This window comes from Zingiber officinale, chromosome 5A, assembly GCF_018446385.1.
Source record: "Zingiber officinale cultivar Zhangliang chromosome 5A, Zo_v1.1, whole genome shotgun sequence".
Taxonomy (NCBI): domain Eukaryota; kingdom Viridiplantae; phylum Streptophyta; class Magnoliopsida; order Zingiberales; family Zingiberaceae; genus Zingiber; species Zingiber officinale.
In genome coordinates, this window is record NC_055994.1 from 125328234 (window position 1) to 125400322 (window position 72089).

General features: G+C 36.1%; 2 protein-coding genes across 2 annotated transcripts; both read right to left on the bottom strand.

Moving 5' to 3' along the window:
- Window positions 1-12244: 12244 nt before the first annotated feature.
- LOC121983207 (beta-glucosidase 26-like) lies at window positions 12245-15690 on the bottom strand. The gene is made up of 11 exons (XM_042536162.1): window positions 15276-15690; window positions 15089-15147; window positions 14548-14623; window positions 14374-14445; window positions 14168-14255; window positions 13828-14071; window positions 13582-13697; window positions 13238-13455; window positions 13124-13155; window positions 12837-12939; window positions 12245-12757 (listed from the first exon to the last, which is right to left on the bottom strand). Exons 1-11 carry the CDS (start codon window positions 15490-15492, stop codon window positions 12486-12488), a joined length of 1497 nt encoding a protein of 498 aa, XP_042392096.1. The 5' UTR covers window positions 15493-15690; the 3' UTR covers window positions 12245-12485.
- A 52612-nt stretch (window positions 15691-68302) lies between these two features.
- On the bottom strand, window positions 68303-71390 carry LOC121979977 (beta-glucosidase 26-like). Its single transcript, XM_042531946.1, has 11 exons — window positions 71174-71390; window positions 70987-71045; window positions 70446-70521; window positions 70272-70343; window positions 70067-70154; window positions 69727-69970; window positions 69481-69596; window positions 69137-69354; window positions 69023-69054; window positions 68736-68838; window positions 68303-68658 (listed from the first exon to the last, which is right to left on the bottom strand). Exons 1-11 carry the CDS (start codon window positions 71388-71390, stop codon window positions 68387-68389), a joined length of 1497 nt encoding a protein of 498 aa, XP_042387880.1. The 3' UTR covers window positions 68303-68386.
- Window positions 71391-72089: the final 699 nt, after the last annotated feature.

A 72089-nucleotide genomic window follows, 5' to 3' on the forward strand; every position in this document is an offset into this window, starting at 1 on the left:
CCTTGACCTGAGGGATATTGCACCAACAATCTCCCCCTTTTTGATGTTTGACAATACCACAATAACACTTACAATCCCATATGTAAGTTAGGCTAATCTCATAGCCTCCTTCTTCATGCCACTAGGTAATGAAAGCATAAATTAAGCTCTTCATTCTCCCCCTAAGAGGGCAAACTCCCTCTAGGTAATGAAAGCCTAACTTACTCCCTTTCATGAGTCCTTTCATTCTCCCCCTATGACCTTCCCATAGGTAATAAAGGACTAAGCTTAACCTAACATTCTCCCCCTATTGGCACACATCAACCCATCGTTGGACACACATTAACCCATGCTCCAATTCTGGGCACACTTCAACAAATCCATTTGTTGAAGACTCTCCCCCTGAAGAGTTGCTCATCGTTGTTCACAACATCACTCGTTGTGATCAACACGATAATGAAGGTCCCATACCCTTCATTTATCCTTAACTTCTCCCTCAATGTAGACAACTACCCAACCTTGAGCATTATCTACCACATGAGTGTCCACTTGAAATAATGAGGATATCCACTCCCCATTTCTCCCCATTTCAAGTTTAAATGCTCAACCTTGAGCAAGTTCACAACAGAAGGTTAACCACCTTCCAAGGTTCATGAAAAATAACTTTCATGTCTTTAAAGAGTCCCTCCCCCTAAAGACATGGTGGTAACTTCTGTCATTGCACCAACAATGACTTGGAATCCCTAAAACATTAGGAAACCCAAATTTGGAAGTTTTGAGGTTCAAATATTCAAAATTTGAAACAACCTCAACCTAAACTTCTATTTAGTCTTCGTTAACCAATCCATCCTTGTTTTCAACATGAAAACACCCTTTGTATGTATACAAATGTATTTAAGGGGTTTGAAATGGTTACCTAGACTCAAAGAGGTTCAAAGATGCTGAAATCAGGCCTTCCCAGCCAAAATCAGCAACTTGGATCGATTGGAGTTGGGTTCCAATCGATTGAACCTTTCTGAATCGATCCACGGATCGATTCAGACTCCCTGGATCGATCGGCTGATCGATCCAGCGAGCTTCTGCTCGCGGGAATTGCCATTTGAATCGATCCATGGATCGATTCATGGAACTCCAATCGATCCATGGATCGATCGGAGCTCTGATAGTTGCTGAAATTCCATTTCAGTCAACTTCAGAAACCCCTAGAAAATTCTACAAAAATCCAAAAATTATGAAATTTCGTGTAGACATTATTTAGGGCATACTTAATCATGGAAAAATAGCTTTCTATGAAAATACATCATATTTTCAAAGATTGACACAAACTTGAAAACTTGCAAAAACTTTAGTGTTTTTCTTCAAGTTTGTGTCTAACTATTCAATGGTGATTACTATCAAAAGATAGCCTTCACCAAGGTTTTCCAAAAACATTTTAAAAACATTTTCAAAACCAATATCCCATCATGTTCCTTGGGCATAATGCACATGACTTGTACATTAGCTTTCCCAATGATGGGAAAACACATAACTATGTGTTTTGATGAATTTAAAACTCAAAGGAATGCACTAAATCAACATCTTGAGCTTTGTTCATCATCCTAACATCTCACTTGTATATAATATGCACTAAAACACATACAAGTCACCTTAGAGGTCTTTGTGAGATGTAGATTTTGGTTTTTGCCCTAATCTAGGGATCATGCATATTTATCTAGGCATTTTAGAAATGTTAGACATCCACCTAGGATGTCACTTGTCAATAAGTGTCGTTAAATGTCATTCGTCCTTAATTACAAGGAATTAAACTTAATGCATGATTATGTTATGGCATACATCAAAATAAAATAGCTTTCAAAAGAAAGATTTCTATAACTACATGATGTATGTATGGCATGACATGGTATTTTTGTATTTTTCATGATAAGTCATGAATGCAAAATCCAAATAAGATAAAATATGATGTCATGGCATATTATGAGCAAACAATCATGGCATGGTTTAGCATAAATAAAATATACCTAGATTACCTATCTAAGTATCATTAATCTTAGCTAATCCTAAAACTTAAACCCTAGATTGCCCTAAAGTGCTACAAGAGAATGCCAAAGCCTAAATTTGGCATTTCTAATTTCCTTGATTTAATGTATGCCAATTGAAAATAAACATGTCCTCAAATGTTGGCATATTCCATTTTTCCTCAAGAGTAGCACTTTTAAATTTAAGGCCCGGATTGCCTTAAATTGCCTAAGAACATACCAAAATCCCAACTTGATAGTTCTTATGAATTTCCCAATATGTGCCATTTAAGATTAAAATCAATTCTTCCACCATTAGGCACATTTTACTCTTTCAAGGAGTAATCAATAGGTCCATTTCATTTTCAAAGGTTAACTAAAACCTTGAAAATGCTCCTTGAGTGTCAATTTCCTCAAAGTTGGGTTAACTACCCTTCTAATCGGAGTTGACACTCTCTAACCCATCTATGGGGTAGAGAAGATGCTCCTAGGAACCCAACACCTATTGATGCTCCTTGGATGCTCTAGGTACTCACTAGGGATAACTTCCCTAGATACCTTCCTAGTGACCTTGTTGGGCTTCTTAGAGGCCTTGGTCACATTTTCTAGGTCAACTCTAGGGATAGCCTCCCTTGTAACCTTGTTCGTGACTTTCTTAGACTTCTTAGAAGTCTTAGTCACTTTGGTTGCAAAGATACTTCTAGGGATATCTTCCCTTGTATCCTTGACTTGACCTCTAGACTTAGGATTCGTTCCATAACTATATGGAACCCTATGATAACTAGGCACATCCTTCTTGGCTTTTGATTTGTATCCCAAACCTTTATGGCCATTGGATGGCTTTTGTACCCCTAAACCTAGGTTATGCTCATTTTGCCCTAATAGGATATTTTCCATCCTTTTTAGGATCTTTTCCATTTTATCAAGCCTTGATCTCAAGACTTGATTTTCTATCACTAAGTCCTTAGTTTTTGGTTTTTCATTTGATCCATGAGCATTTTTGTTTCTAGGCTTGTATCTTACATCCTTAGAGTTATCGCCTAGGTTTTTACCTACATTCCTAGCCTTTGGGATAGTAGTTTTGGCATGTAGGGCCACATGCTTTTCCTTAAAGCCCTCATGCTTCCTATTCTTATGGTAAATCGCATTAAGATGATAAAAATTTGACCTAGCATGCTTTTTACCATTTTGCAAGGGAATAGGCTCAATGAATGTTACCTTCTTCTTTACCTTGGAGGCTCCCCCTTGACTAGTGCCTCCTTGAGCCTTGACCATCTTCTTCCCCTTGGGGCATTGACTTCGGTAATGCCCTTTTTGTTGACACAAGAAGCACACAATGTGCTCCTTGCTCTTTTGTGCCATTTGGCCCTTCTTCTTGGCCAAGTTGGGACACTTGCTCTTATAGTGCCCATGTTCCCTACACTCAAAACATATTATATGATTTTTATTATTAATTGAAATATTTATACCTTTGCTTGCAGGGGTGGCATCTTTTTCTTTGGATCCGGAGGTAGAAGCTTCCTCTTGATCGGACCTTGATTCTCCTCCATTTGATTTTTCTTGACTTGTGGAGGTAGAAGCTTCTTCCTCCTCTTCTTCTCTTGACCCGGATGTAGAAGCTTCTTCTTCTTCTTGATCCGGTGTCACCAAGGATTGCTCCCCCTCAATCCTAGAGGTGGAGGCTTCATCATCTTGAATGTGAAACAAGGAGTATGCTCCCTCCTTGTTCCCTTCGTTGCATTCCCTTGAGGATGAAGCTTCTTGGATCTCCTCTTCTTCGGAGGTTGAGCATCTCTCAACCTCGGAGTCCTCCTCTTGGTCTTGATCCAATGAGTCGCCCTCTTTGGATTCTCCTTGATTTGATACAGTGGAGGGGATCTCATGAATTCTTGCCAATTTGCTCCAAAGCTCCTTGGCATCTTCAAACTCTCCAATTTGTTCCAAGATGTTGCTTGGCAATAAATTGACCAAAAGCTTGGTCACTTTGTCATTAGCCTCACATCTTTGAATTTGGTCTTTGCTCCACTTGCTCCTTTTGAGTACTTTGCCCTTGGAATTTGTGGGAGCTTCAAAACCTTCCATGAGAGCAAACCATTGCTCTATCTCCATCATAAGAAAATTTTCAATTCTTGATCTCCAAGAATCGAAGCTTGCCGATGTGTATGGTGGAGCCACCCTTGTGTCAAATCCAAGTCCATCTTGGAATTGCATCTTGAAGTTGAGCTTGATAAAGTCTTGAACTTGAAGAATTTGCTCCAACTTCTTCACCCTCTAGCTTTTCTTGATATGCTTGACCCTTCCGGCGATGATTCCGGTGAAGAGCGGCCTCGCTCTGATACCACTTGTTAGGACCAAAAGTAGCTAGAGGGGGGGGTGAATAGCTTCGCGTGTGCTCGTCGTGCTTCGTTGCTTGTTTAGAAGCGGAATACAAAGAAACAAACTACAACAATGCTAACAATAGGATTTTACTTGGTATCCACCTCACAAGAGGTGACTAGTCCAAGGATCCACGCACACACACACACCTCCACTAATAAACACTCCTTTTCGGTAACTACCGAAGGCGGAGAAGCCCTACAAGACTCTCAATACAAGTAGAAGAAAGGGTAGTAAAGAATAAGCAAAAGCTTACAAGAGATGCAATAAAAACCCTAGCTTCTTCTTCTTCTCGTTGCAACTCGCCTCTTGACTTGGATGAACCTCCAAGAACCTTCAAGAACTGGCGGTGAGGAGCTTAGAGAGTGCTGGGGAGGAGCTGTGATGAATCTGGAATGAATCGGTGAAGTACTTCCGAAGGCCATGAACGCCTGCCGTATCGATGCCAGGGTGATCGTGTGATGATAGCCGCCCGTGTCGGTGTTCGCGGTCCCGGTCGCCTCGTTGTAGCGGCAGATGAGCCTACGTATCGCGCTCGCTTCGGTGAGGTCGCGGCGATGGCGGCAGAGCCAGAGTGCCGCCGCGAAATGACCCGCATGGGTCCATTCGCTCTTGGGTAAGGTGCGATCGATCACGCCCGACGCGATGCGTTCGATCCAGACTTGGTTTTGTCCAAAACCAAGTCCCAAATATCCCAAACCAACATCCGGTCAACCTTGACTGTTGGTATGTCATGCCTAGCATCTAGTCACTCCCTTGACCTGCTAGGACTCCTTACCAAGTGTCGGTCAATCCCTTTGACCCACTTGGACTTTTCTCTGTGCCAGTATCCGATCAATCCCTTTGACCTACTTGGACTTTTCTTTCATGCTAAGTATCCAGTCAATCCTTTGACCTACTTGGACTTCCCAACACCAGATGTCCGATCATCCTTGATCCATCTGGATTTTCCCTTGCCTGGCTTCACTCACCAAGACTTTCACCTAGCTTCACTCACTAGGGTTTTCCATCTGCCTAGCTCACTCACTAGGACTTTCACCTGGCTTCACTCACCAGGGTTTTCCATCTGCCTAGCTTCACTCACTAGGACTTTCTTCTGCCTGGCTTCACTCACCAGGACTTTTCTTCTGCCTGGCTTCACTCACCGGGACTTTCATTTTGCCTAACATCCCAGTTAGGACTTCCCAGTCAAGTATCCAGTCAACCTTGACCTACTTGACTCTTCTTCAATCAATATCTTATTGTCAAACATCTAAACCCAAACCAAGACTCAGCTTGGTTACCCAGGTCAACCTTGACCTGAGGGATATTGCACCAACAAGCTTTTCCAGCTTGCTTACTTCTTTGCTTCGTCTTCCGAAGTCCCGTTCTTTTGGGTGATTCCGGCCAACCGAAATAGGGCTCACTCGAACTCAATTTCCGGCTTTCTCCTCGAGTAGGCTTCCGTCTGACTTCTCATTCCTTGAACGTCATGCACGTTCTTCTCATCCACCGGAGTACTCTTCCGCAGCTCTCTCGTCCTTCGGACGCACCGAGCCCATCGGCTCCCTTCCCGTGTCGTCCTTCTCACTAGCTGCGTCTTCCGCTCGACTTCCTGCGCTCCTAAGCTCCTGCACACTCAGACACAGGGATCAAACACAAAGCAAGACCTAACCAACTTGGTTGATCACATCAAAACACTCACGGGGTCCAACAATCTTCCCCTTTTTGATGTGTATCAACCCAAGTTCAAGTTAGGGTCAAAATAGACAAAAAGTAATTTTAAAGAAAACTACTAAACTGACATGTTAAGCATAAATTTGCAATAAATAAAATTGCAACTCGGTTTAGAAAAATATTTAAAAATTTTAATTTTCCATTTTCCTAACTCCCCCTAAACTTGTACCTTTATCTCTCCCCCTTTGATCACAGCAAAAAAGGGGTAAAAATAATATTTAGCAAATTCTTAAGTCAGAAAAAATTTCTGAGTAAAATGAATTTTAAAAAATAATTTCTATGTAAACTGTAGAATTTTAAAAAAAAATTCTAAGTAGAAATGACTTTTTAGAATTTACCAGAAAAAAATTCTAAGTAAAATGAATTTTTAGAATTTAAAAAAATAAAAAACTTTCAAAGCATTATTTAAGTTTAATGCTTTTTCAGAAAGTTAATTAAACATTTTATTTCAATATTCCAGCTTCCAGGTCGTGGCGAGGCACTAGGCCTTCTTGGTTATTGGAGCAACAACCACTTCCTTAGACAAAGTTTCATAAAGAAATTCATTGTTTAATTTACTCGTTGTAAGCTCTAACTTTAATAATTCTAATTTATCAAAGACTTTGGAATCTAGTATAGATTCCTTCCTACTGGGTTAATTAAAAATCTAGGGGGTACATAAGTTTTAGGAATTTTCCTAAGTTGACCTTGATGCTTTCTAATATACCAGTTTAATTTACCAAAAATTTTTAATTTAGATTTTTGAAAAACACTTGAACATGCAGCAGATTTCAATTTTTCAATTTTGCATTCTCTAATTTCAAATGTTCATTTTCTTTTTCTAATTGATCTAACTCTTTAGAAAGAGACTTGATAACTAGAAATGACTGAGTAGGGGTTAGATTACGTACCTTACTTACCTGACTTGGTAATGCTCCTCCTTCACTGCAGCTTTCTTCTTCTAATGTTCCTCCCCCTTCATCTATGCTCATCTTGGAGCTTGAGTCATCTTCGGGAAGATGGTTAGCCATCATCGCTAACCCGGAGAAGGCTTCGATGTCTGATTCGGAAGAAGACGAGTCTGACCAAGTGGCCTTCAGGTTCATGTGCTTGGATGATTCTGGTTTCTTGTACTTTGTCTTTTCCTTCTCTTTCCCCTTTTTCTTCAAGTCCGAGCAGTCATCTTTGATGTGCCCTTCTTCGTTGCAGTTGTAGCAACGAACCGTCCTTTTTCTTTGTTGATGCCTCTTTGTCTGTGATCTAAATTTATTAGATTTAAAAAATTTATTGAAGCGTCATACCAGTAGTGTCGCTTCGGATTCGTCGACCGAGGCTTCAGAGTCAGAACCATTTATTCTTGCCTTTAAGGCAATGTTCTGACTAGTCTTCTCTACTCCATTGGGCTCTGCAACTCGAGATTCGTGAAGTTCAAAAGTAGAAAATAATTGTTCTAGAGTACTTACCTCGAAGTCCTTAGAGATGTAGTACGCATCTACTAAGGACGCCCATTCTTGAGTTCTGGGGAAGGCGTTGAGCGCGTACCGAATAGAGTCCCGGTTCGTTACTTCTTCTCCAAGATTGGTTAGTTGCGTGATCAACTCTTTGATCCTTGCTTGGAGTTGCACTACCTTCTCGCCTTGGTTCATCCGAAGGTTCGTTAACTGGGTCCGGAGGATGCCGCGCCTCGCTAGCTTAGCTTCCGAGGTACCTTCGTGAAGCTCCAAGAATTTTTCCCAGAGGTCTTTCGCGGAGGAGTAGCTTCCGATTCGACTTACCTCTTGTGGTGGCAGCACGCTCAGCAGGTGAAATTCTGCCTTCCCATTGGCAACAAACTCGGCCTGCTCCTTCTTGCTCCACTGATGCTCTTCTTTGTCTTTCGGAACTTCAAAACCATATTTCATAGTTAGTAAAATATTGAAGTCGGTTTTAAAGAATACCTCCATCCGGCGTTTCCACGTCGCAAAGTCTCCGTCGAACTTCGGGGGATGAATATTTGCTCCGACCATCATCTTGATCGTTGTGCTTCAGTCGGCGGTTAGTCCTTCTGAAGCGGTCTGGCTCTGATACAAATTGTATGTGCAGCGGCGGTCGGCAAGAGGGGGTGAATTGCCTACAAATAAAAATTATACCCTCCTCAAACTTTCAACTCAAAAATAGCAACAATAAAATAAAACAATTAGGCAGAAAGAAATAGAGAAGACCCGGAATTAACTTTGTTACAACCAAGACGGTTGTTAATCCAAGGTGATGAAAATCGCAGTAAGAAAACTCCTTCTCTGAAGGCGGAGAAGCCTTTTACACACTTAGAAAGCTCAACAGTTGCTAGGAAATCTAATACTGAGTTGAATAATTATTTCCTAGCTCCAGGGGCCTTTATATAGCTCCTGGAAGTTCTATCCCGAGGGTCCAAGGCGCCTCTAACAAGGTTCAAGGTGCCTCCAACTCGGTCAGCGGATAGAACTCTATCCGCAGCTCAACGGTAGTTTTGACCAGCTTGGAGGCGCCTCCAACCAGATTGAAGGCGCTTTCAAGCTGGAGGTGCCTCCAAGCCTGATGGAGGCGCCTCCAAGCTGGCTGGCAGCTTTTCCATCTTGCTTGCTTCTTTGCTTCGTCTTTCGAAGTCCCGTTCTTTTGGGTGATTCCGGCCAATCGAAATAGGGCTCACCCGAACCCAATTTCCGGCCTTCTCCTCGAGCAGACTTTCGTCCGGCTTCTCATCCCTCGAACGTCGCGCACGTTCTTCTCGTCCACCGGAGTACTCTTCCGCAGCTCTCTCGTCCTTCGGACGCACCAAGCCCGTCGGCTCCCTTCCCGTGTCGTCCTTCTCGCTAGCTGCGTCTTCCGCTCGACTTCCTGCGCTCCTAAGCTCCTGCACACTCAGACACAGGGATCAAACACAAAGAATGACCTAACCAACTTGGTTGATCACATCAAAACACTCACGGGGTCCAACAGATGTATTATTAGTTATGACCTATATGCTTAACAAAGTGCCTTTAAAGTCAATTTCATCTATCTCATATAAAGGTTGAAGAGTTAGAAAATCAGATTTGAGTAATCTGAGACCTTAGTGGTCAGCTGCCTACATTCATAATAAGACTCACGGATATGAAAAATTATGACCCGAAGATAAGAAGGGTATCTTTATAAGGTATTCTAAAACTTCTAAGGGTTATGTCTCTATTGGTGAGCGACAAGATGGAACCATATCTTAAAAAGAGTCAAGAGATGCTACTTTTCTCAAAACTGAGTCTCAACACGAGATAAAGTTGATAAGAAAATTCCATAAAAGAGGAGGATAATGTTTCTTTATCAATAAATCAGGTATTACGAGAGATGTCTAATTCTAGTCAACCAAGTGTGAGTGATTTGTCACTGAATGAGTCAGATCTCAACAGAGACACCTAGGAAGAAGTAGTCATCAAATTATTCTTCAAAAAAGGTTGGCATTGAGAATAAGGCATTGATGATTCTCCCAGTTGACAATGAGGAACCTCGAATAGTTGAGGAAACTTTGAGAAGTTCAATAAGAGAAAAATAGAAAATTGAAATGGATAAGGAAATGGAGTCTATAATAAAGAATCAAGTTTGGGATTTAGTCGATCTTCCTCTGGGCTGAAGGACTATTGGGAATAATTGGATTCTAAAAATTAAGAGGAAAGCAAATAGATCGATTTCTCAATACAAGACTCGTTTAGTTGCAAAAGGATATACCCAAATAGAATGTATTGATTTAGAAGAAACATTTTTTTCAATTGTGAAGTTTGTGTCAATATGTGTCATTCTAGCTGTAGTAGCATAATTTGACATAGAATTACATCAAATGGATGTAAAAATAACTTTCCTTAATGATAACCTTGACGAGAAAATATATGGCATAGCCAGAAGGTTACGTTGCTAAAAGCTAAGAGAATAATGTATGTAGACTTAAGAAGTCTATATATATGATAAAGTAAGCGTCAAGACAATGGAACATAAGATTCATTGAAGTCATTTTTGTCTTATGATTTCGAAATAATCAATGAGGATCATTGTGTTTACCTAAGAAAGGAAAAAAGAAAGTTTGTCATTTTATCATTATATGTTGATAATATGCTAATAGCTAGAAGTGACATAAAGTATATGATAGAAGTCAAATCATGGCTTTCATCATAATTTGACATAATAGATATGGGAGAAGCTGAATACATCTTAGGAGTGAAGATCATTAGAGATTGATCAAAAAGACTTTTCGGTTTGTCTTAAGAAGTTTATATCACTAAGATACTATAATACTTTAATATGTTAGATTGCAATATTAAACAAACACCTGTAGTAAGAGGTACTGTTCTGAGTAAAAGTATGTATCCCAATACCCCTGAAGAGATAGCTAAAATGAAGAAAAAAATCTTATACTAGTGTAATTGGTAGTTTAATGTACACTATGTTGTGTACTTGTCCTGATATAAGCTATGTTGTTGGCTTAGTTAGTCATTTCTAGTCAAACCCAGGATCAAGATATTGGAAAGTGGTGAAGAGGATATTTAGATATTTTAAAGGGACTGCAAATTATTGTTTCTGTTTCCAAGGATCAGATATGAGTTTGAATGGCTACACAGATGCAAATTGGGCAAGGGAGTTTGATGACAAATAATTCACATATGCAATACCTTCTTGCTAAATAGTGGTGTCATCTCATGGAACAGCAAGAAGCAGACTTGTGTAGCAAGCTGAGTATGTGGCTTTTATTGGCATGAAAAAGGTGATTACGGGAGTTCTTGTGTTCTATAGGACGAGAATAAGTTCTTTTAAAAAAAATAGTGACGATAATTAATGTGTGAGTTCCAATGAGTTTCTGTTGTTGACAAGAGAGAAAAAAAACTTAAAATGGGAGCATGATTGTGATTAGACAGGGCATCCGTCTAGCTCACTTGTGGCCCCTACTCTCTCTGTGTCCTTAAAAAGAGAGAGAATGTGATGGGAGAGAATGAAGAGAGGGAAAGTGTAATACGAGAGAAAGTGTGATGAAAAAAAGATGAGGAGAAGGTGTGTAATGAAAAGAAAGTGTGATGAAAGAGAAAGTGTGATGAAAGAGAATGGAGAGTGAGGAAATGAGAAAGATAAAATATGTTGAGATAGAAAGTATGATGAGATAATGAGGAGAGAAAAAGTGAAATGAAAGAAAAATTGAATAAATATATTAAAGGTATTTTTTTATCCAAAACTTAATTTTCATTCCTATTTCCATCAAAACTCAAGGGAAGAGGTGAGTTTCATCAATACTCAAGTTTTTGAGTTTCATTCCAAAATCTTGGTTTCATTTCCATCAACCAAACACAAGGTTTGGGAATGAATCCATTCCCTTATTCCTAAATGTCTAAACCAAACGTGACCTTAGTATGTTTAGGTTACTTTGCACCAAAGATGTTCATTTTAGAGTGTCTCACATATGGTGGGTTTATTAAGTGGTACAGAATAAACTTGATTTCCAACTAAACATGAAACATAAATTTTCCCTCATATTAGCTTAATCTATTCTCTAACACAAATCATCCACATAATCATAATCTAGCTTTGGACATGATTGTTATTCAGAATCAACTTGTTTGAATTTATATGAATCGAAAATAATAGACACTTAAAACTTAGATTTTGATAAATAAAATATATTTTCTAAAAATATAATCATTTAAAATAAAATATAATAAAAATTCACATTAAAATATAATAAAATTTCATTTTAAAATTTTTAAAAATCTAAAAAAATTCTATATAATCATATAAATTTATTTTCTTATTAACTATTAATTATATTATTATTATTTTCCTAATTAAATTTTATTAGATTAAATTTTAATTATTATCATCCCCTCTCTCTCTATAAAAGAGATTTATTATTTATTCTTATTATTATCTTATTTAATGTTTTAGGCATATATATTCAAATGGTTTTTATATTATTAAATATTTAATATGTGTTATTTCCATAATTCTTAAGTTATCAATAGTTTAAACATAAATTAAAAATTAAAAAATCATTAAGTTAAATTTTTAAATGTACGCTCCTATGTTATTATCCTATAATAATTATATAAATTAATAAATCATAATTATGAAATTTATGGATTTTTTTGGATGAATAATGCAATTCTCTTATAAATTGAGTTTATGAAATTATTATAATTGGATGACACTAGATAATTTTATACATGGGCAATAAATTAATAAATTACTATCTTATTCATTTTAAAGACAAAGATACACCAAGATGTCAATTATCTAACATTAGAAAAATTGCTAAGGAATGAACAAAAAGTTGGATTATTTTGCATATATTATATACAAAAACTAGAACCCCTTTCCGTGCACAATGTACACCCTTATTAAACTAATAAGCAATCTAGACACAACTTGAACGGAATGGAATTGGAAAGCTTAATCTTACTTCCTCTCTAGAATCTTTTTGAACCAATAAGCAGAATTCTTTGGAAATCGTTGCTTGTTCTTGAAATCTACATATACTATGCCAAATCTTGATGTGTATCCTAGGTTCCATTCGAAGTTGTCTAGAAGTGACCAAGCAAAATATCCTATAACTGTTGCGCCGTCATCCATAGCCCTTTTCAAGTTGGTGATGTAACTCTTGTAATAGTTCATTCTCGTTGTATCTTGCAAGCCTTCTGGAAGAGTGACATTTCCAGGCTGATCCATTCCTGTATAATATGGATCAGGATAAGATATGTCTAACAATAGAAAAAAAACTATATATATAATAGACAAAAATTGTTATACCATTCTCTGCTAAAATGATGACGGGATTGCCATAATTTTCCTTCACATATGTCACGGCTTTGTAGATTCCCCATGGAACTATGTAGAGCCACTTCGAGTTGGCCTAAAGAATTATTTGATCAACTTTTAGATATAATTTTGATTGTACAATTCTAATGTATAAAACATGCAAACAAATTTAATATGTGAAGATGAACATAACTTACAAATGATATATCGTTTGTTGTATTTTAAAAGACATGATCATTATACCATAATAACAAAATTTAACAAAATAATAGATTTACCTGGGGACCAATTGGTACACCATCTCGATCATCTGCAAGATAATAAGGAAACAAATAAGATTAGTATAACATAAAGTATATCAATTGAATTGAAAAAGTTAGAGAAAAACTAACATTTGAACTCTACATGCCAGTCCGCTTGATAGCTAACAGGCTTTGGATCAACTATTCCAAGATCCTCCATATAGTAGGATGTGTATTGATTGACCCCAACATAATCATATGAACCTCTAACCATCTCCACTTGGTCATTGGTAAATTTAGGGAGTCTTTCTTTAACAATGTCTTGAACTGATTCCGGATAGTATCCATATGTTAAAGGATGAAGGAACCTACAAGGAAGCATCATTTTAAGCTAATTATCCTTCATTGTAATTGCGGATAACTATTCCCCATGAAAAAAGGCAAATAGAAAATAAAAAATTTAAATAGGAAAAAAAAGTGAAATAAGGCCTTACCATCCAAGGCTAAAATCAATGGCTCTTTTAGCGGCGGCTTTGTCTTGTACCGAGTAAGTATAAGGTTCATACCAAACAAAATCCAAAAGGATTCCTATTTTGCCTTTTTGTTCTTCCTGAATAGAATAAGTAGATCAAGAAAAACATCTAGATGATAAATCATAATAACATAACTTTAAATTAGACATTTTTTACTAGCGGTAGTCTATGCATTGAATTAAACCAAATCAATGAAGTACAATTTACCTGATACTTTTCACGATATCTTTTCACTGCAGCTGCATGAGATAAGATCAAATTATGCGCCACAATATAAGGCTCAGTAGTCGAGTTCCCACCAGCAGCACAAGTGCTACATCTCCCCGGGGCATCACTACCATCACCATAACCAAGGGCTGCCACACATCTAGGCTCATTAATGGTGAACCAATTCTTAACTCTGTCGCCAAATCTCTCAAAACAAAAATCGGCATAGTCTGCAAATGCATCCCTAAAAGAATACCAATTAATCAATATATATTGCAAAATCATTTGGTCCAAATATTAATGAATATAATTTTTACGGTTTACAACTTGTAAAACTTACACTATCTTTGGACTTAACCAACCCAGGTACTCATCATGAAGTGCCAAAGGAAGATCATAGTGATAAAGATTTGCATAAGGAGTAATGCCTGATCATATCAATTTTTTAAAAGATAAATATGAAAATAGTAATATTGAACAATTTTTCAAAAACTAGAAGAAAAAAAAAACAATACCATTGTTTGCTAATTTGAGAAACTAATGTACCTTGTTGTATCAAGTAATCGATTAGCCTATCGTAATAATCAACACCCTCCCAATTGATTTCACCCGTTCCATCTATATAAGACAAAAATGAATATCAATATTTCAGTTAATTTAAAGCAATAGCTTTAAGGTGAAAATAAGACAATAAATAATATATTTATATATTTTCATTACTTGGAAATATTCTACTCCATGAAATTGAGAACCTATAAGCATCAAAATTGAATGCCTTCATGATGTCAACATCTTCCTGCATGATCATAAATCCATTAATGTTTTCTTAAATTTTATATTACAAATAGACATAAAGAGACCAAGTAAGCAATAAATAGACAAAAGGACATGCTTTAGTTCAATTATGACATAAAATGCAAGAAAGGATAAAAAAGCACACAAGAAAAACATGCATGGCCCGTAACTTCTGTTTTTTTTTTTTTTTTTTTTTTTTGGAGAGACCACGTTATGAATAGAATTTCCGCAATAATTAGTCAAAAAAGCAACATCAAATACTTGATGAGCAAATGAGCACAAAGCAATTATAAGAGAGCAATCAACCCTTGCCATCCTTTTTATGATCTTTGCCTAATACAGAGTATAGTTTAATAAACATGTTTTTATTTTCTACTGTCGTTTCAGTATTTTGATGCAATAAAACAATTATAATTAACATGGAAAAAAAGATGAATAATTATGGAAGATAAGAGAAAAGATGAACCTTGTAGTGATGGTACTCATCATCTGCAACATCGGCAGTAGCATTGCCAGCGATCTTACCTGCATTCACCAACAAAACACTCTTTTCAACATTATGAAATACATCGACATTCACTCACGATAATCAAAGAGGGATCTAAAGCGTCACATGTAAATACAATATGTAATAAGATCACTTAGTTACCTACCTGGGATTCTAACGTATGGTTCCCAAATGCTGGGTCCTCGTCCTCCTTTAAGTGCCATCCCTTCCACTTGATAGGCGGATGCCGCTGTCCCGAATACGAATCCCTCCGGGAATGCCTCGCGACTGAGACCGCGATCGGCATTTGAGGCTTGATTGCCCTTGAAGGAGAGCAAAAGGAGAAGGAAAAAGAAGAACAGTGAGCAGGTCTTCGAACCCATTTTGGAACGCCGGAAGAAAAGATGAAGAACAATCACCGAGGTGCTGTGCTTATATAGCTACAATGGATCGGATCGGAGATAAGGATGACAGATAGTAATTTCAAGATAAATTTTAACGGAATGAAATCAAATGAGAGTTTGATTTAATCAACGCCAACGGATAAAGTTAAGGAGATTTTGCAGAGGATATTTCATAAACCGAGAATGAACACCATCCTGATCTTCCTCACCCTCCAAGTGCTGAAATCTCCGCCTCGCGATTCGTGCAAAATAAACCAACTTTCCCATCTCCAAACCAACTCGAACCACGAAAACGACGACTCCAACCTGTACCGGCTCGAGAATCGACCGTTGATGTCAGCTCATCTCCTCTCGGATGCTTTTCCCCTATTTGCGACACGAACTCGAAGTGGGAGGCAACATCCCCAAAACGGCTTTATTTCACGCCGCCCGAGGTTACAGACCTAAAACTCTCATTTCTATCCTCCATCGTCTGATTGCCGACCAACCGCAGGAGATGTAGCGGAAGTGAGGACAAATACAAGCTACTAGCAGCTACCAAACTTTATTAAAAATATGCTGTCAATATAGTTAAAATCACACATGTAATCTGACCACGGTTCGGAACCGCCGGTTCGACGGTTCCAGGCAGGTCGACCTTTAACCTTAACCGCCCAAGACGGTTACGGTTCATGGTTCAGAACCGTCGGTTCACGGTTCGGTTCACGGTTCGTCACGGTTCGCCGTTCAAGATTAATATGTTAAAAAAAATTAAAAATTAAAAATTAAACATTAAACATTAAAAATTAGAAATTAAAATTTATTAAAAAAAGGGCTTGCACTTATTTAAGTTGCCTACGTATCCCTTTAGGGGAATCAAAGCTCACGTAGTTCTTTTACATTTTTATCCTTTTACATTTTCATTCACTTCCATTTCCTGTTCCTGTCGTATTTGTTCCTTCAGTTTCAAAATCTCCAACTTCGTCATTTGAAAGTTGCATTCCTTGGATTCTTTTCTCCGCTCTGGTCCAATCGTCCAGTAATGCTTGGGCTTCCAATGAGTCGGGAGACAAAGTTGATCGTCGTTCATCTAATATGTTGCCGCCGGCACTGAACGTCTGCTCCACAGCAACAGTTGACACTGGACAAGCTAAAATTTCTTTTGCGATCACGGAGAGAACGGGAAAGCTTTGAGCCTTCTGTGACCACCACTATAAGATATCGAAGTTTTCACTATCTGCTTCATTAAAATCTAAAGAAGTCGTAAAATAATTCTCAAGTTCCTGTGTGGAACTTGAGGATCCTCGTGGACGTTTTGTCCGTTCTTTTAATAAGAGTTGTGCTTTTGTAAGTTTTAAATTACTACTAGTAGTTTGTTGAATTTCAGAAATATTAATTTGTGTTCCATATTTTGCATAATATTGATTATAAATATCATATAAATAAATTCTAACATTATATATAATATTAACAGGATCAGGGAAAAAAGAATCTTTAATTAGAATTAAAGCGTCATAATATAAAGTTAACATTTCTTGTAAAACTTCTAATTTAAATCTAGGATCTAAAACAAATGCAATTAAATAAATTTCAGGAATTAAATAAAAATATTTTTCCCATTTAGTTTTCATAGCTAAGATGCAAGGAGATGAAAATTCATTATTAATATGTTCATTTAAAACTAATACTATATTAGAAAAATTTTCTAAAACTAATTGAGCAGTAGGATAATAAACACCGGAAAATTGTTCGGTTACATCATTAAATACTTTTAAAATTTCACAAATACTACTACAAATATTCCATTGTTGTGAAAATAAATATATATTAGTATTAGTGTTTTGTGCAAAAAATGAACATAATAATTCTTTATATTGAAATGAATTTTGTAATAATTGGTATGTTGAATTCCAACGTGTTGGTACATCACGTGGAAATTTTTTAGGTCTCATTCCATTAACATTACAAAACCTACCCCATTGTTTCATTATAGATGGATGAGACCATAAATAAGAAATTGCAATTCTAATTGGTTTAATATAACTTTCTAAAAATTTTAAACCATCTTGAACACATAAATTTAAAACATGGCATACACAACGAATATGAAAAAATAAACCTCCAATAATAGGTTGACAAACAAATTTTAGATCATCTATACAAGCGGTATTAGAACTAGCATTATCTAATGATATTGAAAATATTTTATGAGTTAAACCATATTCTTCTAAAATTAAACATAATAATTGTGCGATATTATGAGCATTATGTGATTCATCAAAAACTCTATAAGCTAATAATCTTTTTTGGAGGTTCCAAGAGTTATCGATCCAATGGCAAGTCACACACATATACGAATGTGTTTGCCAATGATCACTCCAAATATCGGAAAATAAAGAAACTTTATTATCTAATTTACTAAATTCATCAATTAAATTCTTTTTTCCTTGTTTTACTAATTTTTTAATTGTACGAGTAAGTGTAGTCCTAGGAACACGTTTAGCACATGGATTAAGAGATTCTTTACAAAAATCTTCAAATGTGCATTTAGATCCAAAACTAAAAGAAAGATGTTCTACATAAACAAATTTAGCAAATGATTCTCTCAATTTATTATCCAAATATAAAAATAAACCGGAATCGATATTACCGCTAGTTGAAGAAAATCTTGATAATTGTATTTGAGAACGGTCGAGTCCATATTCCGTCGGGTGCTTCGTTTCTACATGTCGTTTCAACGACCCATAGCCGCCGCCGGCTTGGAATTTGTAGGAAGCATTGCAGTGCTTACATTTTGCACGCATTTCTCCCGACGGAAGAATGACCTTCTCAAAATGTTTAGTAAAAATAGAAGATTTTAGAGGAGGAAGTTCCCGAACCTTAGAAGTAATTGCATCGGTACTTCCTTGTGTTTCAGGTGTCGGATTCGGAAGATGCTCGATCTCATCATCGGTGGATTGAATGTTGGGGTCCTCCTCCCGCGGATTCATTATTTGCTTTCCCTTCCGAGCTCGAGATGATGTACCTCCGCGGCCTACTTCCATTGTAATTGAAAATTGAAAATTGAAAATTGAAAATTGAAAATTGAAAACGAAAGCGTGTAGAGATTAGAGAATACGAAAATGAGATTAAGAGTAGAGAAGATGTGTGTGAAAAATGATGAAATGAGCTCTCTATTTATAGAGTTTTGATAGTAACGGACACTAAATCATAGCCATTGATCAAAAAACGGTCAAATGATCCCAACCGTTGAAAAAAAATACCCAAAAAATCCACCCAACGGCTACGAACCGCCGGTTAACCGGCGGTTCCAACGGCTATGAACCGCCGGTTAACCTGCGGTTCAAGTCGTTTAAAAAAAACAAAAAAAAAATTTGTGGCTGAACCGCCGGTTCAACCTGCCGGTTAACCGGCGGTTCGCCGGTTTTACAACCAATGAACCGGAACCGGCCCGGCAACTTGCCGGGCCGGTTCCTGTTCGACCCGGCGAACCGGGTCAACGGGCAACCAGCCCATGACCCAGTTACGGGCCCGGGCCGGGTCCGAGCTAGACCCGGCCCGGGGTCGGGTCTACCCTCCAAGTGCTGAAATTTCCGCCTCGCGATTCGTGCAAAATAAACCAACCGTCCCATCTCCAAACCAACTCGAACCACGAAAACGACGACTCCAACCTGTACCGGCTCGAGAATCAACCGTTGATGTCAGCTCATCTCCTCTCGGATGCTTTTTCCCTATTTGCGACACGAACTCGAAGTGGGAGGCAACATCCCCAAAACGGCTTAATTTCACGCCGCCCAAGGTTACTGACCTAAAACTCTCATCTCTGTCCTCCGTCGTCTGATTGCCGACCAACGACAGGAGATGTAGCGGAAGTGAGGACAAATACAAGCTACTAGCAGCTACCAAACTTTATTAAAAATATGCTGTCAATATAGTTAAAATCACACATGTAATCCAAATTAATTCATGGGATTTTTAAAATTCACCTAAAAGATACATACGAAATACGTGAAAAATTATCATTAGAAATATCATATATACTAGTCGACCATCAATGAACTGATTGGATTAATCATTAAATATCCATTTGTATGTTATGGAATACATCAAAATGTTCTTATATTCTTATATCTTATAAAAGTAAGAACTCAGCGGGATCTTATCCTCCTTTGTCTGTTACAGGAGAATTAACCATTACAAGAGTTACATCACCAACTTGAAAAGGGCTATGCATGATGGTGCAACAGTTATAGGATATTTTGCTTGGTCACTTCTAGACAATTTCGAATTTTGAATGGAACCCGGGCTATATACATCAAGATTTGGCATAGTATATATAGATTTCAAGAACAAGCAGCGATTTCCAAAGAATTCGGCTTATTGGTTCAAAAAGATTATAGAGAGGAAGTAACATCAAGCTTTCGAGTTCCATTCAATTCAAGTTGTGTCTAGATTACCATTCAATTCAAGTTGTGTCTAGATTCCTTATTAGTTTAATAAGGGTGCAAATTGTGCACGGCAAGGGATCCTAGTTTTTGTATATAATATATGCAAAATAATCTCATTTTCTGTTCCTTCGTTAGCAATTTTTCTAATGTTAGATAATTGACATTCTGATTTGTCTTTGTGTTTAAATTAAATAAGATAGTCATTTATTAATTTATTGCCCATGTATAAAATTATCTAGTGTCATCCAATTATAATAATAGTGTCATAAACTCAATTTATAAGAGAATTGCATTATTCATCCAAAAAAATCCATAAATTTCATAATTATGGTTTATTAATTTATATAATCATTATATAATTATTATACGATAATAACATAGAAACGTACATTTAAAAATTTAACTTAATGATTTTTTATTTTAAATTTATGTTTAAACTATTGATAACTTAAGAATTATGAAAATAACACACATTAAATATTTAATAATATAAAAATAATTTGAATATGCCTAAAACATTAAATAAGATAATAATAAGAATAAATAATAAATCTGTTTTATAGAGAGAGAGGGGATAATAATAATTAAAATTTACTAAAATTTAATGTAATTAAATTTAATTAGGAAAATAATAATAATATAATTAATAGTTAATAAGAAAATAGATTTATATGATTATATAGAATTTATTTAAATTTTTAAAAAATTTAAAATAAAATTTTATTATATTTTAATGTGAGTTTTATTATATTTTATTTTAAATGATTATATTTTGAGAAAATATATTTTATTTATCAAAATCTAAGTTCTAAGTGTCTATTAGCTATATTTCTTGCAAGATTCACATTAGCTCCAAATAGTCATCCTTGGGTATGGTTCCTATTCTTCATGTTAGATTTTACTGGGCAACTTTTTAGAGCATGTTGTTTGTTGTTGATTTTTAGCTTGAATGGGTAACTAGGTTTAGGTAAGTTGATTCATTGGTAGGCAAGTGCCCGAAAATGATTATTTTCGATTCACACAAATTCAAACAAGTTGATTCTGAATACCAATCATGTCCAAAGTTGGATTATGTGGATCATTTGTGTTAGGAAAATAGATTAAGCTAATACGAGGGAAAATTTATGTTTCATGTTTATTTGGAAATCAAGTTTATTCTCCAATTAATAGACCCACCATATGTGAGACACTCTAAAATTAACATCTTAGGTGCAAAGCAACCTAAATAGACTAAGGTGGCATTTAGTTTAGGGATTTAGGAATAAGGAAATAGATTCTCAAATCTTATGTTTTGTTGATGGGAATGGAACCAAAATTTTAGAATGAAACTTTAAAACTTGGAAATTGATGAAACTCACCTCTTCCCTTAGGTTTTGATGGAAATGAATATGAAAATTAAGTTTTGGGCAAAAATGTTGGTGTTAAGAAGGTGAAAGGGTGCCTCTTCCCCTTCACTTTCCAACCCTTTTTCATCCTCCATTAATGGAGGTAGAGGAAGATGAAGAGTCATCTTCCTCTATTAAAAAACGTCCAAGGCAATTGGTGCAATGAGGAAAAGAGAGCAAGAGGGGTGCATGCATCAAGAAAGGTTGCTGCGTTGTGTATGCAGATGGGGTCGAAGCACATCAGAAGTGCTGTCAGAATTTTTTCGAGACTATGTGTCAGAATTTTGCAGAGAAGAAGAACATCCAAGGCATGAGATTTGGTTTGTGAATCATGAAGAACTTTCTGATTCGTTTGTGATCGTTCTTCCGACAACAAGTGGTTCGTGATCGTTTTTCCTACGACAAAGGAAGATCAAGATCTACTACGGGAGATCACTGTGAGTTTTACAAATTTTATATTTCCATATTTTTCATGTTTTAGAACTATCAACAATGGTATCAGAGAACAAGTTGTAAAAGTATGAAAATAATTTGTATTACTTCGCCTAGAAATCATAACTTTGTGTTGAAAACTTCCACCCGAGCCAACAAATGGCTTGCGAACGATCGCTGCGAGAACCAACGATCAGACTATGCGCCGGCGGTTGTGTTACGTGCTACCAACCATGTCGGAAAGAACCGGTGACTGCTACTGACCATGTGTTTCTCACGAAGAAATGGTCGTAAACACCGGCGACCAAGTCGCGAGGATAGTCATAGGTGTTCTTGGCCTGCTAGCGCTAGAAATGACGCTAGAAAATCGACAGTTGATTGTCATAATCGGCAACCACACCACTGCATGGGGCAGTATAAATGGCGTCGGCATGCTCATGGCCGTGTCTTCGGAGGAAGAAGTCGGCGTTCTTCGGCGTTGGACAGAAGACGCCTGCTGGAAGGTATGCCGGCGATGACATTCTAGATCTAGCGAAGGATTCCCATCTAGATCTGGCGAAGGATCCCATTCGGAACCACCGGTTCGACGGTTCCAGGCAGGTCGACCTTTAACCTTAACCGCCCAAGACGGTTACGGTTCATGGTTCAGAACCGCCGGTTCACGGTTCGTCACGGTTCGCCGTTCAAGATTAATATGTTAAAAAAAATTAAAAATTAAAAATTAAACATTAAACATTAAAAATTAGAAATTAAAATTTATTAAAAAAAGGGCTTGCACTTATTTAAGTTGCCTACGTATCCCTTTAGGGGAATCAAAGCCCACGTAGTTCTTTTACATTTTTATCCTTTTACATTTTCATTCACTTCCATTTCCTGTTCATGTCGTATTTGTTCCTTCAGTTTCAAAATCTCCAACTTCGTCATTTGAAAGTTGCATTCCTTGGATTCTTTTCTCCGCTCTGGTCCAATCGTCCAGTAATGCTTGGGCTTCCAATGAGTCGGGAGACAAAGTTGATCGTCGTTCATCTAATATGTTGCCGCCGGCATTGAACGTCTGCTCCACAGCAACAGTTGACACTGGACAAGCTAAAATTTCTTTTGCGATCACGGAGAGAACGGGAAAGCTTTGAGCCTTCTGTGACCATCACTTTAAGATATCGAAGTTTTCACTATCTGCTTCATTAAAATCAAAAGAGGTCGTAAAATAATTCTCAAGTTCCTGTGTGGAACTTGAGGATCCTCGTGGACGTTTTGTCCATTCTTTTAATAAGAGTTGTGCTTTTGTAAGTTTTAAATTACTACTAGTAGTTTGTTGAATTTCAGAAATATTAATTTGTGTTCCATATTTTACATAATATTGATTATAAATATCATATAAATAAATTCTAACATTATATATAATATTAACTGGATTACTGGAAGAAGAATCTTTAATTAGAATTAAAGCGTCATAATATAAAGTTAACATTTCTTGTAAAACTTCTAATTTAAATCTAGGATCTAAAGCAAATGCAATTAAATAAATTTTAGGAATTAAATAAAAATATTTTTCCCATTTAGTTTTCATAGCTAAGATGCAAGGAGATAAAAATTCATTATTAATATGTTCATTTAAAACTAATACTATATTAGAAAAATTTTCTAAAACTAATTGAGCAGTGGGATAATAAACACCGGAAAGTTGTTCGGTTGCATCATTAAATACTTTTAAAATTTCACAAATACTAATACAAATATTCCATTGTTGTGAAAATAAATATATATTAGTGTTAGTGTTTTGTGCAAAAAATGAACATAATAATTCTTTATATTGAAATGAATTTTGTAATAATTGGTATGTTGAATTCCAACGTGTTGGTATATGACGTGGAAATTTTTTAGGTCTCATTCTATTAATTTTACAAAACCTACCCCATTGTTTTATTATAGATGGATGAGACCATAAATAAGAAATTGCAATTCTAATTGGTTTAATATAACTTTCTAAAAATTTTAAACCATCTTGAACACATAAATTTAAAACATGACATACACAACGAATATGAAAAAATAAACATCCAATAATAGGTTGACAAACAAATTTTAGATCATCTAAACAAGCGGTATTAGAACTAGCATTATCCAATGATATTGAAGATATTTTATGAGTTAAACCATATTCTTCTAAAATTAAACATAATAATTGTGCGATATTATGAGCATTATGTGATTCATCAAAAACTCTATAAGCTAATAATCTTTTTTGGAGGTTCCAAGAGTTATCGATCCAATGGCAAGTCACACCCATATATGAATGTGTTTGCCAATGATCACTCCAAATATCGGAAAATAAAGAAACTTTATTATCTAATTTACTAAATTCATCAATTAAATTCTTTTTTCCTTGTTTTACTAATTTTTTAATTGTACGAGTAAGTGTAGTCCTAGGAACACGTTTAGCACATGGATTAAGAGATTCTTTACAAAAATCTTCAAATGTGCATTAAGATCCAAAACTAAAAGAAAGATGTTCTACGGAAACAAATTTAGCTAATGATTCTCTTAATTTATTATCCAAATATAAAAATAAACCGGAATCGGTACTACTACTAGTTGAAGAAAATCTTGATAATTGTGTTTGAGAACGGTCGAGTCCATATTCCATTGGGTGCTTCGTTTCTACATGTCGTTTCAACGACCCATAGCCGCCGCCGGCTTGGAATTTGTAGGAAGCATTGAAGTGCTTACATTTTGCACGCATTTCTCCCGACGAAAGAGTGACCTTCTCAAAATATTTAGTAAAAATAGAAGACTTTAGAGGCGGAAGTTCCCGAACCTTAAAAGTAATTGCATCGGTACTTCCTTGTGTTTCGGGTGTCGGATTCGGAAGATGCTCGATCTCATCATCGGTGGATTGAATGTTGGGGTCCTCCTCCCGCAGATTCATTATTTGCTTTCCCTTCCGAGCTCGAGATGATGTACCTCCGCGGCCTCCGTCCATTGTAATTGAAAATTGAAAATTGAAAACGAAAGCGTGTAGAGATTAGAGAATACGAAAATGAGATTAAGAGTAGAGAAGATGTGTGTGAAAAATGATGAAATGAGCTCTCTATTTATAGAGTTTTGATAGTAACGGACACTAAATCATAGCCATTGATCAAAAAACGGTCAAATGATCCTAACCGTTGAAAAAAAATACCCAAAAAAATCCTCCCAACAGCTACGAACCGCCGGTTAACCGGCGGTTCCAACGGCTATGAACCGCCGGTTAACCGGCGGTTCAAGCCGTTTAAAAAAAAACAAAAAAAAAAAATTTGTGGCTGAACTGCCGGTTCAACCCGCCGGTTAACCGGCGATTCGCCGGTTTTACAACCAATGAACCGGAACCGGCCCGGCAACTTGCCGGGCCGGCCCGTTGACCTGGTTACGGGCCCGGGCCGGGTCCGAGCCAGACCCGGCCAGGGGTCGGGTCTACCCTCCAAGTGATGAAATTTTCGCCTCGCGATTCGTTCAAAATAAACCAACTTTCCCATCTCCAAACCAACTCGAACCACGAAAACGATGACTCCAACCTGTACCGGCTCGAGAATCGACCGTTGATGTCAGCTCATCTCCTCTTGGATCCTTTTCCCCTATTTGCGACACGAACTCGAAGTGGGAGGCAACATCCCCAAAACGGCTTTATTTCACGCCGCCCGAGGTTACAGACCTAAAACTCTCATCTCTGTCCTCCGTCGTCTGATTGCTGACCAACGACAGGAGATGTAGCAGAAGTGAGGACAAATACAAGCTACTAGCAGCTACCAAACTTTATTAAAAATATGCTGTCAATATAGTTAAAATCACACATATAATCCAAATTAATTCATGGGATTTTTAAAAATCAACTAAAAGATACATACGAAATACGTGAAAAATTATCATTAGAAACATCATATATACTAGTCGACCATCGATGAACTGATTGGATTAATCAACCAAAATTTGCCTTAGCCATTATGTATTGAACAGTTAAAAGAGTCTCTATCATAATCAGATAATAGGAAAAAGTTATAACAAAACCTGTAGCTACTTGTAGTAAAAAACAAATAAGTGTGATCCTCCTTAAACAATAAAATATGTTGACATGAGAAGGAACATATTTACTGGTTATATCATCTACAATCGCCTGAATGTCTAGACATTCCTCAAACTAATCATATACTTTATTAAGATAGGTAATCCAAAACCAGGAAATACCCCTCGGAGAACCGTTTATGAGAATTTCATTTCATACGACTCAAGCAGAAACATACAAATGTTGATTTCAACATATATGTAATAGAAAGTTCAAAACTTCCTAGCTTAGCCACTTGATTTACTCCGACCTAAAGATACGAAGTAAAAAAAAAAAAGACAGAGTAAGTACAAATTCTCCCAAATTGTGACCACCATATGATCCGTTATATAAATAGGTAAATGTTCTTTTCCATTAGGAATAGCGATTGTATGACTAATCATTATATTGCTAACCATTGTCCCCAGGGCGTAGCACAGATGGGGAGTGCATGGTTCTGTGGCTGAAAGGTCCAGGGGTCGATCCCCGGGGTGTCACTGCCTGGGGTTAACGTCTCCGCCATGCACTTTCCACCTGTGTACCTGCATTTACCTCCCTCCATATCCGTGGAACCGACTCTAGGGGGGCCGCTGATGTGACGGTTCCACAAATCATATGGCTAATCATTTAATATCCATTTGTATGTTATGGAATACATCAAAGTCTTCTTATATTCTTATATCTTATAAAAGTAAGAACTCAGCGGGATCTTACCCTCCTTTGTCTGTTATAGGAGAATTAATTATTACAAGAGTCATATCACCAACTTGAAAAGGGCTATGCATGATGGTGCAACAGTTATAGGATATTTTGCTTGGTCACTTCTAGACAATTTCGAATTTTGAATGGAACCCGGGCTATACATCAAGATTTGGCATAGTATATATAGATTTCAAGAACAAGCAGCGATTTCCAAAGAATTCGGCTTATTGGTTCAAAAAGATTATAGAGAGGAAGTAACATCAAGCTTTCGAGTTCCATTCAATTCAAGTTGTGTCTAGATTACCATTCAATTCAAGTTGTGTCTAGATTACTTATTAGTTTAATAAGGGTGCAAATTGTGCACGGCAAGGGATCCTAGTTTTTGTATATAATATATGCAAAATAATCTCATTTTCTGTTCCTTCGTTAGCAATTTTTCTAATGTTAGATAATTGACATTCTGATTTGTCTTTGTGTTTAAATTAAATAAGATAGTCATTTATTAATTTATTGCCCATGTATAAAATTATCTAGTGTCATCCAATTATAATAATAGTGTCATAAACTCAATTTATAAGAGAATTGCATTATTCATCCAAAAAAATCCATAAATTTCATAATTATGGTTTATTAATTTATATAATCATTATATAATTATTAATAACATAGAAACGTACATTTAAAAATTTAACTTAATGATTTTTTTATTTTAAATTTATGTTTAAACTATTGATAACTTAAGAATTATGAAAATAACACACATTAAATATTTAATAATATAAAAATAATTTGAATATGCCTAAAACATTAAATAAGATAATAATAAGAATAAATAATAAATCTGTTTTATAGAGAGAGAGGGGATAATAATAATTAAAATTTACTAAAATTTAATCTAATTAAAATTAATTAGGAAAATAATAATAATATAATTAATAGTTAATAAGAAAATAGATTTATATGATTATATAGAATTTATTTAAATTTTTAAAAAATTTAAAATAAAATTTTATTATATTTTAATGTAAGTTTTATTATATTATATTTTAAATGATTATATTTTGAGAAAATATATTTTATTTATCAAAATCTAAATTCTAAGTGTCTATTAGCTATATTTCTTGCAAGATTCACATTAGCTCCAAATAGTCATCCTTGGGTATGGTTCCTATTCTTCATGTTAGATTTTACTGGGCAACTTTTTAGAGCATGTTGTTTGTTGTTGATTTTTAGCTTGAATGGGTAACTAGGTTTAGGTAAGTTGATTCATTGGTAGGTAAGTGGCCGAAAATGATTATTTTCGATTCACACAGATTCAAACAAGTTGATTCTGAATACCAATATAATCATGTCCAAAGTTGGATTATGTGGATCATTTGTGTTAGGAAAATAGATTAAGCTGATACGAGGGAAAATTTATGTTTCATGTTTATTTGGAAATCAAGTTTATTCTCCAATTAATAGACCCACCATATGTGAGACACTATAAAATGAACATCTTTGGTGCAAAGCAACCTAAACAGACTAAGGTGACGTTTAGTTTAGGGATTTAGGAATAAGGAAATAGATTCTCAAATCTTATGTTTTGTTGATGGAAATGGAACCAAAATTTTAGAATGAAACTTAAAAACTTGGAAATTGATGAAACCCACCTCTTCCCTTAAGTTTTGATGGAAATGAGAATGAAAATTAAGTTTTGGACAAAAATATTGGTGTTAAGAAGGTGAAAGGGTGCCTCTTCCCCTTCACTTTCCAACCCTTTCTCATCCTCCATTAATGGAGGTAGAGGAAGATGAAGAGTCATCTTCCTCTATAAAAAAAACGTCCAAGGCAATTGGTGCAATGAGGAAAAGAGAGCAAGAGGGGTGCATGCATCAAGAAAGGTTGCTGCGGTGTGTATGCAGATGGGGTCGAAGCACATCAGAAGTGCTGTCAGAATTTTGTCGAGACTATGTGTCAGAATTTTGTCAGAATTTTGCAGAGAAGAAGAACATCCAAGGCATGAGATTTGGTTTATGAACCATGAAGAACTTTCTGATTCGTTCGTGATCGTTCTTTCGACAACAAGTGGTTCGTGATCATTTTTCCGACGACAAAGGAAGATCAAGATCTACTATGGGAGATCACTGTGAGTTTTACAAATTTTATATTTCTATATTTTTCATGTTTGAGAACTATCAACAATGGTATCAGAGCACAAGTTGTAAAAGTATGAAAATAATCTGTATTACTTCGCCTAGAAATCATAACTTTGTGTTGAAAATTTCCACCCGAGCCAGCAAATGGCTTGCGAACGATCGCTGCGAGAACCAACGATCAGACTGTGCGTCGGCGGTTGTGTTACGTGCTGCCAACCATGTCGGAAAGAACCGGTGACTGCTACCGACTGTTGGATCGAGAAGCGCTAGAGGGGGGGTGAATAGCGCTCGTGGCTATTTCGTTCGATTATCGAAATCGTAAAACACTCGAGTAAAAACGCAGCGGAAATGAAAGAAATACAAGCAGATGAACACAGTGGATTTACTCGTTCGGAGCCTGTGACGACTCCTACTCGAAGGTCCGCTATCCTTGATCGCTTTCGGTGGGCAACAACTATAAGTTCGTTAAGAGTATTACAAACTAATTACAATTCAAAGCTGTAAAAAGATTATACCGACAACAAAAAGATTAAATCCGAAGCTCCGGGTTGTCGGGGTGTCGTTGCAGCACTTCTGGATTGAGTCGTTAGCAGCTTGTCGCAAGGAGATTGCTTAGATAATTGTTGTTGTGTTGAAGCTGCACCTCAACCCTGCTTTTATATGTGGTTCCGGGCGCCTGGATCCCTTCCGGGCGCCTGGAGTGTGACGTGGCCAACCAACCGGGATGCTCCACGTGGCGAAGTCACGGTAGGGATAAAGTTTGGTCCCGGGCGCCCGGACAGCCTTTTTCCAGCAGGCTCCTCACCTGCAAACAAAGGTTAGTCCGAGCAAAATACCCTGCAAGACAGTGTTAGAATCTGATAAAACATAGTAAATAATAATTGACAGTCTTCGGACTGTCCGAGTCTGACTTTGGATTTCCCACCGGAAGCCCTAGGTCGACCCGACGCCTACTGTTCCCTCTGCGGGGAACGCGTCCTCACCTACTCCACTCAGGAGATTTACCTGTTGCCCGTCGATCCTCCAGATCGACTGGACTTTTGCTCAGCACTCGATGCTTCCGGACTTTCTGCTGGACATCCGCTTCTCTGGCTAGTCCAGTCTTTCACCTGGTTAGCGACACCAGGACTTTTCACCTAGAGTTACCACCCCCTAGGACTTTTGCCTGAAGCCATCGACCTGCCAAGACTTTCCGCATAGGGTTACCACCCCCTATAACCTAGGGTTACCGCCCCCTAGGGTTTTCCCTTTGCCTAACTGCAGTTAGGACTTTCCTGAAATCCTTAAGTAGACTTGTTAGACTAAAAAACATCTTAACTTTGAATTCTTTGCCGTTATCAAAACACGAGTTCGATCGTCGGATGCTTCCCGCACCAACAATCTCCCCCTTTTTGATTATGGCAACACGAATTCGAAGTTAAGTAAACAAGCGAATAGATAGTCATTTTAAACACAGGCAAAATTTGCTAAATATAGATGAACAAGGTAACTAAAGTAAATTTTGCCCTATGAACAAGGTAACTAAAGTAAATTTTGCCCTATATACTCCCCCTTAACTTTGGCTCCCCCTTAATTTTTGCTCCCCCTTAATTTGAAATTTTTATGTATGTTTACTTTTTGCTACTCTCCCCCTTTGCCATAATTAAAAAAAATGGGCAATGTGTAAAGATTTGTACATGATTAAAGTTAGCAATATTCAACAGAGTTTGGAAGTTCAAGGTTAATTGGAATTTAAGTTTTTAGAACAAGATTATTCTTTTAAGTTCAGTTGGTCCTTAAGTCCAAGCACAAGTCATGTTTATATATTAGATATCAGAGCCATAGAGAACAAAACATTCTTTTAAAAAAGGAATTGAGTATCCTTTGCCAACTGTCTAACCTTTAGCTACTTGCTGATTGTCTATAGGACAATAGCTTTTACTAGGTTAGTCAAGTTAAGTTATTTAGGTCCAGATAGACTTGACTAGAGCTGGAGAACTTTAACTTGATTAATGTTTATTGCATATTTAACGCCCAGACTCATATTGATGCACAGATATAAGCATTCTTGAGCCCAGGCTATACCCTATGCATCTCACGCCATTCTATGTTTTTCAACCATAATCAAGGTAAACCTAGGTGTTTTGTGAGATGCTCTGGCTTAATTCTAGGGGAACATGATATCTAGGGGGAAATCCTAGACTAAACCCAACTTTTGAAAGTCTAGTAAAATTGGAGTTTTGAAAAACTGTTTTGCCTAGAAGTTTAAAAAAAAATGTGATCAAAAGATTAATTAGATTAAGGTATAGTCAATCAAGCCTGAAGTGAAACTGTCCATTAGACTAAAAAGTCTACATAGATAAAAGAGTCATAATAGAGCTGCTACAAGCTGTACTAGAGTCATGATAGAGCAACAGTAGGAGCTACTGAGATGATGAGGGAGGAGGTCCGGAACCCAGCGACCGGAGTAGTGTCAGGATCTCAGTGTGACGAGCCCGATCGTCCTCTCGTAGATCTCGGCGCAAGTCGGAGAGCTCCTGTCGTACGTCTCGTCGTAAGTCGGAGACCTCCTGTCGAACCTCTCGTCGAAGATCGGAGACCTCTCGTCGCATGGACTGATGAAACTCGGAGTTCTCGTGCTGGAGACTCGGCATAGCCCTCTCTAGTCTGGAAACTCGATCAGCGAGAGTGCGGGGAGCTGGATGTGGTGCTCGAGGTGGTGGTGGGGCGGGAGCAGCCTCCTCAGGAAATAGTGCCAACATGAACTCATCATGCTCTGCCTCCTCTGCCTGCTGGTGCTGTGCCCCCCTACGCCAGGACATGGTACCCTCATCGTCTATATGGATATTTGCTAGGGAAAAGTTCCTAGCTCCTATGATGTCAAACTCGGTCATGTAGCGGATGTCACCTCTGGTGACATCAATGTGTAATGAGGACATGTACACTGTCAGAATATGACAATAAGGCATATGTACTCGTCTGCTGGTCACGTATCCAGCTGCATAAATAATAGTGGAAAAGATGTGAAGACTGATGTCTATATCTAACCTCTGACACAGGGCATAGAGCAGGAACGAGTGGAATGGACGCATCACCGCAATGTCATGAGTGGTTAGCGGTAGAATACAAAGTACTAGAACCCTATAAAGGGCGCAGTCTTGAATTCTAAGGTTAAGTGACCTAAACTGGGTCTCAGTGGGATCACGCTGGTCCTCAAAGAAGAACGAATAGATCGTATCGAGGGTAATATGTGAGTAGGGATCTCCAAAAGGTAGCTCCCTAGGAGGATAGCATAGAAAGGTGCACAGTGACTCTCGTAATCCTAGAAACTCACGAATGGTGGTGGGAGATAATGTGATATCCGTGCCAGCTGCCCTAGTGGTGTAGGAGTAGTCGTCTACTTTCACTAGGTTGTTGTAAAATTCGGCACATAAACTTATGTTTACTGCGCTGGTGCACTCAACTAGGTTTCGCAACCTATAGTGGTTTATAGTCTCGGAGACTGGAATACAAGAGCGTAAAAAGAACGATCTGTCTATACATTTGGTTCTAATGGCCATGTAATTTGTTGACATAAACTTAATCCTAAGTTCGTCGGTGGGAAACCTAGGGTCAATGCTAGGGGTAGAGGGCCCAGCACCAGATTTAGTACGCTTCCTAAATTTGAAACTAATATTATACTAAGGAGGAAGAAAAAAATTAAAAATGAATTTTAGGAGGGGATAGAAATTTTACCGAGGAGCCATTGTTAGAAATTTTAGAACTGACGACCTCGGTTGAGTCACGACTTCGTATCAACCACGGAAGAAAATTTTTAATTTTGACAGTCTTCGCAGAGAAGCTAAGAAGAAGCTTAAGGAAGACTTAGGTGCAAGTGTAGGGGGTGCCTCCTTCCCCCTATATATAAGGGAGTCCGGGCGCCCGGGGTCGTGTGAGGCGGGGCGCCCGGGATCACTGCGGGCGCCCGGGATCACTGTGGGCGACCGGGGTCTGAATACCGGGGGCGCCTGCCCCCGGTTTTTGACCTTGGTATATATTGTAGGATCAAAAAGAATTTAGATATCTCCACAATGACATGATATTGTCCACTTTGGGCCTTAAGCCCTCATGGTTTTGCTCTTGGGCTCTACCCAAAATGCCTCATACTAATGGAGATATCTTTCTCTTATAAACCCATGATCTTTTCCATGTGTTTTCAATATGGGACTATGTTTGCAACCTTGCAACCCCAACAATCCCCCCCTCAAACAAAGGACCATGGGCTTCCCACGTCCGATCCTTGACCCACCAGGTCTTCCTGCCCCTCGGTCTACCCGACCTACTAGGACTTCCTGCCCCTCGGTCCACCCGACCTACTAGGACTTCCTGCCTGGTATCTGGTCCTCTTGATCCGAACATAGGAGCCCCCACTTTCTTTGTTCGAGGTCAATATTGTACTCACATGGTTCAATCAGACCATAGCTCTTGTGCACAGTCCGGGCTCTGATACCAATTGTAGGATCGAAAAGAATTTAGATATCTCCACAATGACATGATATTGTCCACTTTGGGCCTTAAGCCCTCATGGTTTTGCTCTTGGGCTCTACCCAAAAGGCCTCATACCAATGGAGATATCTTTCTCTTATAAACCCATGATCTTTTCCATGTGTTTTCAATATGGGACTATGTTTGCAACCTTGCAACCCCAACATATATATATTATTATTTTTATTAATGTTTTAATTTTCAATTTTTAATTTAATTTCGAATTTTAAATTTTGAAATAATTTAAAACAATTTTGAAATAATTTTAGTTTAAAATTATTTTGAAATTTAAGTTTTTTGAAATAATTTTGAAATTTAAGTTTTTTAAAATAATTTTGAAATTTAAGTTTTTCAAATAATTTTGAAATTTAAGTTTTTAAAATAGTTTTGAAATTTAAGTTTTAAAATAATTTTGAAATTTAAGTTTTTAAAATAATTTTGAAATTTAAGTTTTTAAAATAATTTTGAAATTTAAGTTGTTTAAAATAATTTTGAAATTTAAGTTTTTAAAATAATTTTTAAATTTAAGTTTTTAAAATAATTTTGAAATGTAAGTTTTTAAAATAATTTTGAAATTTAAGTTTTTAAAATAATTTTGAAATTTAAGTTTTTGAAATTTAAGTTTTTTAAAATAATTTTGAAATTTAAGTTTTTAAAATAATTTTGAAATTTAAGTTTTTTTTTTTAAATAATTTTGAAATTTAAGTTTTTAAAATAATTTTGAAATTTAAGTTTTTAAAATAATTTTGAAATTTAAGTTTTTTAAAATAATTTTGAAATTTAAGTTTTTTAAAATAATTTTGAAATTTAAGTTGTTTAACATAATTTTGCAATTTAAGTTTTTAAAATAATTTTGAAATTTAAGTTTTTAAAATAATTTAGAAATTTAAGTTGTTAAAATAATTTTGAAATTTAAGTTGTTTAAAATAATTTTGAAATTTAAGTTTTTAAAATAATTTTGAAATTTAAGTTTTTAAAATAATTTTGAAATTTAAGTTTTTAAAATAATTTTGAAATTTAAGTTTTTAAAATAATTTTGAAATTTAAGTTTTTAAAATAATTTTGAAATTTAAGTTTTTAAAATAATTTTGAAATTTAAGTTTTAAAATAATTTTGAAATTTAACTTTTAAATAATTTTGAAATTTAAGTTTTAAAATAATTTTGAAATTTAAGTTTTAAAATAATTTTGAAATTTAAGTTTTAAAATAATTTTGAAATTTAAGTTTTAAAATAATTTTGAAATTTAAGTTTTAAAATAATTTTGAAATTTAAGTTTTAAAATAATTTTGAAATTTAAGTTTTAAAATAATTTTGGAATTTAAGTTTTAAAATAATTTTGAAATTTAAGTTTTTAAAATAATTTTGGAATTTAAGTTTTAAAATAATTTTGAAATTTAAGTTTTAAAATAATTTTGAAATTTAAGTTTTAAAATAATTTTGAAATTTAAGTTTTAAAATAATTTTGAAATTCAAGTTTTAAAATAATTTTGAAATTTAAGTTTTAAAATAATTTTGAAATTTAAGTTTTAAAATAATTTTGAAATTTAAGTTTTAAAATAATTTTGAAATTTAAGTTTTTAAAATAATTTTGAAATTTAAGTTTTAAAATAATTTTGAAATTTAAGTTTTTAAAATAATTTTGAAATTTAAGTTTTAATATAATTTTGAAATTTAAGTTTTTAAAATAATTTTGAAATTTAAGTTTTTAAAATAATTTTGAAATTTAAGTTTTTAAAATAATTTTGAAATTTAAGTTTTTAAAATAATTTTGAAATTTAAGTTTTTAAAATAATTTTGAAATTCAAGTTTTTTTAAATAATTTTGAAATTTAAGTTTTTAAAATAATTTAGTTTTTTAAAATAATTTTGAAATTTAAGTTTTTAAAATAATTTTGAAATTTAAGTTTTTAAAATAATTTTGAAATTTAAGTTTTTAAAATAATTTTGAAATTACTTAGTCATCTTTCCCGATCTAATTTCTCAAAAAGGGAATCCTATAATTTTTGTGAGATGAATTGAGGTTCAATTTAAGGGTTTTGTTTAGTCTTATGTTAGATTCAGGTTTAGCTTTGGATTCAACAAGTAAGCATTCTTTGGATAAACTTCTGGGCTATGGTGAGTCACAAGGAGCTCATTAAAGTAACCATGCCTTTGAGGTTTTCCAAATAGTCCTACCCATTGAACTTAATACTAAAACTTGGTCTAACTAGTTAGGATCCATTTAAGGGTAGCTTCGGTCAGTTCCACTTGGCCAAATGCACCAGGTCGAAGCCATATCTTCCTAGACATGCGATGCCCAAGTTTCCCTAACGTACTATGATCCAAAAACTTCACTAGTACTGTGGTTCAAGTTAAACTTATCCCGTTTTAATCTAACCTTAAATACCCTGCCGGGTAATCCATTCTTGTCTTACCCATTCCGAGTAAATTAGGTTCAGTTACCCTGTCGGGTAGTTCAGTTGGAGGTGCCAGCTAGTTTGGACCCTCCTTCTATTTTTCATTTATAATTTTGATTTTTAATTTCGAATTTTGAATTTAGAATTTGATTTTAGATTTTAAATTTAATTTCGAATTTTGAATTTAATTTTAGATTTTTAATTTAATTTCAAATTTTGAATTTTGATCTTTTTCATTTTAGCTTTCCCTGGATCACGGCCTCGATATGGTCTGTCGAGGAAGTATATTTGATCTTTCGAAACCCAGTATTGGCCAAGTCTACTTTGATTTATCAATTTGGACTTGGGGACCCATGCTTGGACTGATTTACTACTTTGTTTGTTTATTAAGGATAAATACGATTTATATTTCTTTTTACTTTTATATCCTAGCCCAGTCTTATTGTAGACGGCTCTTTGTATCCCAAGAATTAGATCCAAATTCTTGGAGCTCAGAGAGAACTTTTCTAAAGTAATTTTTAAATCATTTAACTGATTTTTCAGATTTGAATTTTCTTTCTCAAGTTGTTGTACTTGAGTTGAGTCTTCAGTTAAAGATTTTGAGTTAGTTACTCCTTTAAGAATGGTTACTTCTTTTAAAAGTGACTTAATTTTCAAATTTGACTTGGCTAATTTGCGAAGTAAATAATTGACTAAATTATTAAGCCTAGGAATACTTACAATGAGTGCCCTTTGAAACGGATGCGGATCCGTGGCTTTGCTCGGAGTCGGCTTCTGACTTGCTTTCGGATTCGATGATCTAGTCCCGGGCCATCAATGCGAGTAAACTCGTTTGGTCGAGTTCGTCGTCTTCGTCCTCCGAAGAAGATTCGTCCCAGGTTGCCTTTAGAGCCTTCTTTCTTCTTTTCTTTTTGGCCTCCTTTTGGTTGGGACAGTTGGCCTTGATATGCCCTTTCTGGTTGCACCCGTAACATGTGACTTCGAACTTCACCTTGGAGTTTTGTTGGGCCTCCCTAGATTGGACTGCCTTCTTTAGATCTTTCTTGTTGAAGCCCTTCTTCTTCTTGTAGAGCTTCTTTACAAGATTCACAAGTTCGCTGGTCAGTTCATCTTTTGAATCTTCTGAATCAGGTTCATCTTCTGATTCTGATTCAATTTTTCGCCGTCCTCTTGATTCCCGTGTTCGGTTCGTTCCTGCAACCAAAGCAATCCCTTTCTCGGATGGCTGTGCATTAGTTTGTTCATGGAGTTCGAATTCGCTAAATAATTCGTCTAATTTCAAGGAGAACAAATCCTTAGAGACTTTATAGGCATCTACCATTGATGCCCATAGTGTACTCCTAGGGAATGAGTTAAGGGCATACCTTATTATATCTCTGTTTTCTACCTTCTGTCCGATTCCATGTAGAGAATTCAGGATATCTTGAATTCGGGCGTGCAAAGAACTTGCCGTCTCGCCTTCCTGCATTTTCAAATTATATAGTTTATTTAGTAACAAATCACGTTTACTCACCTTGGTTTCTGAGGTGCCCTCGTGTAGTTCGATCAGTTTCTCCCATAGTTCCTTTGCGGAGGAGAATGGACCGACTCTGTTGAGCTCTTCTTTGGTAAGGCCGCACTGGATTGTGCGGTGGCTTTGGCGTCGGCTTCCACCTTTTGATAAATGCTGGCTCCCAGTTTTCACAGGATGTAGGCTTACCGTCTGTACCAGTTGGTAGTTGCAATCCTGTTTTCACGATCATCCAGGTGTCGAACTGGATCTTTAGATAAATTTCCATTCGCCCCTTCCAATATCCGAAGTCTTCTCCGGAAAATAATGGGGGACGAACGGTGCTAAATCCTTCTTGTTGGGCCATTTAGATCTAAAAAAAATAGAAACAACAAGATCTATTCCAAGACTAAGTCTTGGATTAGTAGTGCGGGAGGAAGGAAAAAATAACAGGCTCAAGTGGTATTGACTAGCTTTGAGCAGAAAATCGATTCGTAAAAAGAGATTAGAATATAGCTATGAGGCTAAATTCTAATCGATTCCGAACAAAACCACGAAAAACTTGTCTCGAATAGTGGTTGCACTGATTCAAGACAACCTCGCTCTGATACCAATTGTTGGATCGAGAAGCGCTAGAGGGGGGGTGAATAGCGCTCGTGGCTATTTCGTTCGATTATCGAAATCGTAAAACACTCGAGTAAAAACGCAGCGGAAATGAAAGAAATACAAGCAGATGAACACAGTGGATTTACTTCGTTCGGAGCCTGTGACGACTCCTACTCGAAGGCCCGCGATCCTTGATCGCTTTCGGTGGGCAACAACTATAAGTTCGTTAAAAGTATTACAAACTAATTACAATTCAAAGCTGTAAAAAGATTATACCGACAACAAAAAGATTAAATCCGAAGCTCCGGGTTGTCGGGGTGTCATTGCAGCACTTCTGGATTGAGTCGTTAGCAGCTTGTCGCAAGGAGATTGCTTAGATAATTGTTGTTGTGTTGAAGCTGCACCTCAACCCTCCTTTTATATGCGGTTCCGGGCGCCTGGATCCCTTCCGGGCGCCTGGAGTGTGACGTGGCCAACCAACCGGGATGCTCCACGTGGCGAAGTTGCGGCAGGGATAAAGTTTGGTCCCGGGCGCCCGGACATGTTCCGAGCGCCCGGACCTGTTCCGAGCGCCCGGACCTCCGGGCGCCCGGATCCATCCCGGGCGCCCGGACAGCCTTTTTCCAGCAGGCTCCTCACCTGCAAACAAAGGTTAGTCCGAGCAAAATACCCTGCAAGACAGTGTTAGAATCTGATAAAACATAGTAAATAATAATTGACAGTCTTCGGACTGTCCGAGTCTGACTTTGGATTTCCCACCGGAAGCCCTAGGTCGACTCGACGCCTAATGTTCCCTCTGCGGGGAACGCGTCCTCACCTACTCCACTCAGGAGATTTACCTGTTGCCAGTCGATCCTCCAGATCGACTAGACTTTTGCTCAGCACTCGATGCTTCCGGACTTTCTGCTGGACATCCGCTTCCCCGGCTAGTCCAGTCTTTCACCTGGTTCGCGACACAAGGACTTTTCACCTAGGGTTACCACCCCCTAGGACTTTTGCCTGAAGCTATCGACCTGCCAAGACTTTCTGCATAGGGTTACCACCCCCTATGACCTAGGGTTACCGCCCCCTAGGGTTTTCCCTTTGCCTAACTGCAGCTAGGACTTTCCTGAAATCCTCAAGTAGACTTGCTAGACTAAAAAACATCTTAACTTTGAATTCTTTGCCGTTATCAAAACACGAGTTCGATCGTCGGATGCTTCCCGCACCAACACCGACCACGTGTTTCTCACGTAGAAATGATCGTAAACACCGGCGACCAAGTTGGGAGGATAGTCATAGGTGTTCTTGGCCTACTAGCGCTAGAAACGACGCTAGAAAATCGACAGTTGATTGTCATAATCAGCAACCACGCCACTGCATGGGGCAGTATAAATGGCGTCGGCATGCTCATCGTAAGTATGCCGGCGATGACATTCTAGATCTGGCGAAGGATTCCCATTTAGCCGGCGATGCGCTAGTGGCCAGGATGCGTTGAACAGCAAACGACGACGTTGTCGGGCCAAGGGCAATCAGTATCCGGTGCCAGAAAGGATCGGCGACCGCCATTGTAGGTCGGTGATTGGTCATTGTGGTTGAGAACCACGTCTGTCGTGGTTGTGTGGACGCGGCGTGTGGCGTAGCGAAGAAAAAGGTCGAATAGTAACTTTGTTCGTCAAACTTACTATTTGAGAAATTGTCTGATTATATTATTGCATGTTAGATTAAGTTTGTGTTATCAAACTTACGTTTCAATTAATTGATGCATGTGAAATTAATTATAATTGGGATTATTAATTGCCTCAATTAATTGGGTAGGGTTTAAACATTTTGGTCGGACTTAAACTGGATCAGGTTCATTGAATCAGACCGACCATGTTGGTTTAATCAGACAATTTTGTCCCAATTTGACCTTGATTTAGTTCAAACCATTTGTTGGTTTAACTAAACTAATTATATTTGTTCTAATGAGTCAGACTTAATCAAATATACATTGATTTGATCAAATGGACCTGAGTTTGATCAATAAGTCTGAAATTGACTTAAAGGAGGGCTTAGATTAACATAACATAGGTAAGAAATCCAAGTTCAGTTAGATTAGTTCTAATGAGGATATTGGACAGAGCTCAGGATATGGATTTCCAATCAACCGATCGAATGGATCAATCGATTTAGACTCCTAAAAATCAAGAAGATTTATTTTTCTTGATTAATAATGTTGGTTCTATGTCTATATAAATTAAATTAAGCCGGTTTTGTACTGGTTAGTTGGTTTTGTACTAACTTATTTAATTTCAATTTAAAGATGACACAGATGATTACTAGTCATGGAAACTCGAATAAGAAGAGTTTCCAATCTTGGATAATTACAGGATCTGGGCGTTGATTCGTTCACTGTCAGAGAATCCTAAGGTGGTAGCACACCAGATATGGAGGCTCTCCGAAGGGAGAACCTTATATGCATAGTTGTGTGTGGAGCTACTTCACCATGAGTTCCTAGAGAAAGATCCTGAAGAATTTGAGAAGGATCCTAAAGAATCTGAAGAGGATTATGAAGAAGTTTCGATGATAGATCAAATTGAAAATCTTGAAGTTGGTCTATTTGAGATTGCCTCAAATGAGTCCAGGTTGAAGGGGATTATGTTGGCCACTGCACTAGTGTCTGTCCTAGTGGGAGTGGTGTCAGCCTATCTAGTTTGTAAGAGTTCTCTTATTGTTACTTTCATTATGTATGAACAGTATTAGTCCATTTAGTTCATGTCCTTTTGTTATATGTTAACAATATGCAACATGCTTATATGAATGATATGTTCATTCATATGCTGATTACTCTACATGATACATGAAAAATGATTAGTTCATTTTATTAAATGATTAGTTTATTTAATTAAAGAAATCATGAGAGAACGATAATTAGATCATTTGTTGGGATGTATGTAATAGTATTGATCAATGTTGATTTGATTGGATCATACAAATGATGAGTGCAAATGTAGTTATCACTTGATTTCGTAAACCAACTCAAATTAATATTGAGTCAATCATAAATTGCATGCATATGAATTGCACTAAATACTAAATAATATGTTTATTTATGTTATATCATGACAAATAAGAATATTATAGCTAACCTCAATAATAGAGAGAAATTATATGAGGATAATTACAAAATCTGGCAATTCAAGATACAGAAAAAAGAAGTTCTTGAGGCTATAAAAGGTTATGGAAGAACCTGTAGATCCCACTGCACATAATACATGAGATCTTGATGCCTATAAGGCATGGAAGAAGAAGGACTCCACTTCTAAGGGAATATTAATTAGTTCAATGGTTGATGACCTAGTTTTTTAATATGAGTTGTATCTTACGACTCATGCAGTCTAGGTAGCCCTTAAGAATAAATACAGTGGAGTAAGTCTAAGCAAGCTTCGACAGCTGACGATTAAGTTTGACAACTACAAGAAGCGCCCGAAGCTTACAATGGTTCAACATCTCAGGGAGATGTCAAACATGATTCGGGAGCTTAAAATTACTAGTCATGAGTTGACCGATGAATAACAGGTTCAAGCAGTTATTCATTTCCTTTCAGATTCTTGAGAGACCGTAAAACTGACCCTAACTCACAGTCAGAGTATTAAGACTTTCATTGACATCTCATGCCATGTAGAATTGGAGGCGGAGAGAGTTGAATCCATAAGGATTTTTGGACTAGACTATGTGGTTATTGGTTCTGTTGGATCATCTGGATCCAAGAAAAAGAAATGATTCAAGAAGTGAAAGGGAAAGAAGAAAGAAGTTACTACTGTGGGACAAGACCTAATCAAGAAGAAAGGAAAGAAGACTAGATTGAAACAATGCAAATGTGTCTTCTTTTCTTGAGCATTTTTGTTGCTAGTTCAGTGTTGTTAGTTGATTCTTATCCTTTATGGATTATAGATTTGGGAGCAACTAACTATGTAGCTTGGGAGTGAGTTACATTTGTAGAGTACCGACGGGTACCAGCTGACAACAAATGGATATATTTAGGAAACAATACAAGAGTTGAAGTAAAAATAGTCGACACTTGCAAACTCAACCTCCGTGGTGGTAGTGTTTTATTTCTACACAATGTCCTGTATGCTCTTGAAATTCGACGGAATCTTGTTTCTGTTATAGGTCTTCTTAATTTAGGGTATTGTATTAATTTTTATAAACGGAGAGTTGAACTTAAGATTGACTCAGCGTCAATCGGATATGGTTTTTTATCAAATGGTTTTATGGTTCTTGATGTTGAATAAGATATTAATTGTTCTATTGAGGGTTATTTTTCAAACATTACTCTAACTAGTGATGAAGATATAACTAATGAGGTTTGGCATTCCTAATTAAGACACATAGGACAAGAACATATGAATCGGTTATCTAGAGAGGGTCTATTGGGAGCACGGGCTAAGATTCACTTATCTATATGTGAGAATTGTCTTGATGGAAAAGTAACTTGGAGACCATTTGGTAAGACTATAAGCACTTAATCATTATTGTAATTAATTCATTCGGATATCCGTGGTCTAATGAATGCGAAGGCTAGACATGGAACTTCCTATTTCATTACATTTATTGATGATTTCTCTCATTTTGGTCATGTGTATTTGATTTCTCATAAGTCTGAAGCATTAAATTGCTTCATTCGTTAAATGAACGGAGTTAAGAATCAAATGGAATGTAAAGTTAAGACTTTACGCACTGACCGTGGAGGGAAATATTTGTCTGATATATTCAAGAAAATATGTAATGATAGAGGGATTATTTGACAACTAACAATCCCAAGAACTCCACAGCAAAATGATGTTACTGAAAGAAGAAATAGAACTCTTCTAGATATGGTTAGATTTATGATGATGTAGAGTAATTTGCTGAGATTCATTATTAGTTGCGGCCTATATACTTAACAAAGTGTCTTCCAAGTCAGTTCCATCTATCCCATATGAATGTTGGACAGGTAAAAAATTGGATTTAAGTAATCTAAGACCCTGGGGTTAGTTGCTTATGTTCATGATAGTTCTCACAAGTATAGAAACTAGGACATAGGGGTAAGAAATATATCTTTATTAGATATCATGAGACCTCAAAAGATTATGTTTTCATAGGTGAGCAACTAGATGGAACCATCTCCAAAATAGATTCGAAAGATGTAATTTTTCTCAAAACACAGTTCTCAACCAGAGGTGATGTTGATAAAAGTGTCCCTCTTTGAGGGGATGAGATATTATCAACAAAAGAGGTGTCAAAAGAGATGCCTAAGTCTAGTCAACCCAGTGGGAGTGATTTGCCAAGTTATAAGTTGACTTCTCAACAACACAACTTACGAAGAAATGGTTTGATATTGAGAATAAGACATTAATAACACTCTCAGTTGACACAATGAACCTCAAATGATAGAGGAAGCATTAAGATGCTCCATTAAAGAAAAAAGGGGGTAAGTTGCAATGGATGATGAAATGGATTCAATGAGAAAGAATCAAGTTTGGGATTTAGTAGAACTTCCTCTGTGCCGAAGGGCTATTGGGAATAAGTTAATTCTCAAAATCAAGAGGAAAGCGAATGGATTGATTAATCGATACAAAGTTTGACTAGTTGTAAAAAGATATACCCAAATGAAGGGTATTATTTTTGAAGAGAAATTAAGTAAATCTTAGGAGTGAAGATCATGTACGATCGATCAAAAAGACTTTTGAGTTTGTCTCAAGAGGCTTATATAACTAAGATGCAACAACACTTAATTGCAACATTGTATCCCAAGACTCCTGAAGAAATAGCCAAAATGAAAAAAAAAAAAAAATCATATATCAGTGCTATTGATAGTTTAATGTGCATTATATTGTGTAATTATCCTAATATAAGTTATGATGTTGGCTTAGTTAGTCGTTTCCAGTTAAACCTAAGGTTGAGACACTGGAAAGTGGTGAAGAGGATATTAAAATTCCTCAGAAGGACAACAGATTATGTATCTGTTTTCAAGGATCTAAGATGAACCTGAGTGGCTACACAGATGCAGATTGGATAGAAGACCTTGATGACAGAAAATCCACATCTGGATATACCTTCTTGCTAAATGGTGGCACCATCTCATGGAATAGCAAGAAGCAGGTTTATGTAGCCGTGTTGACAATGGAAGCTATGTGGCTTGTCTTGTGTAGCCTTGTTCACAATAGAAGCTATATGGATAGGCTTGTGTAGCCTTGTCGACAATGGAAGCTGTATGGCTTGCGCATCAGTTGTACAATAATCTATCTGGTTGAAAAGGTTCCTAAAGCATTTGAAAATTGCTGAGGACAGTGGGAGTCCTGTTACAGTGTAATGTAACGGTCAAGCTAAGGATCCCAAATATCACAACAAAGGCAAGCATATACAATTAAGCATAATTTTGTAAGGGATATTGTGGACAAGAAAATGATAATTCTTGAGTATATATGTACACATACTATGCTTGTAGATCCTTTTACTAAGCCATTGACTAAAGAGTCATTTCAAAAAATGGGAAGTCTTTGTGACTTCGTAAAATATAACATGTTGTAAAATATCATGATCTATTCAGTGTATAAATTGTTACATTTTGGATTCAAGTCTCGATGAATATGTTAACAGATTGAGATTGGTTCACTCACATGGACAATCATTTCTATTTGTTAAGTATAAATAGAGGTAAGACCATTACTTATGGGAGACATACCTATAAGTTAAGGTCACCTTGATAATTGTATCAAGATGAAATCATTTATGTAATGATCGGAGTAAATGTACCCACCATTTACTAAATCTGTTTAAAATCCAAATTGGAATTCATATGTTGAATTCAGGATTAGATATTAGGTATGTTTAGATCGAAATCTATACGATGTTAAAATTTGAGAAAAGCATACGCTCTTTTTAGTAAAGAGAATAAAATTATAGCATATGATTCATACCACATGTGCTATGGCGACAAGAAAGGTAGTAGGAGAATGGATCCCTTCTTCTCTACTATGTGAGACCCTTGAGATTATACGTTAATATCGATTTTACCCTCAGTGACTATTTAGCTATCTACTTGAAGTTATAATCAGTGTCTACTACTTTTGCATATTTCCAATTGACTATGGATGATTCGGTCTATGGAGCATAACTAGGAAAGCGACTGATTAAAATGAATAGATTCTAGCTAAAAAGAAAGATTAAATATATTTGCATCTTTTGATGTTATTCACTGGTCGACCTATTTCTGTTATGTATAGAAATAATTGTGAATATTGAATATGGAATATGCTCTTGACATAATAGTTATTATGTAACGCCCCGCCTCCTACGGTCTAGGTTGTGAGGCTGGGGGTTACATTCTGCTGTTGCTAAACTATTCTTAATGTGTGGAAAACTGATCTAATTTAAATTTCTTTATGCTAATGCAATTTCTTTGTTCTATATGTGCTAAGGGATGGGATCTAAGGTATACATGACATACCTTCCATCCCCCATGGTCAAGGAGCTACAACTAAAGGTTCCTAGTCAAAATCCAGCTTCACGATCGATCAAGCTTATCACTCAATCGATTGGAGCTATTGGATCGATCCACTGATCGATTCAGCTTGCTACTGTGCACGGAGGTCCCGTCTGGATCAATCGGCTAATCGATCAAGTCTGGCCAATCGATCCAGTGATCGATTCCAGAGCTCTCTGTTCGCGACGGAACACTACCGGATCGATCGGCTGATCGATCCAGGAGCTTACTGTTCGCGGAACAAGCTGCCCAATCGATCAGCTGATCGATTGAGGAGCCTCCAATCAATCGGCTGATCGATTGGGGTTTCTGATTTCGTATCAGAAGTCTGATTTCAGCACTGTTTCATGCTCAAATCACATATATCAACTCTATAAGCAAAACAAAGCTACTAGACCTATCATTACTCATGGCTAGCTAACTAAGACCATAACAATCAGTAAACTAAGCATAACTATCACAATTCAAGACACTTAATTAACTAAAAGTGCAGAAAAGTAACACTAGAAGAAATACTAAGTTCTTAAGTTGCTAGTTTCTCCAAAGATCTTTATTCCAAGTTCCTCTCCACACACATCTTCATTGCATTGTCCTCCAGCCTCCGCTAATCCATCTTTCCTTTACCTTTATATGCAGTATAAGGAAAAGAAGTATCTCTAAGCTAGGGAGCTTAGTAAGAAACCATCTACCTCACAAAACATGCACACGATGAAAACATGCTTTTTAAAGAATGCTATTTAAAACATATGTTGAACATGTTAAAGCATGGCATACTGAAATTACTAACATGAATACTAAAACAGGTCATCAAAACTAATCATGGGATATCATTAAGAAAGAGCTAAACTAGAACATAAACTGAGCTGAACTGAACTAAGCCAATACTGAATTTAAATCATGTTCACATAATTGATTGTGAGTTTTTGAAAGCTATTTATCATAAATAGATGAAAATACTAATCATGCTGCTGTTGGGCCCGGCGACTGTACTTGTTGTGTGTGCATCCCTAACTAGACCCGGGGTTGCAAATCGCGAATTTAGTAGAGTGTACTAGGTTATCTAAACCTAGGGACGACTATGGGAGCCCAACCCAAGGACATCTAGTCCAGTACAGTGCCACCGATAAAAGTAAAATACTGGATCATAAGCTGATTAATTTATCTTGTTTTTACTAGGTTATCTGAACCTAGAGCTAGGTTACCTGAACCTAGAGGCGACTATGGGAGCCGACCCATTGGACTGTAGTCCCATATAAGCTGAAGCAAGACAAATATGATATTTTAAATGTTTCTACTGCATTTACTGAGCTATTAAAATGCCTACTGTAGCATTTTACTGAGCTAAACATTTTATCAAACACTTGGTGTGCACTTGAACACACCCTACGTACTGAAAATCTGCATACGACTAAACTACTGCATAAAAACATACGAATAGCTACTTATACTGCAGGTGAGTGGTTTCTTACATCCTGCGCTAGATTTTCTTATGATCCGATCGCTAGGTTTCCGGAGAAGATGATCGCTTCGACGATCCTCTTGCGTCTATGCTTCCTTCTCACGGAGGGAAGTGTCCTTGTGCCGGAATTGTCGTCGAAGGGTGCTCCTATGATCCTAGGGGCGGAACCCTAGGCTTCTGGGTCTTGGGCGCCGAGATAGTGAGAAGGAGAGGGGGCGGCGTGTGAGGGTTTTAGGAAGAGGAGAAGTTGTCGTTAAAATAATAACTCTTCTCTTAATTTTCTATTTGTATTAAGTTGTTAATACCACCCAATTAAACCTTAAATATAATTGTTCTCCTTTCCTTTCAGCACACCCCTGCTGGGGCCCCTTGGTTACTAGAATCACCCTATATGACATAGAGTCCATAGGTCTCGGGTTCGATTCTCGCTTAAGCTATTTTATATTTTCATTTATTTTTGCTACTTCGGCTATTCTAAAAATTTCATAAAAATATTCTAAAATTTCAAAAAAATAATAGAATATTTCTAAAATAAATGTGAGAATTTTTCGGGCATTACATATAATGAGGGATTAAAGATGTTCATATTGATGTAAATGAAGATTATTTAATCTGGGTAAATAGCAAGACATGGATATCTCCTAGATAATGGTTGTGTGCCACTGGGAGATTGGATATTTCCTGGGTAACGGATATGTTCCACCAGGAGAGAGGCTATGTTCCATAATGAGAGTGTCTTTAATTCATTTGGAAGAGTAGCTAAGTAAAGTGTAACAACTTTGTTAGCATTGATCGCTCAAAGAGCAGCTATGTAAGGTGTAACAATCTTCTTAGCAATAATTGTTCAGTGTGCTTGTTGTCACACAAACCATTTTCCCTAATGTATGGAATGGATGTTCTTATATGGTCTTTGTGACTAACTAGTTCTTATCTGGTCTTTGTAACTTGATTATAATATAGTTTATGTGACTTATATCGTCTTTGTGACCAGTTAACTTTTAAGGATTGACTTGGATGAGTGAGAGATGTTGGTTTTAAGAAGGTGAAAGGGTGCCTCTTCCCATTCACCTTCCAACCCTTTGTCATTCCTCCATTAATGGAGGTAGAGGAAGATGAAGAGTCATCTTGCTCTACAAAAAAGTGTCCAAGGCAATTGATGCAATGAGGAAAAGAGAGCAAGAGGGTGCATGCATCAAGAAAGGCTGCTGCGTTGTGTATGCAGATGGGACCGAAGCACATCAGAAGTGCTATCAGAATTTATTAGTGTGTCAATTGCTAGTAATGCTTCTGATTAGCATTGTTTATAATTAAGTTGAAAATGTGAAAATGTGAAAATATGGAATTCCAGAAGGTTCATGTTCTCTGTTGAAACTCTACAACAAGGATCCAACTTGTAAGCTAGTTCAGAAAGATACAAAGAAAGTAATCTTGTGCCAAGTCTTATTGCTGCTCCTTACCAGAGAAAAAAAATGGCTAGAACAGAATCTGCAGAATGAAGAATGGAAAAGAAGTGGCTAGAAGAGTATCAAGTCATTGGAAATCATGATGTGTTCTATTGTCCAAGACGGACAACATTTTAAGTGTGGGGGAGGGAATTCTTCTTCATAAGTTGATTCAGATTATTTGAGTTTAGTGCTGGAATAGTAGAAAAATAGTAAAGAAATTTTAAAAAAAAAAAAGTGGCAAATAAGAAGAGTATCAAATGTGGGAGATAGAGTATCAAGATTTTTGGATAGTCATCATATTGAAGGAGGGGTTACCTTGTTCTTTTGAATTGGTAACGATAAATGGTATTCATCTCCTTTCACATCAAATTGGTCAACTTATCAAGTATATTCCTCCAATACTCTTATCTTCTCACTTTCTTCATTGAATTCTTTTCTTTTGCCTATTTCATTCACTTTAATTATTCTTTTTTGATTCTATTTCAATTCTTGATAATAAAATCCTTTTGATTCATGTATGCTATGTTTTATGGTGGTGGAGAATTAGAAAATAAGCAAGTTTATGGTAGTGAAATGTTATGAGTGACATTGAGTGAGCTCCACTTATATGCATGTTTGAATGTGAGAGATGGAATAGGTGAATACCTTGTGAGATTGTAACTTGCTTAAGTTTTCAATTGGATTGAAACTACTATACTTACTGATTATTGTTTGGTTTGTATTCATGATTGTTTGTGATTTGTAGATGATCTTAGTTAATTACCTTTTACCATCTTTTAGGTATTGCTAGGGAATTTGTGTGGAGATGATTTTAGATTTTCTTGACTTGAACGGGACGTCCAAGATTAAGTGTGGGGGATTTGATAACCATGATTTTGCTATAATATTTTGATGTATAATGCATGCTTTTAATGATCTTCTCATAGATTAAACTTATATTTTCATCATGTTTCATTAATTGCATTTAATTTTGGACTTAATTACAAATTAGTTTATTATCATGGTATTTGATGTTAATATTTGATTATTATTTTGTAGGCATCAAAAGGGCCATGGACCCGATCAAAGCAGACCATATTTGGGCTCAAATCAAGGGCTAAACAAGTCGATCAAGTCTTGAAGTGATTGGGATCGTTCATTAAAGATTGGAGAGATCTGAGCTATCCATCATGGATCTGCTCCATCCAACCTAATGAGAAGCAGATCTCGTCCATTGATGAAGATCTAGAGATTTTGATCCAGATCCAAGATGTTCTAGACCTGAATTAATCTGGATCGTCTGATCAGATTTGAGAAGGCTTTAAAACTTGAAAAGCTACAGTGTCTTCGGCGAACTCGGCGTTTTCGCAATTTCACCACTGTTCCTTCTCCTTCTTCAACGATGTCGAAGCCTCCCATTCTACTTCCAAATCTAAAAACCTAATCTCTTCATCTCCGGTGAGATTACAATGATCTGGCGACCAGCAATCCAAGAGCAGAGCGGGAATTGAGGGTGTTCCCCGTTCGTTGTCTTCATTCCAGCGAGCGCTTCCAAGACAAGATTTGAGGGTGTTCCCCGATCTTGTGCTACCATCATCCAACGGAGGTGTCAGAGGGCGTTCCCCAGCATTTCTGATTTCACTCCATCATCGATTTCACCTCGCAATTCTAGAATATCCTCTGTTTCTCGGCGGCTGGTGAATTCAGAGGGTTCCAAGCCAGTTAGGGCGTTCCCAGTAGCTTTTGACTTCTTCTGAATGAGTTGTGAGTTCAGATTTTCGTTGCTGAGTGCTCGAAGGGCGTTTCCAGAAGCAATTCAGTGACATGGCAGAGAGGAGAGGTTCGGTTGTAGATTTTGGATTGTGGAGTGTTATTAGTTAGTTTTTTTTTAATCTGTCATTCCTTTGCTCAGATCTGAAGATCTGATAGATAGATTGCACTTTATTCTTTGTTTTGCATTGCCTACTTCAGTTTTTGATTGAGTTTTCTTATGCAATTCCATTTCTGATGTTCTTACTTACAGTTCTAATTTTGTTGAATTTCTGCAATCTAATCCTTTTTACAGCTACCTAATTAGTTTGCAATTTAGATTCTGATTTGAGTCAAGTAGGTCAAGATTGACCGGATACTTAACTTGGAAGTCCTGGTGAGTGAAGCCGGGCAGAAGGGAAATCCTGGTGAGTGAAGCCAGGTGAAAGACCTAGTGAGTGAAGCTAGGCAGCATGAAATTCTGGTGAGTAAAACCAGATGAAAGACCTAATGAGTGAAGCTAGGCAGTATAAAAATCCTAGTGAGTGAAGCTAGGTGAAAGTCCTGGTGAGTGAAATCAGGCAGATGGGAAGTCCCAGTGAGTGAAGCTAAGCAGAAGTTAAAGTCCTGGTGAGTGAAGCCAGGCACGGAAAATCCAGACGGGTCAAGGTTGATCGGGCATCTGGTGTTGATAAGTCCAAGTGGGTCAAGGTTGATTGGACACTTGGCACGAGGAGAAAAAGTCCAAGTGGGTCAAAGGATTTGACCGGTCACTTGGTGAGGAAGTCCTAGCAGGTCGAGGGTGACAGGATGCTAGGCATAATGTTCCAATAGATCATGGTAAACCGGATGTTAGTTAACCGAATTGATCAACCGATCTATTGGCTCATGCCCAATCGATCGGTTGATTGATTGGGTGAGTCCCGTGAAAAAAGCTTCTCCCAATCAATCAGGTGATCGATTGGGAAAGAATCGCTGGCACACAGAACGCCTCCCAATCGATCACCCGATCGATTGGAGGCTCCCAATCGATCGAGTGATCAATTGGAGGCTCCCAATCGATCAGGTGATCGATTGGGAAGCTGGAAATAACAGACAGAGGCTGGAACACGCGAGGGTTAGTGAATCGATCGGGCAATCGATTCCAGTGATTTCCAAAGAGCACAGAGGCGCTCTGGATCGATCAACCGATCGATCCAAAGCCTCCCCAATCAATTGATTTAATTTTAATGTTAATTTAATTTAATTTTACCTTTAATTTAATTTTAAATTAATTTAATTTAATTTAATTTTAATTTAAGTCCTTAGTCATCTCACCCGATCTATGTTTTCAATCAAGGAATCCTATAATTTTTGTGAGATGAGTTAAGTTAAATTTCAAGGTTTGGTTTAACTTTTTGTTAGATTCAGGTTTAGCTTTGGGCTCAACAAACAGACATTTTTTGGATAAACTTCTGGGCTATGGTGAGTTACCTGGACATCATTAGAGTAACCATGCCTTCGAGGTTTTCCAAATTATCCTATCCACTGAACTTAGTACAAAATTTTGGTCTAGCTGGATAGGATCCGTAAGGGGTAGTTTTAGTTAGTTCCACTAAGTCAAATGCACCAGGTTGAAGCCATATATTCCTAGGCATGCATAGACTGAGCTTCCCTAACCTACTATCATCCAAAACTTCACCAGTACCGTAGGTCAAGTTAAACTTTTGTCCTTTTTTACTGTAATCCTAATTATCCTATCGAGTAGGTTACTTTTGGAGGTGTCAACTAGTTTGGAGTCTCCTCCTAAATTAATGATCTAGATTTCTTAAGTTTTGGTTTTAGGTTTATGTCGTTTACTTTTGTAATTATAGTAGACTTGATGATAATTTGGGCTTGAGTTGATCTTGTAATTATTTCTATGGTTTAACTTTGGTTTAGTTGATTTAATTTTATATTTTGAATTTTGATTTGGATTATTTGATTTTACATAATATATTTTATCTTTGGGTTTATAGTATTAGTTAATTTCCACTTGCATAGTTAGGCATACTTTGGAACCCAAGCTTTAGTTTGTGTTTTGTTTTGAGTTACAAGTGACATAAATGATTTATTTGTTGAGTTGGACATATATCCAAACCCAGATTTTTTGTATACACCTTTTTGATTTTTTAGAATTAAATCTAAATTTTTAGATCTAGTTGTAAAGTTTTCTAACAGTCCTTTAGGTTTATTAATTTCAATTTTTAATATTGAGTTTTCCTGCTCAAGCTTTACAACTTGATTTGGATTATAGTTTTCAATTTGTTCCTTGAGGCATTGATTTTCCTCCAAGAGCATCTTATTTTGATTTTCTTGTTCAGTTAATTTTTTATTTAAGCATGAAATGACTTTAAAAAACTTTTTGCTTAAATTAAAGCATGCCTCATCGGAACCTTCGGAAATGAGTACGGACTCATGGCTTGATTCAAGTTTGGACCCATCTTCTAATTCATCCTCCGATTCTGATTCGAGGACCATCAGCACGAGGTAGCTTCGGTACTTCTGATCTTCGGCATCTGATTCATCTGATGATTCATCCCACGTTGCCTTGAGTGCTTTCTTCTTGGTTATTTTATTCTTGTCATTCTTCATCTTTGGACACTCATTCTTGTAGTGACCCTTCTTGTTGCATCCGAAGCAGGTCACATTCTTTAGTTCGGTAGTGGAGTTGATCTTCTGCAGGTCATTTCTGCTGAAGTTCTTCTTTCTCGTGGTGAACATTTTTCTTACCAAGTTTATCATATGTTCTTTGTCTTCTGAGTCTTGGTCAGACTCACCTTCAGATTCAGGCTTGGTTCTTGACTTTTTCTTGGAGGAACCTGCAAAAAGAGCAACACCTTTTTTGGTTCGGGCGTTAGTTTGTTTGTGTAGCTCAAGTTCAAAAAATAGTTCATCTAACTTTAATTTTGAAAGATTCTTCGAAATTTTGTAAGCATCCACGATGGATGCCCATAATGCATTATGAGGAAATACGTTTAAAGCATAACTTATTAGGTTGCGGTTCTCCATTTGGTGGCCGATAGTGTGAAGCATGTTGAGGATGTCCTTTATCCTCGCGTGGAGTTGACTCACCGATTCTCCTTCCTGCATTTTTATATTAAATAACTTATTTAAATAAAGATCTCGTTTGGTTAGCTTTGCGTCGCTAGTTCCCTTGTGTAGTTTGATGAGCTTGTCCCATAATTCCTTTGCATTTTTGTATGGGTTGACGCGGTTCAGTTCCTCCTTAGTTAGCCCACACTGGAGGTGTTGAGAGCTTTGAAGTCTATTTAGGCTTTTTTCTTCATCTCTGGGCTCCAATGTCCAAGGTTCATTGGATTTCCAGAGTTGTCGACTAGAGCCTTGTAGCCTCTGGTGACGCTGAACCACTAGTCGAAGTTGTTCTTTAGATAGACCTCCATTCACTTCTTCTAGTACGGTAAGTTGTCATCATTGAATAGGGAGGACGGACGGTGCTGAATCCCTCGATTTGGGCCATAAGTCTTGCACACAAAGAAACAAGAAAGAGAATCCCAAGACTTGGTCTTGGAATTAGCAGTGTGGGAAAAAAATAAGAATTTAAGACTGAATTGGTGTTGCACCAGTTCAGTTTAATTTGCTACGAAAAAGAATTTTTCAAAGAGGTAACTATACCAATTTGGATTATGTCGAAAAACTTAAAATCGAGAAAAACCACCCCCTTTGCTTGATTGGTGATTGCACCAAATCAGAGCGGTACCTGCTCTGATACCAGTTGTTGGATCGTAAAGTTCGCTAGAGGGGGGAGGGTGAATAGCAATCGTCGAAAATCATTATTGAGTATGCAGCGGAAACAAAAAATTAAACACAATGCTAACAAAACCAAGTTTACTTGATTCGGAGCCTTCGTCGACTCTACTCCAAGGTTTGCACGTGAGAGTGCTTTCGTTGGGCAATCACTAATAACTCAAAAAAAGTATTATACAATTTAGTACAAGAATTATGAAAAAATACCGACAACAAGGAAGAAGAAATTGAGTCACAGGTTGTCGGAAGAGCTTTGCAACATCGCAGGAATGGTGCACAACAGAATAATTGTAGACGGAAGTTGTCGTGACGTCGCCCCAACCAATCAGCGCGCACCACGTTGCGACGACATAAACTTTTGCATTCCAAGTGCTCGGACCAACTCCGAGTATATCTCGAAGTTGCTTCCCTCGGCCCTTAACCTTACTAGTAATTGCACCAGTCGACTGGTACTCTGATTTCAGCCAGTTCAACATTTCTGGCCTAATTTTAGAAATGCGCCAAAAAATTTACGGACATCTAAAAATCTCTAAATTTTGTGGAGAGGTATGTTTTATCCATGTTTACTTGGAAAAAATACATTTAAAAATGTATCTATCACCAATCTCAAGATTGACACAAAATTCAAAACTAGCTAAATAATTCAATTGAACCTTGACCTAAAGTCCTAGTTTTGGCTTGCTCTTGATGTATCTGCCCATACTAAACCACAATGCATCCCTATCATTAGTTTATATGACATCTATGTTAGGATGTATAATAAAAGCCGAGCTTTTGGTATAAACATTTATCTAGAAATAAGAATCACATTGGTCAAATGTCTACATTTATGATAAATGTAATTGTTCAATTAATTTATATTGCAGATAACATGATGTGTGGTGTCACACACAGAAGATCATGTTATCGGTTCCTTATAAATTATAAACAGTAGCTCACGACCAAGATGGAAAGGAACAAACCATTGGAAGGTCGTAATGTAATTAGGTATTAGTTTATCTTAACTATATAATTACACTAGTACACTTAGAGTGTATTGAGTAGGACGATTTGAGGTCGTTTCTTTTATACTGACTTTATAAAGGAACAAAGACCTCAGTTATTATGGAAGTGTGTGCTCTTAATCGTAATATAATAATAAGCACATATATTTGATATTTATTTCTTTAATTTATCAATGGGTGAGATTTATTTCGATAAATCAATAAGCCCGATAAGTTGAGAAATGATATCACTTATAGTGTGTGTTGTTGATTATAGAAGGAAACTGTGTCTTAGTGATCTAGGTTGAGAATGTCCCCAAGAGGAGCTCATAAGGATTGTCATGTTAAACCCTGCATGTGGACTTAGTCCGACATGACGATGAAGTTGAGTGGTACTACTCTTGGAGCTAGATATTAATTAAGTGGTTTGTCAGTAACTTACTTAATTAGTGGACATTTGTTATCTTAAACACAGGGAGACTAACACACTCATAATAAGAAGGAGCCCAAAATGTAATTTGAGATTGGTGCGGTAGTTCAATAATAGTTCTCTAGTGGAATGAATTATTATTGATAAAATTAAGTTGTGTGTTCGGAGTGAACACGGGATGCTCAATTTTATCGGGAGACCAAAACCAATTCCTCCTCTCGGTCCCTATCGTAACCTCTTAATTATAGAGTACTATACCCACCTTCTTACCCATCCCATAGGGGCCGGCCAAGCTAGCTTGGAGACCAAGCTAGGGTCGGCCAAAGTTTGGTTCATGGGTGCTTCAAGGTGGCCGACCCTAGCTTGAGTTCAAGCTTGGTGTGGCCGGCCCAAATTAAAATAAAAGGATTTTTATTTTTAAAATTTTTCTTATGTGGATAAAATAATTTAAAAGAGAGTTTAAAAATTTAAATCTTTCCTTTTATAAGATTCTACAAAAGATTAAGAGAAGAGCTAAATCTCTTTCCTTATTTGTAGATTAAAAGGTTGATTTTAATTTTGGTAAAAATTTTCCTTTTAACCATGTTCATGATTTAAAAGAAAGTTTAAAAATTAATAATTCTCTTTTATTAGTTTCTACAAAAGATTAAGAAAAGATTTGATATCTCTCCTTATTTGTAGATTGAAAGGAGATTTTAATTTTTGAGATAACTTTCCGGAAATTATCCACATGTTTAAAGAAAGATTTAATTTATAAAATTTCCTTTTAACCAATCATGAAGGGATAAAAATTATTGGAGAAATTTTTTATAAAATTTCCGGAAGCAAATAAGGAAGTTTTAATTTGTGTTTAAAATTTTTATTTGCTTGGAGATTTGGTGTGGCCGGCCATTATAATAATGAGAAGAAAAATTATTTTTAATTAAATAAATTTTTCTTTTTTATGGTAAAGGAAGTAAGGAAGTTTTTATTAAAATTTCCTTATTTGCCAAGACCAAGGATTATAAAAGAGGAGGTAAAGGAGCCTTCATGGGTGAACAACCTCTATTCTTTTCCTCCCTCTCTTCCTTGGTTTTGGTGGCCAGCCCTATTTCTCTCCTCTCCTCTTGTTGGCCGAAACCTATCTTCTTGGTGGAGCTCTTGTTTGTGGCCGGATCAAGGAAGGAGAAAAAGAAGAGAAAGCAAGCCTTGTCTCTAGCATCCCTTGGAGCATTGGTGGTTGCCGAAATTCTTCATCCTTGAAGAAATCTATTGTGGCCGAAATCTAGAAGAAAGAAGGAAGGTGAAAAGGTGGTTCTCATCTCGGAAGATCGTTGCCCACACAACGTCCGAGGTTAGAAGAGGAATACGGTAGAAAATCAAGAGGTCTTTCTAAAAGGTATAACTAGTATTTTTCCTTTCCGCATCATACTAGTTATTTTTGGAAATAATACCAAATACAAGAGGCATGCGATTCTAGTATTTCGAATTTATTTTCGATGTTGTGTTCTTTTGTTTTTCTTTTTCCTTGTGATTTGATTGTTCTTTTCGGTTGACCTAAAGTTATTTAAGGAAATTAAATATTAGTTTTCCTTAAAAGGCTTTGTCTAGTTGGTGGTGGTTGCTCCCATATCCAAGAAGGTCATGTGCCTCGCCACGTCAGTACTGGAAGTCAATTTTGGAAATTAATATTTAATAGAATTAATAACCTAGGTGATTTGGATCGAAAGTGTTAAGTTCCGCAGGAGATCCAAGTCTAAACCTAAAAGAACAAATAAATTAAACTTTGGATCAAATGTGTTAAGTTCCGCAGGCGATCCAAGTTTAATTTAAAAGAACACATGGTAGCTAGGAAAAAGGTTCAGACCTTTGTACAAAATTTTTGTACAGTGGAACCATTAGGTTTTCCGAGTAGCAACCAACAATTGGTATCAAAGATAGGGTTTTGCCTCTATGTATTTGGTATTAGTTTAATTATGCACATGTCATACATAATTTAGGCAGGTTAATAGTAGGATGTGCTAACTTTGTGGATGCAGGATCCAACTATTATGGCTTATAGTTATTATGTGTGTGATTGGACCCTTGGACATGTCAAGGGCATTTTATTGTGTGTGCATGATTGTATTATAAAATACAGCAAGAGCTGTATTTAGTTTTATTAGGATTTTATTTTTTGATCTAGTTACATGTACATTCCTTTTATGGAATATAGGATCGATGGATGTAAATTTTATTTTATGTTCGATCTAGTTTACATGTACATTCCTTCGAGGAATATAGGATCGAAAAATGTAAAATTCTATTTATGTCGCGGATCGAATCTTGCAAGGCTTGGAACCTTTTGAGGATCAGAGGCGCAGCGGAACAAGGAGCAAGATGGATGCAACAACTAGACCCGGTGGCGGTGGCCAAAGATGGCAGCAGCTAGGGTTGGCGACACACGGAGGACAGCAATAGATAAAAGTCATAATAGTTGAAAATTAGTTTTTCTATTTATTACTTTTTATGCTGTGTTGTGTGTGCTTGTTAGTATGCATGCTAAGTAGGCTAGCATAGTCAAAATTCTTCACTTTAAATAACTAAATTGGAGAGGGATTTATTTTTAAATAAATTCCACGGTCTCCATTACTGGTTTATAAGTGATGCAACAAGCTTGCGCGTTGGCTCTGAGTGCCTTCCTCCATATCGGATGAGCTTGCTTGTAGATCACTAGCTTAAACTTCCATTTTGGATGACTATAGGAAGTTAATTAAGAGCGTGTGATATTCCCCATCGGAAGGGACACAATCTTATTAACGGATTTAGTGTCAAGTAATGGTATATACTTAGGCACGTCTAATAGTATCCTTCCCATCGGAGTCACTGCTATTATTTGTGAGACCGAAGAAAACCAACTATTGATTTGTCAAATAAATAAGTTGACAAGATAATAAAATTAAAAACCCCTCTTACAAATGTTTGATTTTGTATACGTCCACACTATCGTGGCATACAAAATTCACGGTGTTTGAGGTAATTTTATTTGTCATAAAGATTTATTGACAAGATAATTAATGGGTAAACCCCTCCTCTTACAAATGTTTAATTTTGTATACGTCCACACTATCGTGGCATGCAAAATTCACGGTGTTTGAGGTGTTGGTGAATTTAAATAATATTGTTTGAGGAATCAATGTTATTTTAAATTCAAAAGTTTTGACCAAATATTTGATCAAAGAAAGATCAACTATTAATTTTATTTGTCATAAAGTAAAGTTGACGAGATAATAAAATTAATGGATAAAATCTCTCCTTTGATTTTGTATACGTCCACACTATCGTGGCATACAAAATTCATGGGGATTTTAAGGAATTGATCTTGACCAAATATTTTTGTGATTCTTAGGATTTAAAATGTTTGTCAATTCCCTAGTTGTTATACTATAGAAAAGACTTAGTAGTCCCGATTGTAAAAATTGGAAATAGGACTTGGACATTAAGGTAGTCTGTCTTTTTAGAACTAAAGAACAATATAGGTGTATTTAATTCAATAGTTGAAACATGTTTAGTGAACCTGGAGTGTAGATACAGATGTCATTAATCATGTCCGCAATTCATTGCAAGGTTCCAGGAAACCCGACAACTAAATGAAAATAAAAACACCGTCCACATGGGCACTGCTGTAAAAGTGGTAGCTGTTGCAGTGGGAGATGTTTATCCTTTAATAGGAATAAAATATGGATTATTAGAAATTATCTTTACGTACTAAGTTTAGAAAGAACCTGATTTCAGTTTCTAAACTATTATAGAATAGATATTGTGTCTATTTTGATAACAAAGTTGTTATCAAGAAAAATAGAGAAATTATCTATTCTGGTATGTTGGTTGACAATTTATAATCCAATAACTCCCACGATGCAATAAATGGAAATTATAACACATCTTCTAACTTTAAGAGAAAGCAATCTTCGGAAATGAACCAATTATATCTTTGGTATCTAAGGCTAGGTTATATTAACTTAAGTATGATTCATTGGTAGCTGATGAACTTTTGGGCTCATTGGTAGTGAAAATCTTTCTAACCTGCGAGTCTTACTTGGAAGGAAAAATAACCAAGAAGCATTTAAGTCTAAGGGGTATGGAGCCAAAGATATGTTGGAATTGTTTCATTCTGATTTGTGTGATCCTATGACTATCTAGACAAGAGGTAGTATTGAATATTTCATCTATTTTATAGACAACTATTCAAGATACAAATACATTTACTTAATGTGCCGCAAGACTAAGTGCTTTGATTAGTTCAAAGAGTACAAGGCTGATGCGGAGAAACGTCAAAGTAAAAGTATCAAGACACTACGGTGAGATCGTAGTGGCAAGTATCTCTTGGGAGAATTTAGGAGTCACTTATCAAAAGTAGGGATTCAATCCCAACTAACTGCACCTGGTACACCCCTACAGAATGGTGTAGAAAAAGGAAGGTATAGGACTCTTATGGAAATAAGTAGATTGATGATGAGTTATTTAGAAAATTACCAAATTCATTTTAAGGATATACTCTGGAAACAGAAGTGAACATAGTACCTTCCAAAGTCAGAACTCTCTACTCATATAGAATTGCTAAATAGGCATAAGCCTATTTTGAAGCATATTCAGATTCGGGTAGTCCAGCACATATGCTGAAGAGAGACAATGATAAGTTGGACAGGAATTCACTTGTTTGTAAGTTATTCCTAGAGAAATGAAAGTAGGTTTATAGTCTTAAAAATCAGAAGGTCATTGTTAGCATCAATGATCGATTTTTAGAAAAGGACTATGTAATAAACCACAAGCCCATAAGTAAATTTGTTCTTAAAGAAATTATAAAGGACATGTCTAATATAGTACCAACTGTATAAGATGAAATATCACAAGAAACTGCAACACATATCACAATTGATACACAATTATAGACAGTACATCATCATAGTGGGAGGGTTGTCAAACAACCAAAAGGATTCATGTTTTGGGAGAGTTTTTGGACTTGATCCCAAATGAACATGAGTCTGATCCCGAAAATATAATGAAACACTCCAAAATAAAGATGCAGCATCTTGGCAAAGAGCAATGAATACAGAATTAGAATATATGTATTCTAATCAAATCTGGAAGCTTGTAGAACCACCAGATGGTGTAAAAGCCATTGGGTGAAAATATGTCTACAATAGGAAAAGATGGATAGACAGGAAGGTGGAAACTTTCAAAGCAAGGCTTGATGAAAAAGGAAACTTTTTCACTAGTAGTCATGCTTAAGTCTATCCGGATTCTTTTATCTATTTAGCAAGTGGATGTCAAGACAGCATTCTTTAATGGAAGTCTTGAAAAAAGCATCCATACAAAGCAACCAGAAGGGTTCATTGCAAAGGGCAAAGAGCATTTTGTGTGCAAGCTCAATCAGTCTATGGACTGAGGCAAAGCTTCAAGGTCTTGGAACATCAGGTTTATCAAAGGAATCCAGACCTATGGATTTATTTAGTAACTGGATAAGTCTTGCGTATACAAAAGGTGTGATGGAAACGTGGTGATATTTCTTGTACTATACGTAGATAACATTTTTGGTAGTTGGAAACAATATCAAAATGTTGTCAGAAGTAAGGGTATGGTTGTCCAAACAATTTGATATGAAGGACTTGGGAGAATGAATATATTATTGGGATCAAAGTAATAAGGGATCGCAAGAAAAGAATATTTTAATTATCCCAAGCTTCATATATCGAAAAAAAAATCCTTGCTCGTTTAAGCATGCAAAACTCCAAGAAAGGTTTCTTACCTTTTTAGCATGGAGTAACTTTATCTAAGGAAATGTCTCCGTAGACATCAAAGGAGATAAAGGACATGAAGGCAGTTCCTTATGCTTCGGTTGTGGGAAGCCTAATGTATGCAATGCTGTGTATGAGACTGGATATCTATTTTGCCATGGGCATAGTTAGTAGATATCAAAGCAACTCTGGACAAGGACATTGATCTGCGATAAAGCATATATTGAAGTACCTTAGAAGCACTAGAGATTATATGCTAGCTTATAAGGCAGATAATTTGTTCCCTGTGGGTTGCATGGATTTTAACATCCAATCAGAAAAGGACAATAGTAAGTCAACCTCGGGGTTTTGTGTTTACTTTAGGAGGTAAAGTCATAACTATAGAAGAGTGATAAGCATAGGTGTTTTTCTGGACTCTACCATAGAAGTTTAGTATATGGCAAGCCTCTGAGGTAGCCATAAAAGCTGAATGACTCAATAACCTCAAGATAGACTTAGATATGATTTCTGGTTTGTCCAAAGATTATTATAATTTATTGTAATGATATTGGTGCAGTAACAAACTCGAAGAAACCATAAGTCTATAAGGCAGGTAAACACAATAGAGCGCAAGTACCACCCAATACGAGAAATCGTGTAAACGAGGCGAAATTGTTGCTGCCTAGATTACATTAGATGATGACCTATAGATCTTTTCACTAAGGCCTTTAAGGCAAGAGCTTTTGATGAGCATGTTGAAGAGTTGGGAATCAGATGTATGGCAGCAGATATAGCAGCTTAGTCTTTTAGTATAAGTGGGAGATTGTTAGGATGTATACTAAAAGCCTAGCTTTTGGTATAAACATTTATCTAGAAATAAGAATCACATTGGTCAAATGTCTACATTTATGATAAATGTAATTGTTCAATTAATTTATATTGTAGATAACATGGTGTGTGGTGTCACACACAGAAGATCATGTTATCCATTCCTTATAAATTATAAACAGTAGCTCACGACCAAGATGGAAAGGAACAAACCATTGGAAGGTCGTAATGTAATTAGGTATTAGTTTATCTTAACTATATAATTACACTAGTACACTTAGAGTGTATTGAGTAGGACCATTTGAAGTTGTTTCTTTTATACTGACTTTATAAAGGAACAAAAACATCAGTTATTATAGAAGTGTGTGCTCTTAATCCTAATATAATAACAAGCACATATATTTGATATTTATTTCTTTAATTTATCAATGGGTGAGATTTAGTTTGATAAATCAATAAGCCCGATAAGTTGGGAAATGATATCACTTATAGTGTGTGTTGTTGATTATAGAAGGAAACTGTGTCCTAGTGATCTAGGTTGAGAATGTCCCCAAGAGGAGCTCATAAGGATTGTCATGTTAAACCCTGCAGGTGGACTTAGTCCGACATGACGATGAAGTTGAGTGGTACTACTCTTGGAGCTAGATATTAATTAAGTGGTTTGTCAGTAACTTACTTAATTAGTGGACATTTGTTATCTTAAACACAGGGAGACTAACACACTCATAATAAGAAGGAGCCCAAAATGTAATTTGGGATTGGTGCGGTAATTCAATAATAGTTCTCTAGTGGAATGAATTATTATTGATAAAATTAAGTTGTGTGTTCGGGGTGAACACGGGATGCTCAATTTTATCGGGAGACCAAAATCAATTCCTCCTCTCGGTCCCTATCGTAGCCTCTTAATTATAGATTACTATACCCACCTATACTCACCTTCTTACCCATCCCATAGGGGCCGGCCAAGCTAGCTTGGAGACCAAGCTAGGGTCGGCTAAAGTTTGGTTCATGGGTGCTTCAAGGTGGCCGGCCTTAGCTTGAGTTCAAGCTTGGTGTGGCCTGCCCAAATTAAAATAAAAGGATTTTTATTTTTAAAATTTTTCTTATGTGGATAACATGTTTTAAAAGAGAGTTTAAAAATTTAAATCTTTCCTTTTATAAGATTCTACAAAAGATTAAGAGAAGAGCTAAATATCTTTCCTTATTTGTAGATTAAAAGGTTGATTTTAATTTTGGTAAAAATTATCCTTTTAATCATGTTCATGATTTAAAAGAAAGTTTAAAAATTAATAATTCTCTTTTATTAGTTTCTACAAAAGATTAAGAAGAGATTTGATATCTTTCCTTATTTGTAGATTGAAAGGAGATTTTAATTTTTGAGATAACTTTCCGGAAATTATCCACATGTTTAAAGAAAGATTTAATTTATAAAATTTCCTTTTAACCAATCATGAAGGGATAAAAATTATTGGAGAAATTTTTTATAAAATTTTCGGAAGCAAATAAGGAAGTTTTAATTTGTGTTTAAAATTTTTATTTGCTTGGAGATTTGGTGTGGCTGGCCATTATAATAATGAGAATAAAAATTATTTTTAATTAAATAAATTTTTCTTTTTCATGGTAAAGGAAGTAAGGAAGTTTTTATTAAAATTTCCTTATTTGTCAAGACCAAGGATTATAAAAGAGGAGGTAGAGGAGCTTTCATGGGTGAACAACCGCTATTCTTTTCCTCCCTCTCTTCCTTGGTTTTGGTGGTCGGCCCTATTTCTCTCCTCTCCTCTTGTTGGTCGAAACCTATCTTCTTGGTGGAGCTCTTGTTTGTGGCCGGATCAAGGAAGGAGAAGAAGAAGAGAAAGCAAGCCTTGTCTCTAGCATCCCTTAGAGCATTGGTGGTGGCCGAAATTCTTCATCCTTGAAGAAATCTATTGTGGCCGAAATCTAGAAGAAAGAAGGAAGGTGAAAAGGTGGTTCTCATCTCGGAAGATCATTGCCCACACAACGTCCAAGGTTAGAAGAGGAATACGGTAGAAGATAAAGAGGTCTTTCTAAAAGGTATAACTAGTATTTTTCCTTTCCGCATCATACTAGTTATTTTTGGAAATAATACCAAATACAAGAAGCATGCGATTCTAGTATTTCGAATTTATTTTCGATGTTGTGTTCTTTTGTTTTTCTTTTTCCTTGTGATTTGATTGTTCTTTTCGGTTGACCTAAAGTTATTTAAGGAAATTAAATATTAGTTTTCCTTAAAAGTCTTTGTCTAGATGGTGGTGGTTGCTCCCATATCCAAGAAGGTCATGTGCCTCGCCACGTCAGTACTGGAAGCCAATTTTGGAAATTAATATTTAATAGAATTAATAACCTAGGTGATTTGGATTGAAAGTGTTAAGTTCCGCAGGAGATCCAAGTCTAAACCTAAAAGAACAAATAAATTAAACTTTGGATCAAACGTGTTAAGTTCCGCAGGCGATCCAAGTTTAATTTAAAAGAGCACATGGTAGCTAGGAAAAAGGTTCAGACCTTTGTACAAAATTTTTGTACAGTGGAACCATTAGGTTTTCCGAGTAGCAACCAATAATCTATACATCCAAAACTAATTATCATGCAATATGACCCCCAATGTCATATTTCTAAGAATAAAACACAACCCAATTGTGTCAATTTCTTAAGGAAGACACTCAAATCCGTCTCCAAACCACATGGCATGCTCTATGGCTCATCTAGACTCCCAAGTAAAACTCACTTGAGATCCATTTGTCATGGGTCCCAACTTGACTCTTAGAGCTCCTCCTAGAGCTCTTAACCTTAGTCACCTCCCTAGTTGACTCATCTACAATTGCTAGGCCACAACAGTGCACCTCCGGTGACACTTGGCCTACAAACCTAACCTTCTTAACCTTAGACACATTGTCCTTGGTTAATTTCTCCTTACTTTTAAATAACTTTCCCTTACCATTTCTTGACTTCTCCTTGATATAGTCATATGCAACCTTAGCATAAGACTTTCTCTTTACATTGGAGACATTGGATCGGTATCCTAAACCCAATCTATCATTGTTGGGTCTTTAGATACCCAACACCATACCTAATCTTCTAGATCCAACATTGAATATTTCTAGGATTTTCTCTAACTTATCAATCTTTGCCTTCAAGGCTTGATTTTCTCTTTCTAAGTTCTTAAACCTAGAGTCAACATGTCCACGTTGGACTTTCCTAGACCTACCCTTTCTAGGTATGTGTCTCCCTTTCTTGGGATTAATGTCTTAGTTTTCCTTAGGTCTACCATCTCTAGATTTATCATGTATTAATCTTCTAGGGTTATGATCTACAATGACCCTATTTCTATCATGATACCTAAAACCAAAGTTTTTCATTGCTACATAATGATAATCATTTTTTTTCCTAGCATGCATGGGAACATAAGAATTTAAATTTGAATTACATTTCAAATTAGGGTATACCTCCCTTACCCTTGAAGCTCCCCTTCGACTTGAACTCCTCTTCTTCTTTTCCCATTTCTTCAATTGCTCCAACTTCTTGAGCTCTCCCTTCCTTGGGTATTTTGTGTGGTAGTGTCCTATTTCACTATATGTGAAGCATCTAATATGCATTCTCCTCTTTTGGACTTCTTCACTCCTACAACCCTTGTTTGTGTTTAAATTAACTTGAATGAGTTTATGAGTTATCTTCTTCTTACCCAATGGACATCTACTCTTGTAGTGTCCCTTCTCATTGCACCCGAAGTAAGTGATGTGGTCCTTTGACTTCACTTCGGTGGAAGTGCTAGCTAGGTTGACTTCCAAGACTTCCTCATCTTCTTCACTTGTATTGGATTCTTCTTCAACCTTTGAGGATGTAGATGATACCTCATCTTCCTTCTCCTCCTCGGATGTTGAGCATGGCTCAACTTCCGTTTGCTCCTCCTCAACTTGAGCAATTAAACCCATCTTTTTGGGTTCCTCTTCTTCTTCTTCTTCTTCTTCTTCTTCTTCTTCTTGTTGGTTGCTACTGGGAATATCGTACTAGTTCCCCTGTACAAAAATTTTATACAAGTCTTGAACCATGCCTAACAACCTATTGTGTTCTTTAGAAATTAAATTTGGAATCGCAAACAGAACTTAACATTATTGATTCCAAATTCAACTTATCTGTTCTTAGTGGTTTAGACTTGGATCGCAAACGATGCTTAACATTATTGATCCAAATCCACCCATGTTACAAATTTAATTAAATATTAATTTCAAAGATCAGCTTTCAGGTTAAACATGGCGAGGCACTAGGCCTTCTTGGGTATGGGAGCATCCACCACTTCCTATACAAAGCCTTTCAATGAAATTTAATATTTAATTTCCTTATAGTAACCCTAGGTTTAACCAAAAAGAACAATCAAATCACAAGATCGAAAAAACAAAAGAAACACAACTTCGAATCACAAATCCGAAAATCTAGAATCACTAGCCTCTTGTGTTTGGTATTTCAAAATCCATACAAAGAAAACTAGTATGATGCGGAATAGAATTACTAGTTATACCTTTCTTTGTAAACAACAACCTCTTGATCTTCTATCGTATTCCTCTTCTTATCTTGGATGTCGTGTGGGCGACAATCTACCAAGACGAGAACCACCACCACCTTCCTCCTTTGCAAGTTTAGGCCACCAACCTTCAAGCTCCAAGGGATGCTAGAACAAAGCCTCCTTTCTTTCCTTCTTCTCCAAGCAAAATCTGGCCACCACAAGAGCTCCAAGAGAGGGTGCCACCGGCCACTAAATAAGAAGAGAAAAGGAAGACTAGGGGTCGGCCACACCAAGGAAGAGAAGAGAGGGAATAATAGATGTTAGGTTTTTTGAGGTGAGGCACCTCTACCCTCTCTTTTATAATCCTTGGTCTTGGCATATAAGGAAAGTTTTAATAAAAACTTCCTTATTCTCCTTGCCAACAAAAGGAAAATTTAAACAACAATTTCCTTTTTAAACTTCAATGGTCGGCCACCACCTTGAGCTCCAAACAAGGAAAGTTTTAAATACAAAATTAAAATTTCCTAATTTGTTTCCAAAAATTTTTAAAATAAAATTTCTCTTTAAAAATTTCCTTCATGGTTGGTTATAAAAGGAAACTTTTATAAATTAAAATCTCTCTATTAAAATATGTGGATGATTACAAAAAAGAAAGTTTTCTCCAAAATTAAAATCTTCCTTTCAATCTACAAATTAGACAGGGCATCCGTCTGGCTCACTTGTGGCCTCTACTCTCTCTGTGTCCTTAAAAAGAGAGAGAATGTGATGGGAGAGAATGAAGAGAGGGAAAGTGTGATGCGAGAGAAAGTGTGATGAAAAAGATGAGGAGAAGGTGTGTAATGAAAAGAAAATGTAATGAGAGAGAAAGTGTGATGAAAGAGAATGAAGAGAGAGGAAATGAGAAAGATAAAGTATGTTGAGATAGAAAGTATGATGAGATAATGAGGAGAGAAAATGTGAAATGAAAGAAAAATTGAATAAATATATTAAAGGTATTTTTTTATCCAAAACTTAATTTTCATTCCTATTTCCATCAAAACTCAAGGGAAGAGGTGAGTTTCATCAATACTCAAGTTTTTGAGTTTCATTCCAAAATCTTGGTTTCATTTCCATCAACGAAACACAAGGTTTGGGAATGAATCCATTCCCTTATTCCTAAATGTCTAAACCAAACGTGACCTTAGTATGTTTAGGTTACTTTGCACCAAAGATGTTCATTTTAGAGTGTCTCACATATGGTGGGTTTATTAAGTGGTACAGAATAAACTTGATTCCCAACTAAATATGAAACATAAATTTTTCCTCATATTAGCTTAATCTATTCTCTAACATAAATCATCCACATAATCAGAATTTAGCTTTGGACATGATTGTTATTCAGAATCAACTTGTTTGAATTTATATGAATCGAAAGTAATAGACACTTAAAACTTAGATTTTGATAAATAAAATATATTTTCTAAAAATATAATCATTTAAAATAAAATATAATAAAAATTCACATTAAAATATAATAAAATTTCATTTTAAATTTTTTAAAAATCTAAAAAAAATCTATATAATCATATAAATTTATTTTCTTATTAACTATTAATTATATTATTATTATTTTCCTAATTAAATTTTATTAGATTAAATTTTAATTATTATCATCCCCTCTCTCTCTATAAAAGAGATTTATTATTTATTCTTATTATTATCTTATTTAATGTTTTAGGCATATATATTCAAATGGTTTTTATATTATTAAATATTTAATATGTGTTATTTCCATAATTCTTAAGTTATCAATAGTTTAAACATAAATTAAAAATTAAAAAAAATATCATTAAGTTAAATTTTTAAATGTACGCTCCTATGTTATTATCGTATAATAATTATATAAATTAATAAATCATAATTATGAAATTTATGGATTTTTTTGGATGAATAATGCAATTCTCTTATAAATTGAGTTTATGAAATTATTATATAAATTAATAAATCATAATTATGAAATTTATGGATTTTTTTGGATGAATAATGCAATTCTCTTATAAATTGAGTTTATGAAATTATTATAATTGGATGACACTAGATAATTTTATACATGGGCAATAAATTAATAAATTACTATCTTATTCATTTTAAAGACAAAGATACACCAAGATGTCAATTATCTAACATTAGAAAAATTGCTAAGGAATGAACAAAAAGTTGGATTATTTTGCATATATTATATACAAAAACCAGGACCCCTTTCCGTGCACAATGTACACCCTTATTAAACTAATAAGCAATCTAGACACAACTTGAACGGAATGGAATTGGAAAGCTTAATCTTACTTCCTCTCTAGAATCTTTTTGAACCAATAAGCAGAATTCTTTGGAAATCGTTGCTTGTTCTTGAAATCTACATATACTATGCCAAATCTTGATGTGTATCCTAGGTTCCATTCGAAGTTGTCTAGAAGTGACCAAGCAAAATATCCTATAACTGTTGCGCCGTCATCCATAGCCCTTTTCAAGTTGGTGATGTAACTCTTGTAATAGTTCATTCTCGTTGTATCTTGCAAGCCTTCTGGAAGAGTGACATTTCCAGGCTGATCCATTCCTGTACAATATGGATTAGGATAAGATATGTCTAACAATAGAAAAAAAATTATATATAACAGACAAAAATTGTTATACCATTCTCCGCTAAAATGATGACGGGATTGCCATAATTTTCCTTCACATATGTCACGGCTTTGTAGATTCCCCATGGAACTATGTAGAGCCACTTCGAGTTGGCCTAAAGAATTATTTGATCAACTTTTAGATATAATTTTGATTGTACAATTCTAATGTATAAAACATGCAAACAAATTTAATATGTGAAGATGAATATAACTTACAAATGATATATCGTTTGTTGTATTTTAAAAGACATGATCATTATACCATAATAACAAAATTTAACAAAATAATAGATTTACCTGGGGACCAATTGGTACACCATCTCGATCATCTGCAAGATAATAAGGAAACAAATAAGATTAGTATAACATAAAGTATATCAATTGAATTGAAAAAGTTAGAGAAAAACTAACATTTGAACTCTACATGCCAGTCCGCTTGATAGCTAACAGGCTTTGGATCAACTGTTCCAAGATCCTCCATATAGTAGGATGTGTATTGATTGACCCCAACATAATCATATGAACCTCTAACCATCTCCACTTGGTCATTGGTAAATTTAGGGAGTCTTTCTTTAACAATGTCTCGAACTGATTCCGGATAGTATCCATATGTTAAAGGATGAAGGAACCTACAAGGAAGCATCATTTTAAGCTAATTATCCTTCATTGTAATTGCGGATAACTATTCCCCATGAAAAAAGTCAAATAGAAAATAAAAAATTTAAATAGGAAAAAAAAGTGAAATAAGGCCTTACCATCCAAGGCTAAAATCAATGGCTCTTTTAGCGGCGGCTTTGTCTTGTACCGAGTAAGTATAAGGTTCATACCAAACAAAATCCAAAAGGATTCCTATTTTGCCTTTTTGTTCTTCCTGAATAGAATAAGTAGATCAAGAAAAACATCTAGATGATAAATCATAATAACATAACTTTAAATTAGACATTTTTTACTAGCGGTAGTCTATGCATTGAATTAAACCAAATCAATGAAGTACAATTTACCTGATACTTTTCACGATATCTTTTCACTGCAGCTGCATGAGATAAGATCAAATTATGCGCCACAATATAAGGCTCAGTAGTCGAGTTCCCACCAGCAGCACAAGTGCTACATCTCCCCGGGGCATCACTACCATCACCATAACCAAGGGCTGCCACACATCTAGGCTCATTAATGGTGAACCAATTCTTAACTCTATCGCCAAATCTCTCAAAACAAAAATCGGCATAGTCTGCAAATGCATCCCTAAAAGAATACCAATTAATCAATATATATTGCAAAATCATTTGGTCCAAATATTAATGAATATAATTTTTACGGTTTACAACTTGTAAAACTTACACTATCTTTGGACTTAACCAACCCAGGTACTCATCATGAAGTGCCAAAGGAAGATCATAGTGATAAAGATTTGCATAAGGAGTAATGCCTGATCATATCAATTTGTTAAAAGATAAATATGAAAATAGTAATATTGAACAATTTTTCAAAAACTAGAAGAAAAAAAAACAATACCATTGTTTGCTAATTTGAGAAACTAATGTACCTTGTTGTATTAAGTAATCGATTAGCCTATCGTAATAATCAACACCCTCCCAATTGATTTCACCCGTTCCATCTATATAAGACAAAAATGAATATCAATATTTCAGTTAATTTAAAGCAATAGCTTTAAGGTGAAAATAAGACAATAAATAATATATTTATATATTTTCATTACTTGGAAATATTCTACTCCATGAAATTGAGAACCTATAAGCATCAAAATTGAATGCCTTCATGATGTCAACATCTTCCTGCATGATCATAAATCCATTAATGTTTTCTTAAATTTTATATTACAAATAGACATAAAGAGACCAAGTAAGCAATAAATAGACAAAAGGACATGCTTTAGTTCAATTATGACATAAAATGCAAGAAAGGATAAAAAAGCACACAAGAAAAACATGCATGGCCCGTAACTTCTGTTTTTTTTTTTTTTTTTTTTTTTTGGAGAGACCACGTTATGAATAGAATTTCCGCAATAATTAGTCAAAAAAGCAACATCAAATACTTGATGAGCAAATGAGCACAAAGCAATTATAAGAGAGCAATCAACCCTTGCCATCCTTTTTATGATCTTTGCCTAATACAGAGTATAGTTTAATAAACATGTTTTTATTTTCTACTGTCGTTTCAGTATTTTGATGCAATAAAACAATTATAATTAACATGGAAAAAAAGATGAATAATTATGGAAGATAAGAGAAAAGACGAACCTTGTAGTGATGGTACTCATCATCTGCAACATCGGCAGTAGCATTGCCAGCGATCTTACCTGCATTCACCAACAAAACACTCTTTTCAACATTATGAAATACATTGACATTCACTCACGATAATCAAAGAGGGATCTAAAGCGTCACATGTAAATACAGTATGTAATAAGATCACTTAGTTACCTACCTGGGATTCTAACGTATGGTTCCCAAATGCTGGGTCCTCGTCCTCCTTTAAGCGCCATCCCTTCCACTTGATAGGCGGATGCCGCTGTCCCGAATACGAATCCCTCCGGGAATGCCTGGCGACTGAGACCGCGATCGGCATTTGAGGCTTGATTGCCCTTGAAGGAGAGCAAAAGGAGAAGGAAAAAGAAGAACAGTGAGCAGGTCTTCGAACCCATTTTGGAACGCCGGAAGAAAAGATGAAGAACAATCACCGAGGTGCTGTGCTTATATAGCTACAATGGATCGGATCGGAGATAAGGATGACAGATAGTAATTTCAAGATAAATTTTAACGGAATGAAATCAAATGAGAGTTTGATTTAATCAACGCCAACGGATAAAGTTAAGGAGATTTTGCAGAGGATATTTCATAAACCGAGAATGAACACCATCCTGATCTTCCTCACCCTCACCCTCCAAGTGCTGAAATCTCCACCTCGCGATTCGTGCAAAATAAACCAACTTTCCCATCTCCAAACCAACTCGAACCACGAAAACGACGACTCCAACCTGTACCGGCTCGAGAATCGACCGTTTATGTCAGCTCATCTCCACTCGGATGCTTTTCCCCTATTTGCGACACGAACTCGAAGTGGGAGGCAACATCCCCAAAACGGCTTTATTTCACGCCGCCCGAGGTTACAGACCTAAAACTCTCATTTCTATCCTCCGTCGTCTGATTGCCGACCAACCGCAGGAGATGTAGCGGAAGTGAGGACAAATACAAGCTACTAGCAGCTACCAAATTTTATTAAAAATATGCTGTCAATATACTTAAAATCACACAAGTAATCTGACCACGGTTCGGAACCGCCGGTTCGACGGTTCGGAACCGCCGGTTCGACGGTTCAAGGCAGGTCGACCTTTAACCTTAAC

Bases quoted from the DNA above. Each gene is read 5' to 3' on its own strand.
- LOC121983207 (XM_042536162.1), bottom strand. From the start codon at position 15,492: ATGGGTTCGAAGACCTGCTCACTGTTCTTCTTTTTCCTTCTCCTTTTG. The intron at 13,698-13,827 runs GTAAATTGTACT...TATTCTATTCAG, and splicing joins GATATCGTGAAAAGTATCAG to GAAGAACAAAAAGGCAAAAT. The intron at 13,156-13,237 runs GTTAGTTTTTCT...ATTATCTTGCAG, and splicing joins CTGGCATGTAGAGTTCAAAT to ATGATCGAGATGGTGTACCA.
- LOC121979977 (XM_042531946.1), bottom strand. From the start codon at position 71,390: ATGGGTTCGAAGACCTGCTCACTGTTCTTCTTTTTCCTTCTCCTTTTG. The intron at 70,155-70,271 runs GTACATTAGTTT...TGATATGATCAG, and splicing joins CGATTACTTAATACAACAAG to GCATTACTCCTTATGCAAAT. The intron at 69,055-69,136 runs GTTAGTTTTTCT...ATTATCTTGCAG, and splicing joins CTGGCATGTAGAGTTCAAAT to ATGATCGAGATGGTGTACCA.